General features: G+C 46.0%; 2 protein-coding genes across 3 annotated transcripts; both read right to left on the minus strand.

The window, feature by feature from the left end:
• Positions 1 to 25501: 25501 nt before the first annotated feature.
• Positions 25502 to 45483, minus strand: MXD1 (MAX dimerization protein 1). The gene is made up of 6 exons (XM_067532349.1): positions 45271 to 45483; positions 44170 to 44269; positions 38481 to 38510; positions 32715 to 32829; positions 30517 to 30676; positions 25502 to 30417 (listed from the first exon to the last, which is right to left on the minus strand). The coding sequence occupies exons 1-6, from the start codon at positions 45362 to 45364 to the stop codon at positions 30230 to 30232; spliced, it is 687 nt and encodes a 228-aa protein (XP_067388450.1). The 5' UTR covers positions 45365 to 45483; the 3' UTR covers positions 25502 to 30229.
• A 3210-nt stretch (positions 45484 to 48693) lies between these two features.
• SNRNP27 (small nuclear ribonucleoprotein U4/U6.U5 subunit 27) lies at positions 48694 to 58500 on the minus strand. Of its 2 annotated transcripts, XM_067532359.1 has the most exons (7): positions 57924 to 58500; positions 56489 to 56609; positions 55925 to 56037; positions 54114 to 54193; positions 52508 to 52572; positions 52203 to 52271; positions 48694 to 51122 (listed from the first exon to the last, which is right to left on the minus strand). In XM_067532359.1, exons 1-6 carry the CDS (start codon positions 57958 to 57960, stop codon positions 52232 to 52234), a joined length of 456 nt encoding a protein of 151 aa, XP_067388460.1. In that variant the 5' UTR covers positions 57961 to 58500; the 3' UTR covers positions 48694 to 51122; positions 52203 to 52231. The 2 variants fall into 2 exon arrangements, with proteins under 2 accessions (XP_067388460.1, XP_067388459.1); XM_067532358.1 differs by lacking the exon at positions 52203 to 52271 and having other exon boundaries at positions 57924 to 58102.
• Between the last annotated feature and the right edge of the window lie 313 nt (positions 58501 to 58813).

The raw sequence follows: 58813 nt of genomic DNA on the forward strand, positions 1-58813 counted from the left end.
TGTGGTTTTCCTTTAGACGTGGCTGCTGCTTGCTTTCCTTTCAAAAGCTGGAGGGCTTTGCTGCTGCGTTTGGATTTCTCGAGGGTGGGCGTAACGTATCCTCACGGCCCCCCGGCCGTTGGGCCCGCTTTGAATCCACGTCACCGAAGGATCTTACGTGGCAGCGGAGTAGCGTCTCGTTCACACAGCAGAGGAGCCGAAACTTTGCGACAAAGGCTGCACTGGCAATTTATTTTTCGTATTATAGCAGTGCCTAGAAGCCCCAACCAGTATCAGAGCCCCATCGTGCCAGATGCTGAACCGACATCATAGGAGACAGTCTCTTCCCCAACAAGATTACAGTTTAAAAAAAGACAGTAGAAGAGGGAAACCTGTACAGAGAGGGAACGTGACTTAGCCACGATCAGTGGCAGAATGAGGACTAGAACTCCACACTCCAGTCTAGTACTCTGTCTACTAGACCACACTGCCTCTCATGACACTCGCTAAGAGCCACAGCAAATGGGCATACAAATTAGGCGGTCTAATCTGCAGTGGCATGAATAGGCATAGCCGAGTCAATATTGACTCGACCAAGGATTTGGCCCTGCTTGATTTAAAACTAAGATACACCCACGCATCTTATCTGCAAACAGTTTCATTCTTTCCCCACCTAAGATGAACAGAAACCAAGCGCACCAAACCGCTTCAGAATGGGTGCTCCCATGTCCTATCTGGACCCTGTTTTGTCTTTCCCTAATGGCACGTTTCCATTCTGCAGATAAAATATCACCCCAACCATGCAGCAGAACTAACCACAATGGTGTCAGTGGGGGAAAAAAAAAAACCCCAGCCTTCAATTCCAAACATATTTTTGCATGTCTCCACAAAGCAGCAGATGATGGTAGAACCCAAGTGTCGGAGGACGAGGGCTCTTTTCAACCCAGCTGCCCTCCAGTAACCAGATGTGTTTCTCAGGCGGATTATGGCTTGTCTGTAGAGGCAAGAGACGTTCTTCAGTGGAACCAGAGTACAATGAAAGCACAAGAAGCTGATGGTGTGGGTTAGGCACAGTTGATCCCCAACAGTAGATCTCCAATAACTGATCCAGTAGTGAGACGGGGAAGGGGGAGGCAGTGTCCCTCGCAACAACAAACGTAAAACAGTAACTTCCCGACCCTAAATATTGCAAGCAGCTTTGCCTGGCACAAGAGTCACTAGGCTAAGATGCTTCGAAGCCACATACATGGCTAGAATTCAAAGCTTTAAACAATTCGCCATGCCAACCCTATGTGAGGTAGGAAATTATGATTCTAGCTATTTTACAGAAGGGGAAACTGAGGCATCGAGGCCAACGTTTTCCGGTGTGGCCACTCCATTTTGATCCCTCGGTTTTTGGGTGGTCAACATGAAATCCCTCTATTGAATCTCAAGTTGGGTACCCAGAAAAGGAGACAATCAAAATGAATGGACCTATATGGGCTTAAATCACTTGCTCTAGGCGAAAAGGGAAAGTCAGTAGCAGAAACGCAGTTAGCTCCTGGATCCCAGGTCGGTGTTCAGGCCACGCTCCTCCTTCTCATTAGTCCACACCCCTTTGATTTCATGGTACCTCATGGGGAAGAAAATTCCAAATGCCTGCAGCTGATCATGAAAGTGAAGCTACAGAGACATCCTTTTGCTAATTTAAATGATTCTGCCCTAAACACAAGCTGGAACCCGACTCCATAACAGCAACCCAGGAAGAAACAGAGCCAATGCTGAAGTTGAATGCGTGACCTGGATCAGTGTTAAGAAATCCCATTGGACACAATTGACTAACATCTAATAGAACCTTTATAGTAAATAAAAGGAAAGGTTTCTTCTGTATCTAACCTTTGTGCAGTTCCATTAGTGCCCTGTTTAATTCTGAACACATCTGAGTGCAAGCCAGAGTTCATTAGCTGTATGCATGCACTCTCTCTAGCTGAGAGATCAAAAGGTTTATTTTCATCGGTCCACGTTCCAGCAGATCTCAACTCAAGCAAACTCCATTTGGAGTCGGCAGGACAAGATCCTTCTCTCGTTCACAGTGACGTCAGCACCAAGTAACTATTTAAGCCAGTGGGTTTCCTTCAAACTATTTAAGCAAGAGCAAAAACGTGGTCCGTCCAATGGGTGTTTTGCCAGAGGGAATGAGCCAGGTTTTCCAAAAGGGATTAGTGGTTTTGGGTGCCCAATTTAGAGTCTCTAATAGGTGCCTGTTTTTCAGAGGGGAGAATCTCAGCACGTTCTGCCGCAGAGGCCTCTGTATCTCCAGTTATTAGTCATTTCTCAATGTCTGGGTCAAGGAACTCAGGATGTGGGCCATAATACTACTTACACTGCCAAGGTTTTAACTCGATTATTTGTATTGCCGTAGCTATCAGAAGTCGCAGTCATGGACCAGGACCCCATGTTTTAGGTGCCGGTCTCAGTCTCTTAACTGATGACTAGCAAACTCTCTTGCCTGACTGCGAGAAGAGGAGTTCAGAGACCCAGCACGACAGCTCACTCAATGCTACAGGGTAAATGGCTTAAAGAGTTTTCAAAGGAAGGGATTCAACATTTATACAAGTGGCACCTGCACTTACACTAGGTAGGAAGAATTACAAGAGCTATCGGTCCCCATGCTTAAGGGATAAGCAGACCATCAGGAAGAAACCCACCTTTTCCTCCCTCGATAAGGTATTTCTATGTTTACATCTCCCTCTAGCACATCCCAGATTAGTCACCGGGTGCCAGACCAGATGGAACACTTGTCCATTCCTCTAGTAGATCTGGTTCAGAGGCAACACTAGAGGTTCTGCATTCATGAGCCTAGTGTAGAGCAGATGGCAATGAAAACAACTAAAGACCTGAGACCCCAGACCTGAAGAAGAGCTCTGTGCAAGCTTGAAAGTTTGTCTCTTTCACCAACAGGAGTTGGTCCAGTGAAAGCGATTACCTCACCCGCCTTGTCTCACCATCGGTCACCGGCAGGGAGTTGACCAAGTTATGGAGCTGCATCAGCAGCGATGTGATGAGAAGGACCCATGAGAGGTTACAGATGGGGCTGGTTGCACCCCTCGATCCACGCACGGAGAGGTACTCCCATGCATGGCTCTCCTTCTTTGCAAAAGGAGCCTGCTCGTCCCATGTACCATCCCTTAACCTTGTTCCCCGCCCAGACCCTGTGGAGGCCTGTCTGGAGTTCAGGCTGGGTAAGGGATTGGAGACTGTCATGGAGGACGAATGGGAAAGCTATTGTGGAGGAAGCGGAGGGGAGGAGAGAGAAGGGGGGATTGACATAGAGGTTAGGTAGCCCCAGTTTTAACGTGGCCATTTCAGCTCCCTCTCTCCCCCCAATGGCGTCTCTAACTCACAGTGAGATCACGGAAAGCAGCCACTCTTCTGGAACCCAAACATCAGTGAATCAGAGGAAAAACAAAACGCACTTCGGAAAGCAGTGGTGCAACATCTGCCACACTGAGGCAACAATCTCATCCAACAAGCCAGAGCCAATCCCCGGTCACAGCAGTTGTTGCGTAACACCTTTCGAAAGCCACACTGGGTTTGGATAAGGTCAGCACCGCATTCGGGCAGAGCCCCAACCGGTGCGGTTTTGTACGCAGCTCCATTGAAATCCCTGACACTGGCTAAGGAGTTTGAAGAAGTCACATGCACACAGTCATGGCTCAGAGGTGCGTGATTCTAGAGAACAGAACATTTGGAGCTTTGCCCAAGAGATTCTGCAAATCACCTCCTTGCCTAGAAGGACAGAAAAAGCCATTCAGCATTCAGAGTCTATGTAAGTCTTTGGCCACTGCTGCAGCTGCCAAGGGAAGGTTTGATTAGTGCCACGCCTGCCAACTGAGGACAGTTCCAAAGTCACTGGACAACAAGGGTAGGCATCTCCAACTGGACTTTTCCCTAGCTCAGAGGCAAAAGAACGCTCCCCACTAAATCTGTCTCAACTGGCCTCTGCGGTCCCTCTATTCCACCCTATCCCAGCCTCGTCAGCACTCTGTACACGAGTCGAATGTGCAGAGAAGACAGGCACAGCTGTGGCCAGACAACCAGGCAAGGTTTAGCTACACGCATACGGCGGTTCTGGCAGATTCCTGACCCAGAGCACAGTGAGCACCACAGGAGGGCTAACAAGCTACTTGAAAGGAGACTACCCAATTCCCAGCCGGGCAAATTGTTTCTGATCCAACGTGCACAGATTTCCATGTTGACGTCCCAGCACCATCCCCCAGAAAACCCTCTCAGAGCATGTAGGGCCTACATTTACAATCTTCTCATAACACCCATCCTCTGGGGGGAGTGGAGAAGAGGGTTTCACAGCTACATTTCTTCCAGCCAGGTCATAAGGGTTGGAAGTGGAGCCGTGAGTTCCCCACCCGTAACTGGCTCAAGGCCATTATGCATCTCAGGCCACGACTGACTTAGCCACACTCTCTGTGCCCACTCCCAGAAGGCGGAGAGCAGGGTCCAGCGTGGTGCTGACGCCTAAACTTGTTATACAGAGCTGCAGATTATAATCCAAAGAGGCTATCTGGGCATTGCCAGAGGGGGCATATTTCTTCTTGTACCACATTTAGAGCCAGATTGCCATCTCCACCCTGTCAGCATGGAGCTGAACTGACCCCGCTGAAGTCAGTGTTACACCAGGCTGGGACTGGATCTGTCTCCTTCGTCATCCTGTTTCTGTTTCATACAATGGGGTGCGTGTGGCAGGGGAGGTGTCCTAATTCCATAGGGTCAATACGGGAATTTAAGGAGCTTGACTGCAATTCGGATTCCAGCTCAGCCCAGGCATAAAGGCGGCCCCTGCCTGTTCTTGTGAGAAGGGCCATGGGACTTCTAGGGCCAGAATGGCAAAAGTTCAGCACCCACAATCGGGGTCAGATTTACCGCGACAGATCAGGCACCCAGCAACTCCCCGCATAGCACGGCAGGGCAGATTTTCCAGGGAGCTCAGCACGGAATATTCTGAGCCCTTCTGAAAAAAAAAAAAAATCTAGACTTTTCATCATCAACTTACAGTAACACCTTGAGGCCAGAGACTGTATAGACCATAACAGGCACGGACCCTACCACAAAGAGCTCTTCACCTGCAAGATGGACCTTCAGCAGCAGATCATCCCCAAGGGTACGTCTAGACTGCAACAAAACACACCCCAGAACAGAGGCTCAGAGCCCAGGCCAATTGACATGGGCTGCGGGGCTAAAAATTGCAGTGTAGACGTACGGGCTGGAGCTGGAGCCTGGCCTCTGAAAGCCTGCAAGGGAGGAGGGTGCTAGGGCCCAATCTCCTGCCCAAGCCCTAATGTCTACACTGATGTTTTTAGCCCCACAGCCTGAGCCCTGTGAGCCTGAGTCAATCGGCCCAGGCTCTGAGACTCGCTGCTGGAGCGGGTGGGGGGCTATTGCAGTGTGGATGTACCCGTAGGGCACCAAGTGGAGGTAAGGGTCTGACACCTACTTAGAGGGCAGAGCACCACTCCTGAACGATTCACACCATTGCCAGAAACACCTCGCCTCTCCCTCGGTGACCCCCCCAATACCGAGCCGGCCCACTCCCATCTCACAAGCTAAGCAGCCTGCAGCCTACTCAGATCTGCGTTCACGTCTTACCGACGCCGTGTGCGTGCATGACAGATGGATGATTAATGCCATTCATTCGGGCGTGTACTGCAAGCGGTCATGCACTATGGGGTGAGTATTCATCTGTTCGTGTGCCCGCATGACCTGTTCTCTACAGAGAATCCCAGCCACGAAGGGCAGCAAACCGCTGAGGTCTGTCTCCTCTGGCTGTGCGGCAAGTGAACCAAACAAGACACGACCTCACCAGCAGCTCTTGCCCAAGCACTGACTGAGTTTCTGGTGGGAGGTTGTCCTGATTGTCAGGAGCGGCGAGTAACGTCATAGGCAATCGACACCATTGGGTGACCCGGCTTCCCCTCCGAAGCAAGTGTGTGGGTGGAAGTGCGCTCAGTCACCACCTCCTTTGGCATTTCACTGACACCATTAAGGGGAGGCATTTTAAAAGCTGAAGACAAGGAAATACTGACATGCGCACAAGTGGGGAGGGAGGGGAAATACCCCCCCCCCACACACACGAGATGTCTACACCATACACTAAGCCTCAGCTCTGACTCATGTTTGAGTCCAAGCCCCGCTTCTGTCCACACACAAATCAGCCTACTTTGGGTCCGAAAGCCTCAGGACCCTGCTAGGTGATGGGTCAGAGCCTGGATCCTGTTGTGACTGGTCCACACCCTGTCCTTTTGCAGTGGGGACATGGGTCAAACTGCAGCCCTGAGTCAGAAGGTCTGCATAGTGCAGTGTGGACGTGTTGGCATAGCTGCGAGATCCAGGGCCAGCCATTGTAAACCCAAAGCTAGCGATTCCCCAACCCCCGTTCGAATAGGTGGAGAAGGCACAGAGTCTGAGCAATTGGTCCAAGGCCGGGCTGCAGCAGAAAAGGGATTAGCCGCCAGTGCTCTCTGACCTGTTGCTTAGAGCAGGAAGCTAGCAGCCACACACTGTGTAGAGTACAGCAAGTTATTCCCCCCCTCCCCCCCAGCCATGCCACGTTCCTTATCCATCGGCAAGCACCACATCGAAGAACTAGTCTAACCTCCATCCCATCTAGCCAATCCCATGGCACCATCTGTTTCTGGCGACAAAGAACGAACTCCATCATCAGTGGGCTGATCTAGTGGGAAGGGCCTCGGAACAGGTTTAAAAATAAAATGAAGAAACCATAATCCTACTAATATGTCATTATCCTGACGGGAGGAAACACCTTTATGAGTCATGAGGTGGTTCAGCTACTCATCGGCTCCTTCCGCAGCAGCGTGCAAAAAATAGATGGACTGTCACTCCAGCGTGTACCTAAGCCAGCCGCCCCGGGCTCCCTCTCCCTGCAGATATTGACACAAGCCTGGACCAAAGTTAGCCAAATGAGTTCATACAGGGGACTCAGACCCTGAAAGAAATGGCAATGCTCCCACAGGTTTCAAGTGACTGCAGGACCACAACAAACTCACCTGCTGTTCCATTTAGCAACTAGCCCAGCCCAGCGTCGAGGACTAAGATTGTTGTTCCAACACGCCCTAGAGCTGTGATGTGCTTCAGGAGACAGAAAAGCACAGCCCGTTTATGGAGCAGAGGAAAACCGAAGGGAAGATCAATCAGGTTATGCGGCTACTCGTGTTCACTCCCAGGTAATGAACGGCATGAGTCGACACCGGCAGGCTGTCATGGGGCTCCAGCAGGCAGGTGTTTACACTGATGTAAGAGAGCTGGCTGTATTTTAAAGAACCCTTATTGAGGGCACAGGAGCAAACCATCCCAATGTGCAGAAAGAATAGCAAATACGGTAGGCGCCCAGCTTGGGCCAAGAAGTGTTCGCTGAGCTTAACCACAAAAAAGAAGCTTACAAGAAGTGAAGCTTGGTCAGATGACTAGGGAGGATTATAAAAATACCGCTCGAACATACAGGAATGAAATCAGGAAGGCCAAAGCGCACTTGGAGTTGCAGCTAGCAAGGGACGTGAAGGGGAACAAGAAGGGTTTCTACAGGTATGTGACCAACAAGAGGAAGATTAGGGAAAGTGTGGGCCCCTTACAGAATTGGGGAGGCAACCTAGTGACAGAGGATGTGGAGAAAGCTGAGGAACTCAATGCCTTTTTTGCCTCTGTCTTCACAGACAAGATCAGCTCCCAGACTACTGCACGGGGTGGCACAGAATGGGCAGGAGGTGAACATCCCGCAGTGCTGAAGGAACAGGTCCAAGACTATTTAGAAAGATTGGACATATACAAGTCTATGGGGCCGGATGCAACATATCCAAGGGTGCTGAGGGAGTTGGCTGATGTGATTGCAGAGCCATTGGCTATCATCTTTGAAAGCTCATGGCAACTGCGGGAGGTCCCTGATGCTTGGAAAAAGGCAAACATAGTGCCCATCTTCAAGAAAGGGAAGAAAGAGGATCCAGGGAACTACAGACCGGTCAGCCTGACCTCAATCCCTGGAAAAATCATGGAGCAGGTCCTCAAGGAATCTATTTTAAGGCACTTGGAAAAGAGGAAGATGATCAAGAACAGTCAACGTGGATTCACCAAGGGAAAGTCATGCCTGACCAACCTGAGTGCCACCAAACTAGAAATACCTGTACAGGTTATAATTTTTCTGGTAATTGATTGGATCTTTTTAAGAGATGATTCAATGAATAAAGATGTTAAATCATTTCCCTATGATTTAGGTGTACGTACACACACACACACACACACACACACACACACACACACACACACACACACACACACACAGAGAGAGAGAACTTGGTATTTAGGGATGTACAACAGTCCTGCCTGGCAAATACACTGGGTTGAAAACGTAGCTTATTCTCAAGAAGAGCACAGAACTTCCCTAGGTACTTATCAAGCCCACATCCCTGTAATATCTGAGCAGCTCACAATCATCAGTGTTTTTTATCGTCACAACATCAGTTGTGTATGTATTATACCCATTTTACAGCTGGAGAACTGAGGCAGAAAGGAGACACAACTTGCCCAAGGTCACATCGAGCTTGGAATGTAACCTGGATCTCCAGTCCAGCTCCTTACCCACGAGACCAGCCTTCCACCCTACATGCATCTGCACTGATGAACCACAGTAGTCACTAGATATAGCTACTGGCCAGACATGGAGGAATGTTAGAAGCTGCTCTTATAACTCAGGATGACAACTAATAGCTCGGTCGCACGCATGCACGCCACACCTTCCAAATGATGCACAAACAGGCATTGCAACACCATGATACAAAGCCAGTTCCTCAAGAAGAACCGCCTCTATCCATTTCCTCTCTTAACAGTCACCACATGACATCTCTGGACAGGAAGCTCCTGACCTCATGGGTTAGAAGTCTGCGGTAGGGAGCATCCATGTGCTTGAACTGCAGGCTTTTAACCTAAAAGGATGGGGGAAAAGGTAGGGAAGCATAATATGAATATGTGACTGTCCTTCTTGGTGCATCTCCAGCTGCTGTTTCAAACAGGGGGAGGAAGAAAGGCCTTTCCAAATGACCTGCTCTCCCTATAGTTAATAGTTAGGGGTATTTCTAGAGAGATTCGGCAGAATATACTACCAGACGTCGAAGATGTTGTCACCTTAGAAACAGCGATGTATCTTCCGTCATCGCCCAAGACTCTGACTTTGTAAAAGCCTTCAGTGGAAGTATGCCCGATTGGAGCAGCTGAAGTTCTGGCCCATGATAATGGTCAGACAATAAAGTATTGCTCTTGCCATTTAAAGGAGTTGAGGATCAGACCCATTGACCCCAGCTGAGAATTTGGGCCTTTATATTCAGTTTCTTGAACTCGCTCGGATTACAAGCGGACACAGGTGGTGGCGGCAGATCATTAACTGTTCTTCTCTTTGCCATCTTGCTGTATTATTACAGGCTCAGCATGGTGACCCTATGTGGAGGCGTTTCCACAGCAGAGTGCTAGGACCAGAACTCCCTGCGTCCCAGCACTCACCCCACATTTTCCTTTGCTTGTTTTCATCCCCCAGTTACACCCCCCTGTGCAGCATCCAGATCACACCAAGTTTAATCTCCTCTCCCCTGCCGGAGTTACACTGATGTCACCGCTGACTTTAATGGAGGTTCTCTTCTTGAATCTGTGTAAACCGGAGTATCAGGCTTTTCTCCTTAGCCTCAGCCACAAGCAGCCTGTCCCTGTTGATCCGGACACTAAATAATTCTCACTCCCTCCCCCTGTGCACACGAAGATTTGGGGTACTTAGATCCAAATGGGGTAGGGAAATTTGCTTTAGACCAGTTTCATTTTTTTATTGTTCTTAGTTAAAACAAGCTGGATAGAAAGAAGATGACCACAGCTTTACTGTCAGTGTGTTGGCAAGAATGGAAATCAACCAGAGGAGTAGTAAGCAGGGACACTGCTCTGTAAATCAAATGCCCTGATTCACTGCTGATTAGCCAATATTTCATTCCTCTCCATAGGCACGTCAGTCACATACCAGACAGTTGTGTCGACAAAACAAAGGCAGTTCGTACCTTGCAATACGCTGGAGGCCAGTCGCTTGGCCTCAGTTTCTCTCTTAAAAAAGAAACCTGAGCCGGTAGACTAGGTTTCATTCTTAGTTCATTCTGGACTTTGAGGCTGCTTATCCGTTCACAGGGCAACACAGGCGTCACTTCCCAACAACGGTACCCACCCACTGACGGGAAAAGGGACCAGAAAGCGAAACTGATTTACCGTCCGACTCAATCAGATGGAAGACCTGTGGCATAGCAGGTAGCGAGGGCGGAGATCACAGGCAGTTACCGTGCTCCACAAAGAGATTTCCCATATCTCAGATGTTTGCAAGCACCAGCTGGCAAATGGCAGAAAGAAGCAGCTGCCGCATTGCAAAGTCACCCAAACCCCATCCCCTAAAACTACTCAGAATGAAACTGGACAAAGCACTTGAGAGCCGTAAGCCATAGTCCTGCAGTAACCAGAGCTTCAATAACCTCAGCAGCCCGTCCTTCATTTCCAGAAGGCTTTGGTTTCTTGGATACATTTTTTGAATGTTGGGTTGAGATTTAATGGAAGTTCCAGTGCTAGTGGACAATCTCTTTGCTGGCATATGGACCCTGCTGGCAATTATGCTGCTTTATTATGAGCAGCGGGGAGGTTTCCCTGTAGTTCATAGAAGAGCTGGAGACGAAGTTTGAGCTTTTGTGAAACGGTTGTAGAAGTTACCAGAATATTTTGGTTTTTGATTACCTAGAATTGGGCTTGTTGGTCAGCAGACAACGTCCGCTTCGAAAAAAGTTTGGATGAGTACACCCCAAAAAATGAAATGGGTCCTGTGTCAAGATCTCGGAAACGAAAACGATGAAAACCTAGTTTCTAAACCAGATCCAAAACTATAACACCCTTATAATCTGTACATGATACACCTTTATAGACAAGCAACGTATGTAGGCGCACACAAACACAAGGATCTCTAAGAGAACGCAAGATTTGTTTCCTCCCCTTGTAAGGGCAATCAAGGAAACCTATTTTCTCCCATGTTTCACCCATGTTTTCCTGTAACCAGGGGAGACGAAGGCTAACATGATAACCCACAGCAGCTGATTCACTGCTGATTAGCCAATATTTCATTCCTCTCCATAGGCACGTCAGTCACATACCAGACAGCTGTATCGACAAAACAAAGGCAGTTCATACCTTGTGATACGCTGGAGGCCAGTCTCTTGGCTCCGTCTCTCTCTTAAAAAAGAAACCTGAGCTGGTAGATTAGGTTTCATTCTTAGTTTGTCCCAGGAGCTGGGGGAAAGTCCAGGTAATTCAGCACCACAGACCACACCCTGTGTACGGTGGTTAAAGAGCCACCAGCATGGACTAGTTTGGTCAGCTGGATTTGCAGTTTCAGTATCTATCTCCAAAGCCATTCATCTTTGTTTTTAAAAAGTCTCGAGATGCCGTATGGAAGTAGCGGCTGGTGCCTCTGAAGCAGGGACATTGGGAGGATGGCAAAAGCGTGTGTGTGAGAGGGAAGGAACCCAAACTGGCCAAACATGAGCGGTGTTGCGACCCGATGCACCAGGTCACCATGCCAGGCACTCAAATTTGACCCCCCCCGTCCCTCCATCATCGCACCGTTACGCCACTCAGCTCCCTTGCCCTCCCCACTCCGCCTCATTGCACCCCTGCCGAGTTCAGGTTCTCAGAAGTGGGGAGGCAAAGGCTCCATGGCTGGGGCTCCTGGGTGCAATGGTCTTGCAAATGAATAATAATTTTCCCAACAGGGAAGCACAGTCATATTTGCAAAGCACTTAGAGACACTCTAACGGACAGGGGGCCAGATGCCATGGCCACCCAGAACTTCACGGCAACCGTGGGGCTAGAACTCTGCCCCCCACACCATTAACACAGGGCCCTATTGATGCACCGATTCCCAGGCCACAAGGGACCACTGTGATCCTCTGATCTGACCTCCTCCATAATCCCGGCCACAGAACTTCTCCAAAATAATCCCTGGTTTTCGCTACAGCAGATCTTTCAGAAAAACATCCAGTCTTGATTTAAAAATTGCCCGCAGGGGAGAATCCACCATGGCCCTTGGTAAATTGGTCCCCTGGTTAGTTACCCTCACTGTTAAAAAATCATACCTTCCAGTATTTCCCATCTGAATTCGTCTAGCTTCAACTAGCATTAGCACTGAAAGTTGTCCCAGAGGGCGCAGAGAGCACACAATAGCCAGATCGTCACAATGCCCGTTAGCCTGGACAATGCCCCTAATTTTGTGATGAGGACCACGGGACCTCATCAGGCAGAATCAAGACTTTCTGAGACACACGGTCAGCCATTCAGCTGTCTCCAGCACTACTAGACAGCCGCCTCGAAATACCCCAGAGGCTGCACCAGTGCCCACAGGGCTGAGGGGGCTACCGATACAAATGCTCCATCCCTACCCCCACTCCATCATTTCGTGCAGCCTGGCTTTGTTTGCATTGGCTGACCACACCCTGGCCTCCAGCTGTGCCAGCAGGTTTTGGCCACCGTAGAAAATTATACCTTCTTGTAAAGGTCATTTATATACAAAGCCAGCTCAATCCTCCCCAGTCCTGTCTTGCGGCGTTTCACAAGCTACCTGTCTCCACCCTCTGTTTCCTGGCTCCATTCCCTAAGTCTGTTTTTATGTCCATTTAAGGGTCTCGCCTTCTGCTCCGTTTCCTGACCTTGGAAGTGAGTATTACGCACACGCCGTTTCCTGAACTACACACAGGGCCATGTTATTAAAGGGGCCTCCGCGCCACTTTTCTATTCACACTGGCAGATCGGTCTGTGCAGTCAGCAGCAGGTGCAACCCCCCGCCCCCAAATCTGGGTGCGCAAGTGGCACATGCTCACGCACACACCAGTCGGCTGGTTTGATATTTAAGGGCTCGCTGGCCAGAAGCTCTTTGCAAAAGTCACATTCCCGGGGCCAAGAGCAGAAACCACGTTTGCAAGGTGGACTTTGTCCACTTGGACACGGAAAAGAGCCTCATAAGCCAGAGGGAATGTGGGAGGTGCATTGAGGGAGTACATTCGAACTCCAGCTCTGGGGAGATTCCCCCCGGGCGGGTTGCCATGCAAATCTAGGGGAGGCATTATGACTCTTTAGTCACTGGGCTGGGGTTCTCAAGAGAGCTAAGGGAGTTAGGCACCCAGCTCTCATTGACTTTCAATTGGATTTGGGTATCGAACTCCCTGAAGAGCATCCCAAATCTCCGGCAGAAAGCAGGAGTGACTCCCATTGATTTCAGTGGAGTCCCAACATAGAACCAGAGTAAACAAGAGGAGTTTCCAGGCCCCAGAAGTCAGCCTGGCCTTCTATTGCAGGCAGCGCTGCAAGACAATTCAAGTCATCCGCTAAAGAGCCAGTAACACGCTGCCTGGTTCGTGGACACTCACCATAGTTATTGTGGTTTGCAACCCTGCCCTCACCGCAGGTTCTCTTGCCCGCTTCCCCCAGGCGGAGAGCAAGGCACGTACTTTCCAGCGTGGAGGTCTTATTCCAGGTTAAGGGAGAAATCTGAATCTCCAGCCAAGAAGCAGAAGACAGCAAATTGCCCCTTCGACAGCTACCCTGAACCCGTTCCCAGCACTGCTCGTCCCAGGGCCCAATCAATACCGGCATCAAAAAGTAACCTGCTCCACGCCACGGGCTGTCCACGACTCCCAGCACGCCGGGGTGGAACGGGGCGTGCCCTGGGAACCGGGCCAGGAAGGCGGTCAATACACGTGGGCGTTAAACGCTGAGTCCAGTAATGGCGCTGACACACTGCAGATGATGACAGCGCGTCTGAGGAAGCCAGGCATGGAGCTCGGCTCTCAGCATCAATGTGATCCCGTCTCCTGCCCAGGCAGGATGCTGCCCTCTCGTACAGCAGGGTAACTCCAGTGCGCCGGATCCTCAGCTGCTCTAGGTCAGCTCAGCTCAATTGACATGAGCTGATTTACACCAGCGGAGGAGAACTTGCTCCTAAATGCCTTGACTCCACCCTTACTCCACATCTGGCGTTCCTAGGAACGAAGAATTCCCCATTCGGCAATGAAAAGGGCCTGTTTCAATGCGGTGTTAATAGCATGGACCGTTTTCTTCCTGGCTCGTACAGGTCACTACTCAGAGAAACCGGCCAGAGCTTTTGTGCTTTAACAATCCTTTTCCTGTGTTAAAATGCAGGGGGGGTTTTCTACTGTTGCTGGTAGTTTTTCAAGTCAGCAATTATGTTTCGGGATACGTAATGGGCTGGCATTAAAAATAGAAAAGAGAGAGAGGCAGCCTTCATCTATTTTCACCAGCGGAAAAGCAAAATGCCAAACTGGGCATCGCGTGACAAGGAGGAGTGGCATCCCATGATCAGACAGTGAGATGCAAATCACCTATGGATCAGACCCGAGGGGTAATTTGGACCACTGCTCCCATGTCACAAGCAGATCAACAACTCATTCAATTCAACCCACGTTTCCCCATCCTCCCCACTCCCAGTGGGAAAAGAGAGAAACACAGGTTGAAACAGATTTTGTTTTTCTTTTCCGTGTCTTGGAGCAGCTGTTTTGTGACTACTCTTTGGCCATCACTAGTGTTCTGGAAGGGGAAGGGGGTACAAAGGATTATTAGCAGCATATGGTGTCTCCGAGAACTGGCTGGAAAAGTTCAGAGGAAACACTGGTTCATCAGAATTGGCCAATTCAGTGAAATCCAAACATTTTGCGGAGACTGATTTTCCTGACATTCCGGTAGGACGTAGACAGGGTCCTGCTGGTTTCCTACAAGCTCACCACTAGGCAACCTACCCTAGAGCTGGGGTTCCCAGGCCTCCCAGGGTAATCCCACCATGAGCATAGCAAAGAGTGCAGCTGAATACGGGTGAATTTGAGCTGTAAACTCTGCACACTGCTCTGTCCAGGTGGTTGAGTTGCTTCCACTGAAGACTGCTCCAAGGCTCCATTCCCTTTCAGAGAATTGCAATGTTTGGGGCTTTCAAGTGGACTGAAAACTAAATCGGTCTGAAAAAAACCAATGAGAAAGTCCTCTGCAAACTGGAATTCCTTTCAAAACCCAGCCCATTAATTATCGAAGAGGTGCTAGCTGCTGTCCAGATATGTGAGAAGGGAAGACCCTGCCCCAAGGAGCTCACAATCTCAGGACAGGCAGACAACCACACAGAGATTGGGGGGCAGGAAACAACAAGGGATTTTTATTTAATTCCTAACATAATTCACTGGGTAAAATCCTCAACTGGTGAACGCAGTGAAATAAACTGAGGATTCTGTTCTAGTGTAGGCTGTCCTGTGAAAGAGGGTTTTTAAGGGAGGAAACTAAAATCAGGGCTGGCTGAAAAGTGAGGATTTTGTCTGGGGAAAAAAAAAAAAAAAAAAAAATTTCCACCTGTGGTTTTCCAGTTAGAAAAACACTTTTCCTGCAGGAACATCGGAGACAATAAATGTGGAAGAGACTAGTTTTCCTTGACAACCACTTTCCAATTTTTACCAGTTGGAAGCCAATACCAAAAAGGTGGAAAATGTTATTTTCAGAGAGGAAGTCAACACTTCGGGTGTGTCTACACTGCAGGCCAAGGTGTGATTGCAGGTTCTTTTGTCCCTTTCCCACCCCTCCCCCTGACACTTTTCCAGGGGGTGATATACAGAAATTAGATGAAGTGGACATTTTCCCCGTGATTTTGAAGTGAGGACTCTTCAGTTTTTCCCTGTGTACCGGGAGCCTTGAGGGGCTGTTTCTATCCACCTTAAGGCAACACAACGTCATGGCGAATGAGGCCCCAGCGGTTCTTGCTCTAGGTGTGTATATACCACAGTCTCAGGGTGTGACTAGCTAACTTTAATCTGCATGTATTACCAAGGGCTCCAGGCGCGGGCAGGCCAGTACAGCCCATGCTGCTATAACTTCACTGGCCCTGTACGCAAACGAATTAGATGAAAGCTAGATCATGTACATCTACACAGGCTGCAGTCACACACTCCTTCCCCCCATTGCGGTATAGATGTACCATCAGACAAGAATTCCAAGAGATTCTTGTCTGAGTCAGGCCTTCAGGGCCAGGCCTGGAGATTCTGAGAGCCCTTCAGTCTGTCTACACTGCACCCTAAACCTGGGCTCTGAGTGAAGTTTGAGCCCAAGATTCACTTTCGTCCACACACGAATCAGACTGACTCAGGTCAGCAAGCAATTAGGTCTCAGGTCCTAGGACGCTGCTAAGGGGGTGGGTCAGAGACAGAGCTTCGCTGTGGTGCAGATACACACCCGATCATTTTGCAGCGCGCACGCAGTTCAAGCCGCAGACCCGCAGCAGAAGGTCTGCAAAGTGCAGTGTGGAGCCGTGAGACCCGGGCCCAGCAATTGGAATCCGAGGTTTACGATGTAGTGTGGATGCTCAACCAAAGTCCACAAGCCAGGCCTCACAAGGCTTAGTGTGTGGTGGAGAGCCACTGCCTCCTGAGCAATCCTAGAGGCAGCCCGCGAGCTTTCAGGGGTTTTTGTAAATCTTGATGCAAACAACGGAGCAGCCGTTGGCACCCTTCCCTCCTTCTGCAGGTGCCATGCTCTGGCATTCCCCCACCCACTCACAGAATGGAAAACTGGGCCCCTGCCAGCTTGAAAGAGGAGTGGGCATGCATTCAAGTCTAGCTCCATATGGAGAAAACAACCAGAGGGAAGCCCCTGTCAGCACAGCGAAGTGTGATTTATTGAGAGATCGGGTAGTGTGAGCTGATCTGCTTGTAGATTAGACACGAGGAGGTCGTGGCAGGCACTGCTCTAGAGGGATGAGTCAGAGACAAAGCACGCTGCTACATTTGCTGGTAAATAACAGAGTGACCTGAACTACAAAGTTTGGAGCCAGATTTGAACTCTTTCCAGAATTGGATCAGGGGAGGGGAATTTGCGTATTATTAATGATGTGTATTGCAGTAGCTCAAACCACAGACTAGGTGAGATTATTCCTTGGTTTCATATAGGTCACTGAAGAGCCATCAGATGGCAACTGTTTTTGGTAACTTCCAATCACTGAAAGCATCAATGCAAGTCTAGAAAGAACCAGGCTTTTACTGTTTAGCTGCAAGATCCATATGTCTGACCAGCCGCCAAGGTCTCCTGTCTGTCCTGTACAATTACCTTAGGAAACTAGTGGGGCCCAGGGGTGATGGGGAGATGGGTGGGGAGCCCAGGGAGGTAGCGGAGGGAGATGGGGGGATTGATAGGGAGCCCAGGTGCCGAAATACAGAAAATGTCACCCTGGGCAAACTTGTAAGGCCAGCCCTCAGACAGTACCTGCCCCCAAAGAGCTGTCAGTCGAAATACACAAGACAACAGATAAGAGGGGAAACTGAGGCACTGAGGGGGAAAGTGACTTGCCCCAAGTTGCACGGCTAGGGTTACCACCTTTGAAATGCAAAAAACCCGGCAACCCTCCGCTCCCCACACCAGGCAAGCCCGCTGCAACCTCAACTCCCAAGCACAAAGCAACTCCGCAACTCGTCCTGCCCCCACTTCAACAGCCACTTACGATGTCTAGAGAGACAACACAGCTCTGATCGATAACAGTGCACGTCTCCTCACTCTCGCATGACTCACACCCGCTCTCTCACACACACACGCACAGTGTGCACGGGTGTTGAAACTACCGCAGCCGTCCGCCCACCAGTACTTTTGATCTGTTATCACTCAAACTGCAGAAGTGGGAACATTTCAGCATCTTGAGCAGGACACAGAAACTTTTCACATTAGATAGCCCCCTGTATTGTGATAATAAGGCAAATCTTTAGACCCACGTTAAAAATACCCAAAACCCTGGCAGATGAAATTGTTTTTCAGGCAAATCCATAAATACCCAGCCAGGCCAGTCAAATACTGGCAAGGTGGTAACCCTATGCACAGTAAATCAGTAGCAGAGCTGGGAATAGACCCCCAGGTCTGATTCTCTAGCCACTAGGCCTCCCCATCAGTCATGACCTTTCTTAAGCACCAACATGGGTTCAAAAAGAACATTTTCCACTCGCAGCTACTGAGGATCACAGAGAATGAAGGGAACATGCAGCTCTCAGACAGCCCGGGGCACTACCCAGCAGGATTTAAATTTAAAGAATTAAAAAACCAAAAACCCAGGCTCAACCACAAATGAAACAGCAATTCACAAAGTGGGCCGTGCCCTCGTTTACTTACAGTCAGCAGGAAGCAGCAGGCGCTGTGCTCCTCTGTAGAGAAGCAAGGAAGAGGCGATAACCAGCTACCTTTTAATGCAGCAACAGGGTCAGAGCCATTGAGGTATTTGCCCCGGGTAGAGGAGGCAGGCAGCTGTAGGAGGGTCAGGGCAGAGTTTTTGGAAAGCATGCAGAGGGTGGAGGGAGCACAGCTAGACGAGATGGCCCTGGTGTATCCAGAATGCCAGGAAAAGCTCCGGCCAAAGCAAACCAGGGTCCTTCTGAATGCCAAGGCTGGGGCAGTTCAGGTGGAGGGCCACACCCAAGGCAGCTCCCATCCCACAGCTAGCACCTTCACACCTGAGATTTCCCAGAAGCAATTGGTGTAATTAAATGGCCATGATAGCCATTGATTGATTGATTGATAGCCATGATTAACGAGGCTCCCCAGAGTATGATGGGCTGGAGCCAGGCTTCCCTCCTGTTTCAGCAGAGGGAATTCTGTTGTGATGCAGTTAAACGAGCAGCACGTTCCCAGCCTGCAAGTGCCGGGGGTAGACTTATTTTTGTTGCATGGAGCAGCCCCTTTACAACAGCTCGGGGCTTTGGGTGACGTACTTGAAGCCCTGTAAAGGGCCCGAACTTTCAGAGGGAAGAAGCTCTGCACGCCCTAAAAATCAGGCCCTTGGAAGGAGCCGTAAGGTACCCCAAAATAAACCAACCCCCGGGGTTCTGAGAAAGAAAAAAAGCCACTGGCCACTTTAATAGGCTTAGTCCGTGTGCAGTAAATATCCAGAGTCAGGGCCGGAGGCAGCGGCTTTCGGTGTCACACCTGCTGTCTTTTCAGCTGTCACAAAGAAGAGCGTTTTCTCCTTTTCCGGCCATTTCCCTCTACCGGCTCCTTCTTCCTCGCTTCTCGCCCTGCCGAACTGCTGAGCCTGGGATCAGCGCGGGCATCGTGTGGCTCTGACGGGAAAGGCTGGCACGGGAACAATTAGCAGACCTCCTGTTTAGGTTTCCTGTTTACCGAGCAACGAGGCTGGAAAGAGAAACACCTGGCGCAGAGAGCGAACTGAGGAGCCGCTTCAGAAAGGAGCCGCGACGGGACGGTCCCACTTACAGAGAATCCAAGGCGCGGCCTCCTGTCCGCTGAGTGCAATGCTCGTCTAGGCACCCGCCTGGGAGCCAGGCTCCGCTGTGCCTGCGGGCGTGACCTCCACCCGGAGAACCACCCGGGTCGCCACGCTTCATCGGCCCATTTAAACAGAGCGAAACCAACCGCCCGGTTCTGAGCCGTCACCGCAGCCGTTCCTGGTTTACTTTGAATCTCCCCTGAAGCGAAGGCTCTACCCGCCAGTTTCCGTGGCTCTACCCGCCAGTTTCCGTGGCCCGGTGAATGTTACAGGAAGTGGAACAGCTCCAGCAGCGGAGACTGAACGAGCCTAATCCCAGAGGGTGTTTTCCCTGACAGCTCTGCTCTAGGAGTTACGTTGGGGCCGGTCTCGGGCCTGTGTGATGCCGGGCTCAGACTAGATGGTCGCCATGGTCCCTGGTGGGCTTAGCACCGACGAATATCTTTTAACTCAGTGGTTAGGTGCTGCCTCCTGGGAAATGCAGGTTCAAATCCCTTCTCTACATCGGGCCGGGGTGACATTTGAAGCCAGGCCTAACTATTGAGTGAAGGCCTCTGGCGGCATCTAAATCCAGGTGCCGGTGCACAGCTGCCAATCCCACGTGCCGCCAGGTGCCCTAACTCCCTTTGAGGGGGGTAGTTTACACCTCACGCGTCTCCCATTGGCTAGCCTCAGCTGCTCCCCGTTGCTGGCTTTTGTGAAGCCCGTTCTTAGATGCCTAACTCCCCTGGGCATGAAAGCCTGGGTGCGCCCGCAGGGCAGTGGAGGCCATGAGGCAGCGGGGCACCTGGACGTTCGGCATCGCAACGCTGACTCCAAGTCCCCTGTGGGGATCGAGCCCTTAGGAACGGGGCGTCTGCACTTCAAGAGGAGTCCCGGCCTCGCCCAGGCTTTGACTCGTGGCTCTCAGGCCATGGCGCCTCTGCTGAGGCTGCGCCTTGCGGACACCTCTCCAGTGCGATACAAACTCACTCCTCCCAGGCCCTGCGCCTGCAGGGATCTCTGCACTATAGACCCCCTGCATCTGCACAACGACGCACGGGGGTCTGACCCTGGTAGGGGAATGGAAGCCTTAGCTAGCAGCTACTTGCTGTCATGACAACGCAGGCCTACACCCAACCAGCATCCTAGAGGTGACCTGGGCCATTACCCCATCTCTGTGCCATCCAGGAGACTCGTTCTGGAGGGTTCCTGATCAAGGGAGAACAACGCTGGCTCTCTGCTAGCTAGTTCAGTACCGCTTAGCGTGTCCTCCACGTGATTTGCTAGGGAGTTAAGGCCTGAGCCCTTAAGCCACTGAGCCCTTCCACCATACGGCTGTTCACTGCGACCACACCTGGGAATGTCATAACAACATCTTAGGGCTAAATGGTCCTTCTAGCGGGGGAAGAATAAAACGGCTGACACGGGGAATGGGCAGAAAGCCTTTTTAATGGTTTACAGAGACAGACTCAAAGAGTCCTTAATATTTTTCTGTTAATTGCTTTCGCCCAGCCCCTCACGTGACCTTATTTTCTAACCCGGTGTATTTTTGTCCAGGTAACAGAGCGCTGCCCTTCAGAGGCAGTTTGCACAGTTGTAAAAACTGTTTGGGAAAAGGAGGCGTACCCAGCTTGTCAAAACACAGCTGGGCGGCAGCAGAAAAGGGAGCGCCTGCTAGTAAAGGGAGCGCAGGGTTCGCTTTGATCCCCCACTCCAAGGACAACAGCCTGGCGTTCCCTGGGCATTTCTGCAGCTCCCTGTCATGGGAATAAAAATACCCAGGACATTTCTTTCCAAGCGGCTCCATCTGCAAGAGGAAGCAGCTCGCTGGACAGTTTTAGCAATGCGCAGTGCGTCCATGAGCCGGCTGTGACAGATAGGGCAATTTCCCACACTAGCCGCGGGAGAGCTATTGACAAATGTAAATGTCTTTGAGGGCTGGTGTTAAATGAATGGTTTGGGTCTTACTGTGGGCTGGGCTTGTGAGTAACCTCTGGAGCGGGGAGATGGGCGGTGAATGCTGAGAAGTGGGCTGAACGGTGAAGGACTGTGTTGATCAACGCGCCAGACAAGAATGGGCTTTTGGGAGAAACAGTAGCAAGTGTGTGCGTGGGCACTCTCGGGGGGGGGAACGACACGTGACTGCAGATTCCCGCTTTGGTTAATGCAAAAACCTAGCCTTTTGCAGCTACCCCCTCGTAAGCTCTGTGGGACCGGGACTCTCTTCCTGGGGGGGGCTGTGGAGCCCAGCACGGTGGGTGCTTCTGCCCCATCTTCAGCTGTATTTGTGCAAAGACCAGTATAAGAGGGTGCTAAGTTGGGCCCCACCGTACTGTATGTGATGAATAACAGTGCATGGGGCTTATTGTAACTGGTGCCAGCTTCCCTTGTTGTCTGAACCGTGGGGCTGTAACCCCCACCTCCGTCACAGCCTGCCCTCACGCACTGCCTGCTGCTGGGATTGTGTGAGTGATTCGTGCTCTAATTGTTTTCACTGGTAGGATGGATGTGCTCACAGCTCCTGACAGCGTACAGCCTGTAGCACTCACAGGACTTCAGTCTTCTGCTGCTTCTGTCCATGAACGTGAGACATTAAAGTGACAGAGGCTGTGGAGGCCAGGCGACCAGCGCCCTCCAGAACAAAATGGCCTAGCAGCAGCTGCTAACGGAAACCAGCTTCTGGCAGCAGTCTGGGATTGCAAAGCCAGTCTGGGATGGAACAAAGTCTGGGATGGACCACGTCGGTGCAAGCTGTTAGCTCAACTGATCCTTATGGAATCAATGCACTGAGGGCCAGTCAGAGGGCAAGCCCAGATCCTCACAGGTGTTGATTTCAGTGCCTAACTCCCCTCGAGTTAGGTGCCTAATACTTTGAGGAGCTGGGCTGTAGCCCTGTTCCCGCAAGGAGGGAGACCAGGTGTCTACGGTGACCTTCTTGACCAGACCGGGGACCTCCCTGTCCACCGCTGCCTGCAGTATTGGGATGCAGCTTTTTAAAACTAGCCAATGAACTGCAAGACCCATTCCTGCGCTGGCAGGGCTATGAACCCAGGGACCGAATAAATCTAGTCCAGCTTCACCATCCAGACGTCTACAGTGTTTAATTAGCAGGTGAAATCAAAAGCAACCAGGAGCCTTGTTTTCATAAGGCTGAGCAAGCAATGAGTAGGGGCAAGGTTCAAAGGCTGCCAAGAAGCGGCCAGGCTGTCGGTTCTATATCGTATCCGAGGGGAATTCCAGCCCCTTCCCTACATCTTGCTTTAACCCTCTGAAAACAGTTCAAGGTTGAAGGGAGAAGAAACATTAAAGGGAAGAGTTGGGCATTTTAGGTCCCAAACTAACACCAGGTGGATCACACACACATTTCATCAGAGCATAGAAGTTCATCCGTTTGATTCTATTAAACACCATGAATCTTCTTTTTAATTTCATTTTACACCAGTGGAATGCCATTGACTGCAGTGAAATCCCTCACAATTTGCCCCAGTGGAGCGACATCTGTGGCCCAGGAGTTTCTCTCAATTTACACCATTGTGAAAGGAATCAGATCAAGCCAAATAGCAGATCAAATATTTCCACAAAAGGAACTGTTGGGATCTAAAACATCCTGGTCATATGGCCAGTGCTCTGGTGATTGTAAAATTAGTAGCCAGGGAATGTAACTTGGACACAGCATTATTGAAATGCTTGGTATTTATGAAAGGACACTCTTGAGGTTGAGGCACAGAACTAGGACTCAGAAGACATAGGTTCAACTCCCAGCTCTACCACTAGTTGCTTGTGTGATGCCAGATTGTTGTAATAAATAATTTTGTGGTTCTCCAATACCAGGGTGTTTGGGACCATGTAACTAAATAGATCACACTAAAGATGGCCTGCAAAACTGGAAGGACCTGGGACTGCTTTGATAATGTGGTCTGCTGACATGTTACTGTTTACATCCTAGAGGAGATGCTGCAGAATCAGCAAAGCCTCACCTTGCCTCTGATTTCACTATTCACTTGCTCTTATACATAGTATTTTTTGTGATACCGAAACTCATGCAGCACCTCTGCCTTTCAGCATACACAGGAGGGACGGGTGCTGTGTAATCTAGGCCCAATTGCACAGACTAACAGAGCCAGATGTCAAACCATCCACATCTTTGAAATTGACAGCAGCATCTGGCTACTCTCAGGGACTTCCACAGCCTAAAGAGCTGCTTGAGAGTTGCCTTCGGGTGCATGTCATGCCGCTGATACCAAGAACAATTCCGGGCTACACCAGCTTGCTGAAAGTCAGAGCTCTGGTTTGAAAAAGGCCCAAGACGAGTTGGTAAATAAGATCCCATTCATATCTCCCACCCATGTGTACACAGATCCAGGGGAAACGTTGGGCTTTACTTTTGATTCACAAGTGTCAGGTTTCTTTCAAGTTAATTATGAAGCAGCTGATTCAGGAGAAAACACAAAACCCCCCAACCTTCTAGAGATGAGCATGTGCTTTGAATGCATGAAGACTTTTGTACATCAGGGTCCCCCCATTGTCTATCTGCTATTAGTGTCTGCATTACACTAGGTATGCTCACCAACAAACAGTCCCTGCTCTAGAGATAACCTGTGAACACAAGTAACAGATAAAGGGAGCGACATAAAACCATTGTTTTTTCAAGTAATATGTATCACCCCTCCCCAGGCAATCCTCTGCCTTGCCGAAGTTAATTGGCCAATTTCTTCTCAAGCCACGCTTCAGCGAGGATGCCAAGAGATAGCAGCGTTGCAGACGAGATCGGGCCCTGCATTCTAACCATCGTCTAGATTGTGAACTCTTTGGGGCTGGGATGCGGTCATACTCCCAGTTTCCGAAGCATCTTGCGGTTAGTACACGACACAAATAGGAAGAGCTTCTCCTAAAGGAAGGGACATTAAAAACCATTCTTGATCATGCAGCAGTAATCCTTTCCTCTCAGCAGGTAACTGGCAGGTGCTTTTCCTCCCTTTCATAGTTCTCTGGACTGTAGTTATTGCTAAAGACTGACTAAGATCTGGTTCTACAAGCGAGCTTAACCTACTGAAGAAAGAGGTGTGGTTGAAGGGAGGGATGGAAGGAGAGGAAATGACCACTTTGGCTAAGATTGCACATCTAACTAGTGTGACATGCAACAACCAAGAAAAACAGGATACGGACAAATAATGTTCAGTTCACTTTAGTCCCAGTGCTGGCAAATGAACAATTAGCTCCCCTTGGTTGTGTAGGACCTTAATATAGAAACAGGGGAGAGTAAGAGGGAAGTGATTGTAAAACTACAAAAATTGTATGGAGACTTGAAGAAAGGAACAGACCTGAAACTACTAAGTTAGGATTAGGTTCCAAGTTGACAGCTCTAAACAAAGAAGGATCTGCATTGCTGAGATGACTAAAGAGTTTTCCAGTCTGAGAACTGGGTCTTATCAAAACTGGTCTAACTCACAATGCAGGTTCTAAGCACCAAGTGCAATAGCTTCCTCTTTTGTGCAGGGAGACAAGGCGGGCGAAGTAATCTCTTTTATTGAACCAGCTTCTGTTGGAGAAAGAGAAGCTTTTGTCCAGTGCCAAACCCACTGGTCGGACTTTGTGATAAAGTCAGTCGCACACAACTATCCGATATGCACAGCTGCAACCCCTTCACGCTGGATGGCTGGAAAACATTAATGCATATAGCCACAGCGTGTGCAGGTCTGAAGAGAAGGGGAGAAAAGTTCTACACAACCTCTTCCCCTTCGGCAGGCGCTTGTGGCCTCCTCAAGCACTTCACTCACTTCATTCTGAGGAAGCTCAGCTGGGGATGTTCAGTCTTCAAACCCGAGGTGTAGTACAAAAAACTAGGAGCAGCAATTGGGGGACAAACTACTGCTGAAAGGGAGGGCAAAGGAGTTAGTCCAGGCAACAATTAAAGGTTATTCTTCCCCCTACTGTCATCAAAATGGAAAGGGAAGGGAATTACTGGAAGCCTTTTCCAGCTACTCTCCTCTTACCTCCTAGAAAGGTTTTGAAAAAAGGGAATGTGATTCCAGTTGACAACTGTTGAGTACCCAGCGTGAGCCACTCCCAAGAAGTCATTCATCACTAGATTGCTAGTAACATTTTGACTGCTGTTTACTGGAAGGTACCCAACAAATCAGTGAAATCATTCATGCCACAGGGCATTTTCTGTTCAAACCAGAACACTGGGAGGACACGTTTCTCTTTAGTAATGAAATAATTTATTTTCTAACAGTTGAACAATACAGAAGTATACATATACACAGCAAGGTCTTCTAAAACATGTAGTTTCTAAAAATGCATGTGCTAACTGTAATAAAAAGCACCATTATATGGTCTTGACACAGGATTCATAATGATGTGGTATTTACATTAGGAACTAAACATCTGGAAACAGAATTCATCTTCTCCCATCTGCTGCTCCCGTTTAGTCCGTTTACTATTTGGAAGACTGCCAAAAATAAAGCTGATGGTTCAACAGCAGTGTTGTTAAGAGCACCAACTTGAGGAAGGGAGACAGGCAAGTTTGATTCTTTTATCAATTAGAAAGAAAAAAACCCAGCACAAATAGAACTGATCAAAAGTCCAGGTTGATTAAGGTTGGGCATGTTAGAAGATATTGGTACTTGCAATTTTTTTTTTTGCAGTCATGCAACAGCTATTCAGCAAACAGCAACTGGGTAGAGATGCCTCTGAGTTTATTCTTTCACCTGAAGATTTTTGTACCATGTTGTTCTTCCAAAGTAATAACAAAAATGAGGGATCAGATTTATTATATCCCAGATTTATTTATTTTTTTTTAAACTGGCCATAGAAGAGAGGTTTGAATACGATTTAGAGCTGGAATTTTTTGGTGATGTCTCCCACACCTCCAGAGATGTCTACTCAGCTAGCTATTCACACAGCTGTCACACAAGTTTAACGTTTCAATAATGCTTGGGAACCAGGTACCTGTTTCTACTACTAGACAGTATAAACAACTTTCAGACTACGCAGCAATAAAAAGCAACAGAAATATACACTTTATGAGGAGCAAACATAAAGCCTTACAAAAGCTGAATTCTTCCCAATACATTACAGTGTCAAAACCTGAAATTTGTTACAAAAGGGGCAAAAAAAGAACTCAAAGCCCTGACATATTGCTAGATAGTATTTCAGATGCCTGTTTCATCTAGTTCACATACTTTGAATGAGCAAGGGAAAGCCACCATGCATTAAAACACAGGGCTTTCTCTTGGCTATGTTTGTAGGCCTAGTGCACAGCTTTGTAATTCCGAAGTGACGCCAGATCCAGAGCTTTCTTGGTTTTCAGAGCTGATATAGAGCTGTAGTGGGTTGGGGACTAGGGGAGAAGAGCCGAGTGCCATATTACGGAACAAAGTGCTAAAGTGGCAATTGGCAGACCACGGCCTGCTAATGCCCAAAGCTCAGAAGTGTTTCAGATCATCTTATAAGGTGTTGTGACGTTAGCTCAAAAAAGCGCTCTTTAAATTTACATCATAAACTGGTATTCGTAATGACCCTGGAAATTCACAAGATGTGACCATCAGCACCTTGACAAGTTGAAAGCTCTGCTTTGTAGAAGAAATTAGATTCTGGGTGCTCAACACTCAGGAAAACACGCTCAGTAAGTACAAACAAGACTTGAGGATGTTTAAGACAGACCATCATTAGCATGTAAGTTACAGCAAAATTTCTCTGCTCTGATTATTAAGTGCAAGCGTTTGATTTTTCTTCCAATTGAGTGCACACCTGGTTTCACCATTTGCACTGAAACAGTTACGGATGGCAGTATTTTATACTCTGCCCTTTTCACAAGAAACAACGTGTGTTTTATATTCACACACATCTGTGCAACTATCAATCGTAAACTTGAAGTATATGAGTAGTCCCTCACTCCCCTTTCTAACCATCTACAAGATTTTTGTAATTTCTGCAGCTTATTTAGTAATAATGCTGGTGGATCAGTGAATTCGAGAGAAAGGCTGGCAAAACAGAAAACAACGCTACCATTTCAGCAACCTTGGAAGTGGACTTAGCTGCCTGAGGCTTGGGCCTGTTGACTAGCAAAGAGGACCGGAGAGATTTGAAGCTGCCAAGGACGGTCCTGGAGCCCACAGTAGCTAAATTGACTGCACCTGCCTAGAGTTTTGGAAAAGACACCACATATACCCTTGTGTCAGTTTTGACATTAGTGCATCATTTTCTCTGCCATCAAAATTGAGAGGACCACATCCAAACAGTGCAAAGGTCAAATAATTACTGTTTTATATTGGGACAAAAAACACACAATTTCACCCAAAAAAAAAGAATGTAGTTAACGCCAAAGGCACAACAATTAAAAACACATTACACTGAATCCGTAAGACTCGGTATTTATAAATTAAAAAACACATACGAAGTACACAATTTCATATTTTAAATTTACCCCTCCAACGCTTTCCAAAAATCTAAAGTTACTCTGACCTTCAAAAAGGTAGCAATATCTGCAACTCTAGGTTTGGTTTTGCGAGGCAATTTATGCAACATTTATTTGAAGAAGAAAAAAAAAAAAAAAGCTAGAGAGGTCTCAAGGAAAAACATATTGAGCAAACGACCTCAAAGTGCAGATATTCAATTTTTTTATTTTTATTTTTTTTTTTTTAAGTTTACAGGTTTTGAGCTAGCTCTCTGAAGATTCTCTGCTTGGACTCAGGAAGTAGGCTTAAAAATGCAAAAGGCATACAAGTTTTAGTTCAGTGCAAATCTGCTGGACATCTGAAAATTCCAGCCATTTAAAAAAATTCCTTTTTTTTTTTTTTTTTTAAAAACATAGCATACACAAAAAGAATATACTTTGGAGATTTTTAGCAATCCACTAGCCCCATTTCCCATCTTTTCTTTTTTAAAGAGTTCAAATGATCCAAAAATAGCTTGAGGATATTTCAAGGAAACAAATCTAGTTTTCTATAGTTTGCTCATTTGCACTTTACGGAGTGTCTTAGTGGCTTTTGGCCGCTTGACTTGTTAAGTCGCATGAACTGCATTTCCTGCAGGCAAGTGTGAAAGCCCACTTTTGTTGCCTATCACTAAATAAGCTACATAGCCCTTTTATAGTGAAGTTGCTCAGTTGAACGTTAGGGCTTCTCTGGTCACCTTGTACCAGCTGGCTGTATTACCGGAATCAAATACTGAATATTCATTGTGAAGAGTTTGCCAAGTGGGTTCAATATAAAGACCTTAAAATGTTTCAAGCAAAGAGGACTGAAGAAAAAAATCTATCTATATATCTGAGTTAGCAGACCTCTACATACAAAGTTTCCAGAACATCTATAAAAGCACAAAGTCATAAGAATGTATCTCCATTACATTAGTTTTATATAAAATGAATAAATACTATTTATAGATCATGTGTATTATGTACATTTACATGTGCTCTATTTAGCTTAAATGAAAATGTTGCAAGGTTGAAAAATTTTTCACACTTTTGAGGAGAAAATATTAAGGTTTAAGCTGGCAACAAAAATCCTTTGTGAGCCAGTTTTAGAGTGCCTAATAATTCAACCGGGCGAGGAAGTGCTTTAATGCCAATAGCACTTCACTGATTAATTGTAGTAACGTTGGATTAGCAACATCCTGTAAAATGTGTCCAATCACGGACACCCAAAGTTAACACAGCTAGCTTTATCACTCAGTTATTGCTAAAATTTGTAGTAAAACAGATTTAACAGGACCAAGCATTGCTTATAGAAACAAATGAGGCATAATTATTTTTGTGCTAAAGGGATTGAGATAATCTTTGTTCATCTCTCTGAGGTAGAAAAGAATTGTCCCAGAGATGAGAAGCAAGAACAAACATCTAGGTAAACTCGCCTAGAACAGTAAATTGCAGCTGTAATGCAATGAGGTCACAATAAATTGCACTGGAGATTAGTACCATTTGGGTTTAGGTATTAAAGAAACTGAGATGTGCATGGCTGAGGACTTCCTATCAGGGTACCTGCAAGAGACGGAGCAGTGTATTTGTTGTCAAGGTCCTGCAGCCCAATTCTGCAAGGTACAGAGTACCTACAATCGTGCAAGAGCTGCTCAGAACCCCACAAGATCGGTCCCACTGTCCTGCAATAGTCAAAACTCCCACTGTCATTTGCTGGCTGCTAATTTGAGATGAATTCAATGGAGTTACTCTTGAAAGTAAAGGTCACAGACATGCAGCCCTAGGAACCTGAAATCAATGGGAGTTTTGGGGGAGTTAGGACAACAGTACTGGGTCAGTCGGTAGTACAGCTAACACTACTAAAATGCAATACCCCTAAATGTTATGGGCAAATTCCCAAAGCAACAATTTTCCAAACCAAAATTTTAAATTTTGGCTGCACAATTCTCACAAATATCAGAGACAGGACAGCTAAAATGCTCCACACTCTACTTTTGAAAGTTTAATCCACTCATTCCCTGATCTCTACTATGAGGAAGTTGGGTTCCCCCTTCAGATTGTTTGTCAAATGAAGTTATGTTTAGCCACTATTTCTGGATATTAGATCCATTATGGTACTATGCAAAGACAAGGTAGGTCTAGAATGCTAGACAATAGCATCAAGGCAAAAAAAGGGTTTTTAGGTTGCTATTACTGCTAAAATATTCTTGGGTACTTCAAAATTTGTTTGGAATGTACAGTCTCACAGAGATGAGTTTACTGACAGAAAGAGAAGCTAGTGGATGCAATCAGATGTGTGCTCCAGAGAGTAGCTTGTAACCCACAACCCTATGCACTGTTTCAGGACTTAGGCAAAGCTGATTTCGCTAATGTTGGTGGTACATTAAATTTACGTGCAAGAGAATTGTGGGACGGTCCAATATACTACCTAATAAGATCCAATAAGGAAACTGCAATGGATGGAACAGCAACTGAGTTGCTTCTTATAGACTGAGACAAGGCTTGTGATTGTTCTGCAGCTTTAATCTCTTAATACCAGAGCTGGAATAGCCCTCATCACTACAGATGCTCTGCATGCTTCCTCTTTCATCCAAATCACTTGGACTGCTGCTGCTCCAGTCTAGGTCTCCCATTAGGTAGTCTGTGCTTTCGACATCCACATCAATTTCTTCTGTAAGCAAAAAGAAGAGCAGTGTTGGAACAACCAGATCAAGCCTCTTGAGGTTTGAGCTACCGGTACAGCTATTCCTAGCCAAGTGAAGTGCCTCACCTCTGTCAGAATCGGAACGCTCTGAGGAAACAGTAGATCCTATACTGTCCATTCTTATTCTTTCTATGCCCAGCTTCTCCAGCTGCCTTTTCAGATGCCGCTGTTCTCGTTGCAATTGATCTATTTGGTGTACTGCTTTTCTATCATAGTCTTCAAGCTTCTGTGGGTTAAAAGGCATGGTTACTTCTTTTGGACATTATGGACTAAGTTTATAAGCTTACACACCTAAGCATGTGTCCTAATTTTTGGACACAGGTGCTCAGCACCTTTAAAAGTCAGGTCACTCAGGCACCCAACCACGGCTTCAGGTGACTGATGACAGGTACCCGGGTTTGACAGCGCTGGGCTAGATTCTACACTTTTTAAACATATGAATTAGCGGTAGTCAGGAGCTTTACATGGGAAACAAGTGACGCACACAGTGTAACTGAAAATATATCTGCAGGTAGTTTTTCAAATTGAGTTTAACTACACCCTTAGTTGTCTCGTCAATGTTTCAGACGTGCTAAAGGTTTGAGGTGTGTGTTGCCACCTGCACACACAGCACCATCCCTATGCACTGTGCTGTCCTATGCACTGTGAACAGCTCCACTTATCTCAACCAAACACCACGACTTTGGTCAACAATAAAGGTGACTGCCAGCTAAAGCTTCTTTCAAAAAGACCAGCACCAAAGTTAGAGTTGTTCCAAATGCCTCACATACCAAATGCACACTTGCTTATCCTGAACAGGAACTCTCTGAACACAACTCATCTCTCCCCACCCCACACACCCCAGTACACTGGAAAGAAACCGAGTTGGTGGGAATTCCCAGAAGCAGACTTGGCAGACTTTTCCTGTTCACACGGGCAGTGGGAAAGAACTGAGTTTGGGTGCTTTTGTGCAGGTGGCCACAGCAAGGGAAGGCTTTTTCTGCAGGACCCTGCCTGAGCCAGATCTCGCAGGGCCAGGCCCTGTTAAGATTGAGGCCCTGTTAAGATAGGATTGAGCTCTGGCTGGATTAGAATTACCTAATGGCCACATGGAGATGTGTACAAATAAGGCTTCCCTCTCAAAACTGGTTTTATGCAATTATCTGGCAATGGCTCAATCCTCTTCATATACATTCCAGGACTTTGATATCTAGCAAATTGTTATCAGACTGACGCCAACCAAGTCCCTCAGCGCCACACCCTTTATCTTCCACTTAACATTATGCACTCTAAAAATACTTGGTATCACTAAGGGAAGACATCAACCCCATTCAATTGCAAGTTAAATATTTGCTTCCTTTTTTAAAAAAAGCTATTCAACAGTATGAATATTGAGAAACTTTTTGGGGCACAGATTATTTTGGATTTGTACAATGGTCAACAGGATGACGGTCCCAATCCTGACTCAGGCCTCTGCATGCTACTGTAACGTATGTGAGGTCTAAAATTAAAATTATGTCCACAGAGAACGGTAACAAGGGAAAATTTGTATACACGGACAGAGTCTTGGTTCTCAGTAGCCTGAGTCCACAAATGTTTGGTCAGCCAGTTTCTAATGCTGACCTCTTTAACCGTGTTAACATGTTTGAACAATAAGTGACAGCATCACAATTCGCTCAGAAATCACAACCTCGTCTCCCCGTTAGGATGCTGCTGTAAAGGTAGTATTCTATCAACTCTTGGCTATAAAAGAGATATTTCTTCCTTTAAATAGTAAGGTCTTCAGATCTGCAATACACAACAACTCCATGTTTCAGCGTGTGTGTGTCAGGGTTTTCCTTGAGACAAATCGCAGCATCAGGCACTGATGTTTCTCAACCAAAGTTAAGTTTTTAAAAAGTTTTATACTTAAAAATTATCAAAATTAAGGTTTATTTTAGGGACTGAGCCAAGATCAAAGGGTTTCCATAGCACTGAAGCCTTTTGGACCCACAAAGGTGACCTTCTTGGGCAGCTCTTTCTCCCATATCTTCACTGCCAGTGGCGTGGAGCTTCACAACTGACCCCAGTCCAGCTACAGCTGGTGGTAACAAGCAGTCCACCCAGCTGACACTTAATACTTCCCTCGTTTGCAAGAGACAGACTTCAGAACTGGACAAGACTAAGGTACTGGTCCTGAAGCAGGATTTAAATCAACCAGTTTATTGTCAGGCAATTGTTTTTACAGCACTTTATTCAGCAATACTTTACATGCTCACGTGCATGATTAAATAGCGTGAACTCACCTTTATGTGCAATTTAGCTTTTGTTAGTAAACTCAGTGTAGTATGTCTATTGGATTCAGGCCCAAGGGGTACCAGCCCTTTCAGCTTCTCCAGACACAACCGCAGATGAGCACGTCTGTAAAAACGAAAGTTCATACATCAGGCTAAATATTCATTCTGTGGTCAACAGCAGCTACATAGGATCAGGCATCATTCAACACCAATCCACATCTGCAAGCAGCTACGGCAAATATAACAAAGGTAAAGTCATACAATTGGTGACAATAGCAGTTGGTACCAGGGTTGGAAAAATAAGGATACCTATTTCTATTTTTGCTAGATGAACAATGCCTCCTAGCTTAATAATTCCAGATGCATTTTCTCCCTTAGAGCTATGCTTTGAAGCACTAGCATTCCAGAAACGGAGACACGCTCTTCCACGCCATTGTAAGTTTCTTCACAGAGCTACACTTGAGAATTTTAAGCGGCAGGGAAGAAGTTCAATATAAAAAGTCTTTACACCCATGACTATCTCAGCACATATTAAAATGAAAGACCTACAGCAATCATTAAGGTAGTACAATTAAAAATGAAAACAGGATGTGCAATGCATGTTGCGGTTCATGTTAAGCCCAATGCATTTCAATTAATAGTTTTCCAGATCTACTCTTAGAGGTATATAGTTTCCCTACTCTACCCTCTGTGACCATCTACTGCAGGTGTTACCATGTGAGGTAGAGCAGGTACACACCACCTTCTAAAATGAGGTAGCCACAGACTTGATCTCTTCCATAAGCATTGTGAGTCACACCCACTGCTGATTACTGAGGCCTTGTCTACAAGAGAAAGGGTTTGCCATTACAGCTATACCGGCAAACCCGGTTAGCTTTGACACAGGTTATACCGGTAAGAGTATGCTTTTGCTACTCTAGCTTATACTAATTCCCTGAATAAGATTAGCTAAAGCAACAAAAGGACTTTTGCCATATTAGCTGCATGTACACTAGGGTTTTTGCTGGCATAGCTATGTCAATTAGTCATCTGATTCCCACCACACACACTCCTAACCAATGGAGCTATGCTCACAAAACTGGAGTTTAGATCAGATCTAACATTTCTCAAGAAACAATCTGTAATTCTGCTTTTGTGGATCTTTCCCTTTCTGTAACATTTATTACAACAGGGTGTTTACGTCCCCAGGTCTTGTCAGTGAATAGATTAATTCCATATACAATAATAATGAACCTACAGGATCAGACCAGTTTTAGTAAGGGGAATAGTCCTTTATACCAGAAAATCTACTCTCAGCTACAAGACATGTCTTCATGGTATCCATTTGCTGTATCCAGAGTGCAGTACTCTGAAATAAGTTTTAAGAAAAACAGCAGCTTTGAAAGACAGGGTTTTATAATTGATGTATTTGTTGAGCTAATAGTAGATTAAGATAATTACGGTTTCCCATGTAATTAGAAAAGCCTTTCAATTCTGAAATGTTCAATAGTGGGGGGGGAAAAAAAAAAAAAAAGTCCAGACTGAAAGAGCCCCACTTTTACAGTTAATATATGCGGAGTACTAATATGGTAGAGAATACAGCTGTTTTGGATTAGACCCCTAAAAAATAGATCTTATGGAAAATATGCAGTTTAGTCAGTTACAAATACCTTTTTTTTTTAAATGAATTCAACTACCTCACTTTGCTCATCACTCTACAAGTGCGGTAGAGCTACTTCCAAATGAAAAAAAAAAAAAAAAAAAAAAGTGTTTTACATTGGCTCTCTGGTAGTACTGTGTGTAGACCAGCCTCTTGCTGGGTTGTGCAGGTGGCAGTGTAAGTGTATTCTTAAAACCAGAGGTATCTTACAGCACTACCAGGTGTGGTCTTCTGTCTTACAATCCACATTTTGTTAGTGAGCAAATAGACCTGATTAGTGAAGTATAAACCTCACATTTAAGGTAAAAAGCATTGAGAGAACAGGTGTTTTGGTCACAATGCTTTGGACAAACAAGGTATTTCGCACAACATTCATTTTGCTAGAATGTTGTCCTGGCTCCAGTCTTTTCCACTAATCAGTAGAGATGTCAGATCTAATCGCCTTCCAGCTCTACCACGTGTGCTATCGGACCATGGGCCAGTAACTTAGGCTGAGCTTTCAGAGATGTCAAGCACCCACAGCTTGCACTGTTTTTCATAGCAGTTATGGGTACTCAGCACCTCTGAAAAAAAAGCCAAGCTCTTTATTGTTTCAGCACACCTCCAAGGCAGAGTTAGGCCAAAGCTGAAAGCTTTTGAAAAATCCTACCCATAGGCTATGTCTACACTGCAGTAAGACACCTGCAGCTGGCCCATGTCAGCTGACTTGGGGCCAGGCTGCAGGACTGTAAAACTGCAGGGTAGCCCCTGGGACTTAGGCGCTAGCCACCCGGAGCCTAGGCTCCAGCCTACAGAGCACAATCAGAAGGAGATTTGCTACTAGTGTGGTCCAGGAGGACGTCAGCTGCAATGGAAGGCTGACGGCACTGCTTCCTGGGTACACAGACTATTTCCAAACTGCTTCCCCCCATCACGTTCATGCCATTGACAACTGTAGCTCCTTTATGTAGCACATCGATATTAAACAACTGTAAACTCTGAGTGCAGCTTTACAAATGTTTCCTCTGCCTACCTGTATTTCTCTCTCATTAGCCAGTTTCAGATCAATTGCTCTGTTGTATGCATCTCCATTCAGAAACAACCACTTAACTAACCTGCATCCTCATCCATATTATGCTACACTATTCCATTTCCACTACAGAAGTTTTTAGCACTTTGACAGTGGTTGGAAGTCCGTATACAGAGTACACTGTTTACTCTGATCCTTTCACATAGGCAAATGCCCAGTTGCTTTCATACAACAGCTAGGTGGATGATCAAATACAGAGCCAGATTTTCAGATACTCAAAGAAACAGCTTCATTAGGATATTGGGAGTGAGGCTAGTTCCAAGACAGGTAAGTTTGGATACTATTCAAATGCTATTGTTGATCCTGACATTTAGGTCACATTAATTGGCGTTGGTTGCTACACAACTGGTCTTTGAAATGTCTAATTGTCACAAGTAGCTTCCAATTGAGATGTTGCAATTATCTGTACATCTTGCTCTAAGCGCATGACGAGTTCAACAATCATTTGTGCTGTAGTTCTGAAAGCATTTTATGTAAGCAAACAGAGTGGATAAACTTTACTCCGAGGGTAAATCCAAACAATGATGGGGCCCCAATGATGAATCACTGCTTAACATTATTTGCAACTCCAAAATAAGATATCCTTCCATCAGAACAGACTTATCCAACCATGCCTTAATGGAGTTACACAAAAGCTGTCTACAGTACCTACAGAGGTGTTACAACTATGGTCTACAATACTTAAGCAAGAAACTGCAGTGGGCACCAGGTTAAGTTCAAAGTCACTTGTTAGAAGCCATCCCCTTAACATTAGGGAGTTGCCATACACTGTACAACAGCAAATGGGATTCCTAGAAATCTTGCACATCACTCTGCATGACCTTTGATTTTCTGGCTCCAACTTCTAGTTTAAAAGAAGTTTTAAGCAGAAATCTGCTTACATAAAGCACATTTCAGCCTCGTTTTTACTGAATGAAGATACAGCCACAGTTTTTCGATTACACAAAATTCTCTAATTGGCACAGCCAAAATCCTCAATTAATAAAGTTTGCTGTCAGAGCAGTTGCTCTTTCAAGTCCATTGTAATGCACATAAGCATTATCACTAATGTAATGAATCAGATTAACAAAGAGCCTAATTTTAATCTTAGATGGGATGTGGTATGTATCTAATCATATCGCATCCAACTATGCAATTTGGCCCCAACCTTCAAGTTAAACTAGTTCCCACACTATTCAAGTTCCAAACAATAACCAATGTTGTCTGCAAAGTTATTACTTTTGAACATCTGCAAAGTCCTAACAGCTTGATTTTCCCCCTTTGTGTACAGAAATATAGATGAGCCACTTTAAAGTCCCCATAAGGCATCTAGCTGGTTAACTTTTGAGAACAACAGTCAGAGTCTTAGCTTTCAAAATATTTTGTTTCACTCCTACATGTACAACAATGGGAGGATAACAGTTTTATTTCTGCGCAGAAATACATTGGCTGTTTTCCTAATCACCTTTTTGATAAGACCTTAAAATACATGACATTTACTGTACTTCCTTGTTTGGGCAACAATATAAACAGGATTTCAAGAGGGCTCCAGTGCAGTTGCTACCCATCAGATACAGAGTCAGCAGGAGAGATACGATGCATTTGGTAAAGTTTTTAAAGTATTCTTTCTTTAGTTATTCAAGTGATCAAGCGATAATTTTGTGAATAGTTTAGAATCTGGAGTCTGTTTTATCCTGTTCCCTTCTAACCTCAGTCATTTTGGATATATCTCAAGTGCATCATTTTAATTTCAAACAAGCCAGGCTAACAAAACAAGTTAACTGGCAACAGACAATACCATACCTGCAACACTTAAGAGCAGAATCCAACTTTCAAAGAGGAAATGGAGAAGCTTACAAATGGTACAAAGGCACTCTCCACTAAGCTATTAAGATTACTGAAACCCATTTCCAATAATACAAGTTCTCTTATATTGATGCTTCCCATCTGGTAAAATACACAAGTAGTATTCTAGAAAGCAACCACCTAAAAAGCTTACACTGAACTCTGACAGGGCTAGCTAATGAGAGATTTGCAATTTACATTGGTAATAGATCATAAGAAAAGCCATACAACTATTACGGTAGCCTGGGGTTTCCCACTAATGGGAGTGTCAGCTTGTCATTTTCTTTTCCAAAACTACCAAGTTACTTACAGAATCACCACAAACCAAAAAGGATACCTCTCTTTGCAACTGCAAATGTTCCTACACAACAATCCTCCTCCTCCCAGCCCTTTCCTCCCATAAGAAGGGTGCTGACTGATCCACAAGAACTGAAAACAACGTTTAAGCCCCCTTGTGAAATTCTCCAGTTTTAAAGTGTTCTATTTTTAAAAGCCATGTCCCTGTATCTTGACTGCAAAGTACACTTACCAAGAGGGCAGACTTAAGGATGACAGCCTTATCAACACAGCCAACAAAAAACAGGTTATATTCTGTGTAGTGCTAAGGATACATAAACAGCGTGGTACTTGACCTGATGAGTGATCTATCTATCTATGTACCCTGAGAGAAGATGGCCAGAACCAGAGGCTTCAGGGGAAGGTCCAAGAAATGCTGCTGAAGGCAATTATGGAATAACTGCACATGAGCGTTATGAGGAAATTTTCCCTATTGAAGCTTACAGGCTGAAGGATGAAAAACATTTTCCATGTAAGAGGCCCAGGAGTTCTGGGATAGATGAAAACATAATTCCTAGACAGAATCTGTAGTCTCCAGTTGCTCACATAGAACTGCCTGTTATCCCCCACATTACAGTCCATGCTTGCTTACTGCAGATAGATGTTGTGGTCAGAAGGCAGGAGATCAGAACATCAGTTTTCAGTTTAAAGTGACATTTTACCCTATCCCTGCCTAGGATACGCAATGGTATTTACATGCCAAACCACCCCACTCAAACACACTACTGCAATAAAACTCAGTGCTTAGGATTTAGAGACTGCTTACAGCATCACTTCTGCCTGAGGACGTACCCGGCACATCCATCTGATATTACTGCTCTATTGAAAGGAGGACCTGGACGGTCCCAGTGGGATATGAAGGGCATGGAATAAAAGTTAGTGCATATAATTCATCTTACAAACTCACCTATTCTTTTCCATTTCATTGTGCGTTGACCTGAAAAATAAAGAATGAGGAATTAGTTAGTTACTGATTGCCAGCTACAGATAAGTACACTCTTAATCACAGTGCATATCAATGCAACACTTTTTGGAGCAACACAGCATGAGGGTTCTGCTAGCAAAATGGCAATAAAAGCCCAGAAAGAGCAGCAAACTGGGATTTTGCAAGTACTGTAGCAGCTTCGTTTTTAAGAGGTATGTGATTATAACTGCTTTAATGCTAATGAGGGTTAAGCAAGCATACCGATAGGAAACTCAGGACAGACAGTAACCACCACTTGGGAGCAAACAATCCCTGAACTAGAGATAAAGGACATGGGGCAAATAGGAAGTAACAGGTCTTTGACATCAAGTACATGATGGTGGTGCAAATTAAAAAAAAGAGGAAAACTGCCCCATCTTAACATTGCATTTGAAATCTATAAAATCAATTAAAAGTCAAGTGTCTTTTCAGACATTCCCCAGAGTGCATTGCCAATTGTAATTTAGAGAGGATTTGTATTTCTCTCCCTATTACTGCTCAAAAGATTCACCTCATGAGGGTAGCCAACTTTGCATTTTACAGGAGTTCATGTATAAAGTAAAAAACTTCTGCTTCCTGCTTTTCATAAAGGATTGCACCTTGAACAGTGCAGCACTGAGCATGAATCATGCTTTATTGATACCAATGAATGATACCCACTGAACCATATGATTTATACACAATATTTAATCATTAAGCCACACGTTCTGCAGAGAAATAAGTATTCTGAAAATCAGGTGTGTGAACACAAGAGATCTGTAGAAAACTTTTCCAGAAGCGAATGGCAGACTACAATGCTTTTCATTTTTAAATGGAAGAATGACATTTAATTTGAGGTGGTAGTCTAGGTTGCTATTAAATTGGCTTACAAGTTATTCAGAAGTTCTTCCTTCTCCCCTTGCAAGATTTTAAGACAAGGGTAGAAAAAACAAAAAAAACTATGCCGGATTCTCTTACAAATAAGACCCAGAAAGCGATTTAAATAGTTTTCAAATTACTGTTGACATAATGTTGAGATGAGGCCTCCTGATATACGCACACATGCTCATAAAGGAAATCTGCCACGACTGCTCTTTAAAGCTTTAAGTGAAGCCTGTTTTGTTCAGGGACAGTATTACTGTAGAACAGAAAACCTGAGGGAAAAACCACAATCATGACAAAGCAATGTGTATATCTGAAGCTGTCCATCTGACTTATCCTGTGTCTGAGCCAGAGAGGGCCAATTTTCTCACTGTTTTCTAGAGGTTTCAATAAATGAAAGTGTTTTTATTGTTAAATAAGCAATGGTAGGAACTTCTACTTTGAGGACACTGCAAATTATATTTTTGGTATTTTTAGTCACTTGCTTGTTTGCAATTCCCTCTTAAACTTCCTTCATAATGTTTCACAATGGCTTGATCTTTGTTTTGCAAGCTAATGCCCCCTTTCCCCCCTATGTTTCTAATGACATTCATTTTAACATAGTTCCTTTTGTTTGCTTTCTGACTGCATTATTTAAAGTGATCTGTTCTGAAATGGAAACATTCAGCTTCCAAACAAATTTAAAAAAAAATAAAATAAAATCAGAAGATATTTTTATTTCAGCTGAGAACGAAAGGTCCATATTTCTTAGTAGATCATTTAAATGGGTTCACATTAGTCTGACACATAAGATAGGCAAGTTCCCCTGTCAGGGCATCTGTAAATGGCTGAAAAGAGGACAGATATGTATTTTTGGTTCCACCGGTTGCCCCATCTGACTCTCCTGGATAAAAACCAGAGAAATAAAGTGTAAGTTTGAGCCCTTCCCCACCTCCCAAGTAGGACTGCCTGAGTCCAAGACATTACAATGAACGTGTAGTTTACTAGCGGACTGGTATGTCATAAATAGGTCAAATTGATTCAATATTGGTACCAGAAGTTACAAAGGTCTGTTACAAACAAACTTGTTAATAGAATCCATGCTCTCTGACCTCACTAACTTTGTGTCCATGAACACTTGATTAATGGTAAGTTTTGTATCCAAAACTATATTTCTATTAGCTGCTGAAATACATTTTTAGAACATAAATCCTAAGGGTGGATAGTTTGCATATTACCATGTACACATGATTTAGCTCTTACAGAAACATTATTTTCCTTTACTTGGAACGTATCAAATAATTTTTATCTGAAGTGGAAAGGCTAAGCACGGTAACTTCTTGAAGTGGTGTTTTGTTTGCCAGTTTCAATGCAACCTTGATAGCAATCAGTTTCTGTGTTTAGAACTTTAACCGAACAGAGCCCATTTCCAGGAAATTAATAAAACACAGTTACCATATCTCCGCTAGCTAAATGGCTGTCCAATGTGCATAGTGCCCATATTCCTCCCATTCCAAAAGGGAAAGAGAAAGGCTCTCTATGGGCTAGTCTACAGGAGTCACTGCCACATTTTTTTTTTTAAACAGAAGTGTTATAGAATTTCTACTCCAGAGATACAGGCTTAACCATGCTTACCACAGTGACAGGTCTGCAGCCTTGGCATAAAATGCCAATCTTAGCTTCAAACTCCATATACAAAGAATCCTTTTCTCCCCACCCAATAGACAGACCATATTATTGTCTAATATAAGTTAACAATCATACTGGTCAAACAGACCTATTTATTACTATACTACAATTAAAATCAATCACGTTCTAGGATTTAAATGCAGAACTCCGGCATGCAACTAGGATGACTTCTGAACCCTGACCTTTTAATGCATACCTGTACCATTACAGATATAGGAAAATTGCTGCACCACCTATCCTTTGAAAATTTCCATATGAACTCAGTATTAACTCATTCCATCATTATGTCGGCCAGAAATAAATTATTCTCGTTGACACCTCCACAATCAGCATTAAAGGAAAACTGTCAGCTTGAAATCTTACAATCTTTAAAAAGAGAATTAGAAATGGCTTCAGGTATTTTATATGCCCTTGGGTTCACTTGCCAAGCTGTGTTTTACAATCAGATGTTCCTATTTAACATACGTCTTCTCCCCATTGCACTGCAAGTTCCACACAAACAGGAGATAGAAGACCTAATCTGACCTCCACTCAAGTCAGGGGGAGTCAGGTGGGCCTTAAAAGATTACAGAGAGGAAAAGTTGAAATTGACTATACACAGAGCTGTCAAACAAAGGAAATGCCCATCTCTATGCCCCCGCCCAATAATCTTTCAGTTATTGTAATATTAGGTATTACTTTAACAAGAAGGTAGATTGTGTCTTAATTTTAAAAGGACATTGATTCTTAAGTTGGCAAACAATTTAAAACAAGGACGCATGTCACATTTCCTAATGAAACAGGAAATATTTAGTCCCTAGATAGAATAGCTAAAAACAGGCCAATCAGAAAGGAAATGCTCACCACTTATGATATTTAGAGATGAATTTGCTCACACAGCTTTATATATATTGTACTATTTCTCCATTAATAATGATTTGATCTTTAGGCCGCTTAAAAGTAAGAGCTCTCTCTCCAATGCCAAAACTGCACACCTTTAAATACACTATTCCTGCAGGTCAGTTACAAAGTTGAGCTTTACAACCTACAATTCATTTTAATAGTTAAATTACAGAATTCTGTGAGACAGGCTGAAAAATGCTGATTAAATTTTCACTAGATACATAAAGAGGTAGGTCAGATCTTGCACTGTAAGCCTCCATTTCTAGAGGATTTCTAGGGTGCTCAGCTGCAAGAGTATCTCGCTCTCACCACCCCATGGATGCTGACATACAAAATCTTGGCCCAGAAAGTTTAAACCCAAGAGAAAAAAAGCATTCATATCATCCTTCAGATATCTTTCTGTACTTCAATAAATCAAAACCCTAAAATGTCTTCCCATTTGAGAGGCCTTCAATCTGCATTGTGAAATATGTCCTCCTTCATATAGAGATACAAGGGAGTCTTTTAGACTTTTCTCTACCATTGTTCAATATACATACTGTATTAGGCATGCACTGAAATGACAGTCTGCAGCCTAGTAAGAGTCAAAACACTGAGGTTGGGACACAAACCCAAGTTCAAAGTTCACACTGAAATTCCATCATTCAGTTGCTATGCAGTACCTAAATATCCCAGCACATCTGGCGCACGCACATCACGTACTGATCTTAGGTCATTAACCATAGTCAAAATAGGGTCAATTAAGGACAGAGCTTGAACTGTGAATTTTTTGGCTTTTATTAGTCTGTCACAGCACAAGCATTACCTAAAAGTAGTAGTTTCTATTTATACATACTACTACTAAATGAAGAGAGTTGCAAATACCTAAAACAAGACAGTAACTTCAGTGTTTAACCTGCAAGTCTTTAGGGCATAATTAAACACTTCACTAAAAAAAAAAAGGCTTGCTGAAATTGCTTATCCAATTTAAAATTCAACAGCTTGGATTTAAATTAATTTGGATGAATTAAATCTGAGCAAAACCCATTGCCAGTACTGAGTGATTTAGCATTTTTAGCTGCCCCAAGAACAAGATGTATATTAAATCAAAGATGAATAATTTGTAGCAAAGCTCTAGATGGATTTCAAGAGGAACAATAAATAAATCAGGCTGTCAAACAAAAGTGGCACTGGAAGCAAGATTTAATCTAAGTGTCAAACTAGAACCATGTCACTTTCTGCACTCAGCCATATAATTTAGCTTAAGAACTCCTGCAAATGCTAAAAGGGAAATAGAAAACATTAGAAAATTTGAATTTAACATTGCACATAAATCTTGAATTAGAAAAAAAAGACTCCTTCAGTTCTTACATTAGCTTTAGAAACAATATGTCTATCATGTTGCATAGCAAAATTCCACATAAGTTTTCTGAGGAGAAAAAAACATGCAATACAGCAAGAAAAAAAAATTACAGTTTCTGCTCCTTAGATGTTTCCCTAAAAAGTAACTGGTGTCAAAAAGTTTGACTATGTTCATGTATTACTGCAGTTCAACATATATACAACACAATAGTCTAAATGTATGCACACTTATCTCCATAAGAAATATTATAAATTTCACCTTTGACTATATCTGCTCCATTGGAAAAGTTTTATTTCATTGACATAAAAAAAGATATCTGAATGGATGTGTTAAAAATACTTCTGTTTTCCTGAAGTGCCAAAACCAAAGTTTGGGCCAAATTTGACTGGGGCATTTGAATGAGGCATTATGTAATTACAGTGTATTACCTTCATTATAACCACATCATGCCTCATTTTATTTTTTTTTAATGGTTTGCCTTGAAACTAAATAGGATCCTGCAATGTTTGCAACCCAATCAGAAAAGTCTAAATATAGCGCTGACTGAAAGCAAAAGTGAAACTGACTAGCACCTTCATTTCCCATGTTAAAAGATAGAAGTTAAAAGGCCTAAACAAATTAGTAAACTGAACCTTTTAAGATCTAATCTGAGTTGTTAACACAAGGACTTTGTCAAGTTAGAAAACATACAGTGACAAAAAACAACATCCCTTTAATTAAAAATACCACTGTAAGGGGAGGTATAAGTCAAAGATGGTATTACATACCCAATGTTGTTACAGGGCTATATTCATACTAGAAATGGCAGAATTTTGCATCAGAAGCTTCTGTATAAGCAAGATCACGTACACAGACAGAAGTACATATATCTGCCATTACCTGCTACTACTGCTGTTTTTCTTGGACTTGTTTCTCCGTTTTAAGGCATCTCTGTCCTTGTTATTGTAGGGTAACATAGAGGCATAGCCATGTTCAGCTTCTAAAAATGCAAGGATTTCACTTGGTCATCAAGTTAGCCCAAAACATATAGACATCCCAGTGTATTTGGGGGTGGAAGGAGAACACCACATTTGAAAGGCTGAAGGTGAAATTCAATAAGATCACTTAGTTATCCTCTAATGAACAACACACAGAGCCTTATATAAAAACCTCCAGGGCCAGGCAATCCATTGTTTCCAGCCCAGGGATGGCATGTCCACACCATACATGGGGGGGAACCACGTAGAGGGCAAGCAGGAGAGATTCTGAAGAGGGGATCCAGGAGATGGGTTGTGTGGGGTCCCCTTTCTCCCCATCCCATATATGGGAATCTCCAGAACAATGTTTCTTGGAGGAGATAACCCTACATGGAAGGATCTACATCAAAAGCCAGGGCATTTGTGCCGGGTGGGATTACACCCCAGGAGCTGGAGTGTGCGCCTGGGGGCAAGGGATCCTTCCACACCCCAGATGGATGACGGGGGGCAGCAAAGTGACTGGGGGTGGGAGGAAGAGGGTTATGGGATGGGCCCCGGGGAGCAGAGCGAATAGCTGGCGGGGGTGGGAGGGCAGGGTGCGGAAGGCTGGGGGGGAACACGGGGGATGGGGCACCCCGCACTCGGGATGGGATCCCGGCTTCTGGCGGCGGGGATGGGGGAAGCGGTTCCGCTTTTCGCCGACGACGAGTGGGGGGGGGAGGGGGGGGCCGGCGCAAGCCGTTGGCTCCTGGGGGTTTGGGGGCGGTCCTCGGCCTGCTCCCCGACCGACCGACCGACCTCCGCCGGGATGGCCCGGCCGCAGGAGAGGAACGAGATCGCCGGGGGGTCCCATGGGGGGGGGGGCGGTACCCGCTGGGTCCCGCGGGGGGGGGGGCAGGGGTCCCGGGGGGGGGTGCTCCCTCTTTCCCCGCGGAGGAGGACGAGGAGGAGGAGGCGAGGCGAGGCCCCCGGTGCCGGTCCCGGAGGAAGGGGTCGCGCCGGCTGCCGCCTGCGGGGCCGGTACCTCGCTCTCTCCGCTCCAGGTAATCGGCCGCCTCCAGCAGCATCTGGATGTTCACACAGACCCGGGTCGTCGCCGCCGCCGCCGCCGCCGCCATCTTACGCCGCTGCCGGGCCCTGCGCTCGCCCTGCCGCCGAGCCTCACGGAGCAACGACCGCCGCCGCCGCTCTCCACAGCCCGAATGTTTATCCGCCGCCTGCTCCGCTTTGACAGACCCGAGCAACCAAGCCCACTGCCCCCTGCCAGCGCCGCGCTCATTGGACAGACGCAGCACGGCCCCGCTCCCTCATTGGTCAGTTCGCATTAAGACCCGCCTCTTTTTACTATCCCCGCTTGTGATTGGCCCTTTTTTTCTATCTGCCCGCCTCCTGACTATAGGCCCGCATCATTTCTCTGATTGGCCCAATATTTTAGGTTCCCGCCCCATCCCTTCGCTATATCCTAATTGGCCAATTCTTATGAAGCACCGCCTCTTGCGCGGTACTAATGGACAACGGCTCTCACACTCCGCCCCCCTCTCCCCCGTTTCGGAAGCTACGATTGGACAGGACTTTTCATGGCACAGCCCCACCTTCTATTCCTGTCCAATAGGCTTAGTCAACAATGCCCCACCCTTTTCCGGTTTCTTACCTCTGATTGGCCAAGCCTTCCCACAACCCTTCTATTGTGTAAGGCTCCCTCTTCGCAGCTTCAACCCTCCCTCCGGCCGCCCATTGGCTCGTTCCAAAGGAACCAACCAATCAGTGAGCAGCAAAGCTATGGAGGCGGGGAGAAGGGGCCCTTGGGCCAGGTGGTGTCAGGCTCAGGCCTGTGGGGACTCTAACGCTGCAGGGGATGAGACCAGGTAGAGGCCAAGGGGCAGGGAGGGGAGCAAGGGGCTGGATGCAGGGAGGGGAGGAGGGGTGCAAGGTGGAGGCAGGGAGGGGAGAAGGAAGATGCTAGGCCCAGGGGGCTGGATGCAGCAGGGGATACAGCTGCAGACAGGTGCAGTGCAACGCTGGGGGGTAGGCAAAACAAAAGGGCACCAGAAAGAAAAACGAGCTAGCCCCCCTCTTTCACAACAGAACCTCAGAGGATTCGCCTAGGGTGGCTCACACCTGATGTTTTGCAAGGCTTTATGGTGCATCCCTCCCGTTCTGTTATTCGCTAGGTATAGATCAGTGACTCCCACCATCTTGTGCAATGGTCTTTGGAACTGGTTGTCTAGGCTGCTCCTCCCTCCTGGGTGCTGATACGCCAGTATCACCTGCCTCAGGCTGATGGGTACAAAGTCTGACCCGCTATGGGGAAAGGCTGCTTCAAACACCTCTGTCACATTCTGCGATAATGCAACACTGAATTGTGCTGGTTCAGGTGCACACAGTAGAACAGGACAGGATAGGCATGGAGAAGGCGCCAACTTGATAAATTGGTATAAACAGTTGGGACACAATGATATTGTCAGACCAGCCTTACAAGAAACTTATTACTGGGGTTTTGCAACTTGCTCCTAACGGCTTTTTTGGGCATGAACTCTGGCTTATAAATCTAAACAGTAGTTTGACCATTTAACCTGACAATGTAGCAGTAAAATATAGATTGCTGTACATACTGTTTCTGTTCTTGTAAATCAAGCCCTGTCGTATCATATCATGACTTCATGTACAAAGGGAATACACAAACCGCCTTTACATGATCAGAAGTCACTGGCAGATCTTAGCCTGCGGACAGTATTTCGACAAGAGGGCCAACATTTGCCTCACTGACCATAAGGTCCACATGTGAATGAGCGACATCTACAATGTTTCAGATCCATTTTTAAAATAGCAACCGGTAAATAGAGCAATAAAACCAACCACAGAAAGCAGCATTCAGTTGAAGCAGCAGAGAAAGGCATGTACCTCTGCTCTTTTCAAAAAGAGATGGCGGCCACAAGTTGTCAGTCTCTTCTGTCCAAACGCCAGGGAGGAGCACACATTTGATGTTGCTGCAAACAGCTAAACCACCATTAAGTGAGAGTTAAATACTGTTCAAAGCAAATGCATATCTATAATAAAACTTACTACACCTGCCTTATCTCCTTTTCTTCCTGCTTGCTAGCCTCCACTTTTCCTCCTATTGAGATCTTAGCGTCTTGGTTTTTTGCAGTGTCTGTATTGCTTTCAGACTAATTTTGCTGTTTTTCATCTATTTCAAATATTTGCTTTCCCCTGAAACTCTTGCTAACTCCACAAGATTCTCTCTTTTCCAATCCGGCCTCTCCCCCTCATCTGTTCTTAGTTTTTTCCTTTTCCCCTCTATATCCCAGCTTGTTACCATCTTCTCTCCATTTCTGCTGCTCCAGAGCACTCAGTCTACCCAACTTTTAAGAGAGGGTGATTGACTATGTTTCAGAGGGTGACAGAATTTGCATTTTTTTTTCAGCTGCTAATGCTACTACACTTGCAATAACTCAGTAGTCTCCAGGATACAGTTGGGCAACAGCAAAGTAGAGGCTCAGTATTACTTTGATAGTAGGAATATACATCAGTAGAGAAAAGTTCCCTAGGGATCTGTTAAGGATGCTGCTTGAATTGCAGATTTCCTACTGTGACAGAGGGCACATCTCTGATTACAACACCACCATGGCTTCCAATCCTTCAATTTTCCCAAGGACAGTGCTTGGCTACATCTCTAAGCATGTGGCTAGTAGTGTTGGGTGTGTGTACAATGTTCATTGCAGGTGGATTCCTGAAATACCTGGAGTTAAGCTACTCTATATTGTTACAGAAGGACTGCTGGAGTTGCACCCCAGTGAGACATGCAGGACAAAATCTCCCAGAGCAGCAGCACATGATCCTAATGCCCAGAAAAGATAAGTTAATGCTTGACTAAGAGCTTTCCTTTCTGCAGCTGTCAGGGTAGGGAGTCCCTCAGGCAGCAGTCACCTCCCAGGTTTAGGTGAGAGGGGGCAGCATTCATCTTCCTGCCCCCCTGGTAAAACCAGGACATGTTTTTCTAGGACAACCGCACACTTGCTTGTGACAACCAGTTTTTAATCAATTAAGGATTTAAAGTAGTAATACTCTCTATCACATCCTGCTGCCTTGACATGGCTCAGGCAACCAGAGGGAATTTATCTGAGGCCAGCAAAACAGAAGGCCTCTGTCCAACCTCCCCATGTGTTTGCTAATCAAGATTTATAGTAGGATAAAGCCTTGAAATAAAGACTGTCCTCCACGCTGCTTTAATCTATGCTTGTCATAGGCCCTTAGAAACCTCGAATCCTGCCTGCGCTTAAGAATCAGGCATGGACTTTACCAAAACATCTTCATCTCTACTGTGGTTGTTTGCTTTTTTTTTTTTTGGGGGGGGGGGGGGGGAGGGGGGGGAGAGAGAGAGACGGGACGGACGACAACGATCATGGTCCTCATGTAAACCAGAATCTTCCTCATGGGGAAAAATTCCAAAAGCCAGCACAAATTAGGCTATGTTAGACATTTAGATATTCTACAAGCTTTAGGTTCTCTACTGTGACCCACTGTGGGTCTTTAGGGTGCAGACAGCACTCTCAGGGTCTATATATAAAATTCCAGATCTCTCTTTCTCCCCGCCTCGCTAAAAGAAATCCAAGAAGGCATGATTTTAACATGGGCAGGAGTACACATCAGAAACTGACAGCACACACATAGTAATGCCCATAAGTGGATGTTTTTTTTCCAAGTGTGTTCAACAGGTAAATAATGTTTTGGTCTTCAGTATCGAACAGAAGTGGCTGCAGGGTATTTTGGCTTGCCCTCTCCAGGCATCAGGGAGATTTTTGAAAGCACAAAGGACACTTTAGGCAAGCAGCTCCCACTGAAAGATCAATAGACGCTGAGCACCTGAAACTTATTTGTGCCTTAGAAAATCTTCTTCCTCGCCTAGTGCCTGGCAGTTCTACATTGCAGGTTGTCAATTCCCTCTGTCTGCTTGTGTCATGTGCAGGATGATCTTTACTCACTGCTTAGACAGGCTCTGGCAAGACCTTTCTTTACTGCTTTTCCCTGCCCAATTTCAGATGGCAATAGGCTCCAGGGGCAGGGTTCACCTTGTGCTTGGCATTACTTGTTTCTGACTGAGAGACATCGTCCCAGCCTGTAGGGAATAAATCCTGATGCCATTTTAGGTCACTGACTTTAATCTGGATTGTTCCCTCTGTCAGATTAGTTGGGGAAAAGGAAAATATACAATCATGTTTTGCTTATCAATGGTCAGTGAGGCTACAAGTAAAGCTCTGATAAAACGGGAAGGCTAGAGCAGCAGAGGGACTTTTGGAAAGGATATCAACGGCCAAGGCCCGGATACTGAGCTTGATTAAAAAAGAAAAACAGGTCATCTAAGGCAAAGGCTATTTGCTCGTCAGATCTCCGAGGTTAAAAGGTACATGAATACAAGAGATTTTAACTAGCTGCATAAACTTTAGATCAGCAGTTCCCAAAACCTCAGAAAGCAGCATCACATGACTACTAGGAGCAGCTGCTGGTAGTGCAGACGGCAGACCGGTCCCACAAACCACATTGAGAAGAGATGAACAATAGACAGCATGAGTAATATTTTTCGAAGAAGGACAAGCACTGGCTCTTGTACTAGGAAGAGCTAAAATACATGCACTTTGCAAATGTTACTTTGCCATGTAATTGCTGTATTTGCCAGTGGGATGTTACGCAGCCATGCATGGGAGGAGAGGTGGTCTACATGATTGCAAATGGGAGCAGAGGTGTCTATTAGGCACTGTGTCTCATGGACATGTGGTCTACACTATGAATTCAGTTTTAAACCACCACCTGAAATCAGCCACTGCCTGTGCTGCCACCTGCTGGTATGTGTGAACTGGTACAGCAAACAAACCATGGCGTTTGAAAAAGGTTGTTTATAAAATAATCTAGATGCATAGTAAGCAATGAAAGGGAAAGGCATTACATGTATCACCTCTGGGTCTTTAATATATAACCCAGATTTACCTCCAAATGTTTCTCAGAGAACAATCAGCCTCGAGAAGAATTTTAAGTAAGAAATCTGTAAACATAAATAGGAAAACTGCAGAATATTCCAACACCTGTTAAGTTTTTCCAAACCAAAACCGTAGGTAAACTCGCTGCAACCCTTTGACACGATGCTATGCTAGCCTGCTCGGTGGTTTATGACAACTTTGATTATTAACTAGTAAGGAAAGAGTTAAGTGAAAAGGAGGGACTGGCGGGGTGGGGAATCTTAAATTAGGAAAACAATTCTCTTTCAATAACCAGGCCCAATACAGCATGGCTCCCTGAGATTTTCCCCATGAGCAACATTCAAAATAATCCTGTTTCTGTTTTAAACCCTAAACCATGTTTATCTTCAGAGTGACTTAGCCCTCTGTTTGACAGGCAAATAACTGCCCAGACACATCTACAACAGCCTCCTCTCTGGTGCTTTATTCCTGAGCAATGCCATCACCTATTAAGAATGGGGTGGGGGGTAAATATATACTGGTTTTTATTGTAACGGACAATATTTAGTTATTTTAAAAAACTCATAGAAGAAATAAAAAATAATACATCAAACAGGAAAGTCCTGACGGAGAACAAAAGAGGCCTGAATACATTCAAACCCAATGTTTCTAGAAAGCATCATTTTTACCCTCTCTTCCTAGGAGGCAAGCAGGCATTTCTGGACTGTCATAAATAAGCTGATTTTGTTTTAGGGTGAGAAGCTGGGATCCTGTCTTTGAGATACCAGCACACACAAGTCACAGCAAGACAATAAAATGTTAGCCACTCGTGCTCCAGAGGTCATTCTTCAAAGGTAACAAGACTAGACATCAGGCAATAAAATCCAAAGGTCTGTTGAATCCACCTTTTCTGTTCATGTACTGCCTGTGATGAGGGGAAAGAAATCAGCATCATTAGAAACTAATTGTCTGTACCTGAGCTGAGTTTTAGAGGCTCCAATCTACTCATCTGGGATTTTTTTTTGGGAGGGGGGGGGGGGGGGGGGGACGACGACGACATGCTGGTGGAAATCCAGCCCCGGTGGGCTGAGACAGAATGCTGCTGCCACTCTCCGAAAGCTTGTCAGGGGCTTGTGAGACAACAGGATTGGCACTAACTAACATTTCTGATGGGAAGCTGAGCAAAGAAGTCACAGCTGAATGATCCATGGAGAACTCACCCAACCACTGGTGCTATTCACTATGGTCAGGTTGACACTGGCAAATCCTCCAAGTCTAGATGGAGCTTATACTGGCAAAAAAGTGCCTTTGCCAGTATAACTTTTACCAATTTAGTGAGCAAAATAAATCCCAGCAAAGGCACTTTTCTGCCAATATAACTGCATCTGCACTAGGGCTTTTGCCGATTTAGAAATGTTGGTAAAATAGACAGCACATCCCTGCACGACAGTGCTATATTGGCAAAGGATTCTAGTGCAAATCTGGCTTGTGTCAGGCTCAGGCACATTGGTTTGGACACTTGCAAGGCTGTTTCTGGTCAATGGCTAAAGGACATCAGTCCCAAAGGTCATCAATACAGTACCTTTCACAGGTGCTTTCAGTTTAGCTTAGAGATGTCGGGGTGCAAAAAAGAGAAGGTAGGCTTTTCTGGTAGTTACAAGAAGCAGAGAGAGAAGATTCCTGGGGGTAGGGACATTCTGTACCACTCTAGCCAAGTATTTACAGTGCATTTATTGCCACAGCAGCAGAGCTCTGAAGTTACATGTATCTAAACAACGAGAGTTCTGTAGCACCTTAAAGACGAACGCATTTCTGCAGGCATAAGCTTTCGTGACCGCAACCCACTTTGTCAGATGCATGAGGAGTGGGGGTTGCAGCCCACGAAAGCTTATGCCTGCAGAAATGTGTTCGTCTTTAAGGTGCTACAGAACTCTCGTTGTTTTTGCTGTATACAGACTAACATGGCTACCCCTCTGGAATGTATCTAAATAGGAAGTCTGTGCACCTTTGTTCTTTGGTTCACCCCTCTTTCCATCAGCAATGGAGATTCAGAGACACCAGAGGCAAAACACATCTGTTTTGAGCACAGGATAACAAATGCTTAGATGTAAAATCAACAAGCACAAGCAAGAATAACCTCTCAGTCAAGAAACCTAGAGACCACCATACTTCTCACCAGGACTACAAAACCTTCTCCGAAACAGACTGTCCTGGAAAAGAAATGATGTCTTTTCCAACATACCAATGCAGACATCAGATACTACAGTCTCCAAATCAGAGCAAGTCTGTCCACGTGGTAGAAACACAAACCTGTACTTTCTCTTCTGTGACACGTTTATTGCATAGGCATTTACAGAGCCATCCACTTTCTTCCCCTGAAAAATACAATGGGAAAGAGAGGTCCAAAACTCAGTGTGTTGTACAGAGGCGCAGAAACATAATGGCAAAGGTTGTAGACCTGGGCTCAACACACTGGGTTAGATGCAGGTCATTCTTAAGAAAGCCACGTTGAAACGAGAGACAAGGTGGGTGAGGTGATGTCTTTTATTGGATCAACGTCTGTTGGCAAGAGAGAGACAAGCTTTTGAGCTTACATAGACCTGAAGAGAACAGAAGTTGGTCCAATAAAAGACATCACCTCACCCACCTTGTTTCTCTAATGTCCCGGGACCGACACGACTACAACACAGCACGTAAATTGAAACCAGTAACAGTTTACTAGATTGTTGCCCGGTTAATTTTACAATGCAGATGAATGGAACTAACAAATGGAACGGAACTTCCTTTTTCGGACGCAATTAGCAACAAGAGCTAATCACTTTCCTAGAGCCAACACTGAGCTTTGTGATTTGATGCAACGCCCATCAGCAGCCAGGGGGTTCCATAAAGAACAGTGGCAGGACACAGCTTAGTGTAACAGCATGGATAGGAGACACTGTTTATATACATTGTAACCAGGCCCTGACAGGGCTTGGAACAGGAGTAGGAAGGATGGTCTAGAGAATAGGGCACTTGTCTGCGACCCAGGAGACTGGGGCTCAATTTCTGGCTCAGCTGCAGGTTCCCTGTGTGACCCTGGGCAAGTCACTTAATATCTGCGTACCATCATGCCTCATCTGTAAGAGAGGGATGATACCTCCCTACCTCCCAGGGGAGGTATTAAGTGTTTGCAGAATCACACCCTTATGAAGAAGTATAGAATCAGGCTAAAGGAAAAGGCATTTCCATGCTGATCCAAGCTCTGCAACTAGAAGATCAAACGCAGCCGAGGCAAGCAACAACGAAAACTGATACACATTTTTGCATAATAGAAGCCAGTACAGGAAGTCCTGCTCCCTAGGAAACCCAAAGGGTTTCTCTTTCATCTGAAAGAGTGTGCCACTAGAAGCACAGCCCCACACTGGGGTATCTGTTCAAGACTCCCTCTGTCTCAACACAGCACTGACTTGGCCCAACCTTACTTATCTTGTGAGTGCACCTGGGTGGCAAAGCTGCCCATCATGACGAGCATGCTGAAGTCCCGTGCTCATTCTCTATTAGAAGATCAATGTTGGCTCTCCATTGTAGTCCCTATGCACAATACTCTTCTGACGCCAAGCTGCAGTACACTGGTAACTTATTTCTTGCAACTTACTGACAAATTCAAAATCTAAGACACAGACCGGTAGCATCCAGAGTTTAATAAAGTACTCCTGTTGGAATTCTGCAACTATTGCATTTGGAGCCACTGTACTGTTGCAGAATTCCAACAGGAGTAAACGTTACATCAAAACAGCTAACCTTCCTCCATCCTCTTGAAAAGTTATTGTTCCTAAACTTAGCAGGACAGCTTGGCTATACCCAAGAATGAATTGTAAATATGATCAGGAAAAAGGCAAGGACTTTTTACTCAAGTTCTGTGGGACAGTCCACTCACTTTTGTTGTGTCAAAGGATCCAAATCCCATAGTTTTCATCATCTCAATTTCCTCCTCTGTTTTGCCTTCCATATCTTCTTCTAAAAAGATAAAAAGATACAAGAGGGGTATTAACTATAATACTAAGAAAACTTACCAGAAGCTTATTGAACACACTGATTAGGAAGATGGGGAATAAAGATTTGTGTACATGATAAAACCATTATGTATATTGCATAACTGGCTCTGATCTCCCCAAACAAAGGTTTGGAACAGAAAACTGGTCCGGTGGTTAGAGGAACAATGCAAGGTCAGATATGGCCCCCCCCAAAAAAATGGAGGTTTCACAGATGTTTGTTTTTACAACATGTAATAAAAATATTCCCAAGTTAGTGCGCTTTTAAATACCAAAGAAAACAATATTTTAAACAAACAAACATTCCACTACAGTGTTGTCAATGCAAATATTGTACAAGTGGAGAACTGAGCAAAGAGAACGATAAGAAGAGCAGAAGGAAATTCAGGTATTTTTTAAAATCCAGTCTTAATCACATATTAGTTACATTGTACTACACATGTGCATGGCACTTTACAGAAGGCTAGGAGGGCAGGATCCCAGCCCTTAGGAGCTTGCAACCTAGCTAGACAGATACATAACTAAAAGAATACAATGACAAATGATGAAGGTCGGATATAGGAGGCAACAGAAAATGGAAGGGAAAACGCTTCTAGAGGTGATGCTGCGGTTTCAATTTCTTTTTTGTCTTTTTACACATACACTTGAGATACTTGCTAAATGTTGCTTTAAAAAAAAAAAAAAACCACCACAGAGGAAAGTGAACTACCTTGTTAGTAATATTGATAAATCATCATCACACCACTCTGCCACCCCCTACAAAACTTTCACTGACTTCAATTTTACCTATTACTTTTAAAGTAACCCTTTAAAACTCACAGCTAATAAGCTGGAGAGCTGCATTCCATTTGCGTGAACACTGTCGATGGGCTGCATGTTAGGCAAACCACAACCACTCTGTATTTCAGTTCCCCATTTTACAGATGGGGAAAATTATTTATCTCATCCTGTGTGTGATGCCTAATTCATTAACATTTGTAAATTGCTTAGAGATCCTCTTAGATCAAAGACGCTGTCAGGCCTTGGATCTTGGGATCAGATCTGCAAGGGCACTTGAGATCACTCAGCTTGACACGGAGTGCCACTGCAATTAATGGGCCTCCACAAAGCCGCAAGTGTCTGCCCCGGAAGAACCAACTGCAGAAATACTGGAGTTGCCAGACTCGATCAGACCCAAGGTCCATCTAGTTCTGTATCCTGTCTTTGACAGTGGACAGCACCACATACTTCAGAGGAAAATGCCACGAACCCCAAAGTAGGCAGCATGAGATGATCTGTCCCACATGAAGGTCACAGCCTAACTCCTACTAGTTAGCAACTGAATTATGTCCTAAAGCATGAGATTTCATCTCTCCTCCAGAATAGTTTTGTGCATTAACTATGACTAAGCATATGGAACGGGGCCTAGGAGGACAAAGTATTATTAAAAAGGGTTGCATTGGTCAAGGGCTGGGGTGCACTAGACTAGCAGATGGGAAAGGACTATGCAGGCAAAGTTTGACTAGCACCTGCCTTTAGTAATCCTCATTTATGGAGTTCCAGAGGCCCTCACTTTCGTGGGCATCTACTCCATTTTCCAACTTAATTTAAATTAAGTCCAGTATATTTTAACTGGTTCTCTAAATATCAAGGTAAGACAAACATGAAGCCTCAAGAGGCAGCTTTGCTTCCCAAGGTTAGGGCTCTGTTCTGTTACCAGTGATCTGACGCTCTTTGCTTTTGGAGTCTTTGCTTTCTTTCTTTTCATCATCTCGTCTTTCCTTCTGCCGGGTCGGGGAAGAGGAGCTGGATCTGTGCCGTCTCGGGGACCTAGAATTTCACACGAGTACAGATTTCAATCTAACAACAAAAGGGGAAACTACTGCAGCAGTTAACGTTGCAATAAATGCTGGAGATTGAATCTACAACAAATGCTCAACTACAATCCCACCTGCAACTTTACATGTGGCACCAGGGAAATAGAGCAATGATTACGGAGCGTTACAATGACTGGCATTGTCTTATTGTGCTCCCCTTCTACTTGTATCTATCTGTTGACTTATCTTTAAATTGTAAACCCTTTGGGGCTGGGACCAACTTTTTGTTCTGTGTTTGTACAACATCTAGAACAATGGAGTCCTCACCCATGATAAGAGACCCAAGGTGCTACCGCACTACAAACAAACAATACAATAGGAACCAATAGGAACAACAGGGGAATGGGGCTGTCAACTAGAAGTCGGCCTGTTGTCTTCAGAGAACTCAGATATTTCCCCCTCACCTGGATCGCCTCCTGTGCGGAGAACGGGAACGACTCCTCCTCCTGTCCCTCTCTCGGGACCTCGAACGCTCCCGTCGCCTCCTCTCCCTCTCCCGGGACGCTGAACGAGAGCGCCTACGTTCTGAAAGAAGCCATGATTGGGGAACAAGTGGGGGTGCTGATTAGTGTTGGCTAGCTGGAACTATCACAACTCTTGTTATAGCTTCAGTAAACCCGTGTTTATAAGAGTATCAGCTATGCCTAAACTTGGTGTTAAAAAAACGCACAAGGGAGTTTTTTCGCCCTGTTCATTAAACCTCAAGCCCTGCTCAGAGGTAAAGAGGCTTACTCCTAGGGCCAGCGAGAGCAGAGGACGACAGATGAGGGATGCAGAATGATGTGTGTTGCAAAATTCTGGGCTCAACTTTTCAGAGAAGCAAAGGGAGGGAAAACAGTCAAAGCTCTGTTACTAAAATAGAAGTAGGGACCATCCCTCCTTACAGACAAGATCCTGGCCACTGAGCCACTGCCACAGGTAGACTGGATTCAGGTGCTGGCTTATTGCCATTCCTTTAACAGTGTCCCCCCTTCCTTTGCTTTGTGGTACATCTCCCCTCCACCCTCGTATCAGGATAGGGAAAGAGATCGCCTGACTGTTACCTCCCTATGCAATACATTTCCCCTTTGCCCTGTTATTAGGACTGGCTTCCTGGGGTCCCTCCCCTCCCTGCAGAGCTCTCTCTAACTCAACCCCCATATCAGGGCAGAGAGCAGGGCAGGCCTGCCTTCCTTGATGGAGAGGCATTTACAGGCTCCCTCCCTGACGGAGACCAGAGCCTTGATCCATTCCCTGGATGCTGAGGGGGAAGAGGGGGGGAATATCTTCCATTTACACACCCACCCCAGCAAGGATTTGGGGCCTTCCCATCTCTCGGGGGCAGGAGGGGGCGGAGAAACAGGTAGCCTCCATTTACCCTCCTCAGGGCCGGGATGGGGGGGCCTTCCCTTCCCTGTTGGAGATACCATCCACTGACCCCCCCATAGCAATCTGGGGGTCCCTCCCTTCTCTCACGGGGGTGGGAACCCTTCTCCCCATCCCCCACCCGCCGTTCTCTTGTGCGGGGGGGGCAGGTTCCATTTACACCCCCCCCCACCCGCCGATCATGGATCCGTGGGGGCCCCTCCCCCTTTCTCAGGCCGGGGGGGGGGTGGCTTCCTTGGACCCCCTCCACCGGGATCTCTTCGCCCCTCGCTTCTCCGCTGACCCGCCCCCCCAGGGCGAGGATCAGGGGGCCGGGGCCCGTCCCCCCTCCAGAGACCGGCTCCCCCCGCCCTAGGCCGCGGATCAGCGGCTCCCTCCCTGCTCCGGGGGCGGGGGGGTGCATCTGAGTCCCCGCCCCCCCCCTCTATTCCAGGGGGTGTCGCAGTATCTCCGCCCCTCCCCCCCGGCACTCACCCCTCCGCGGGGGGGACCTGGAGCGGCTCCGGCCCATGCCGCTGAGCCCTGACCCCAGCAACCGCCTCGACAGCCCCGCCCCCGGCAGGTTCACCCGCTAAAGAGCCCTCCGGAGGGCACTTCCGGTCGGGAGCCCGCGCCGTGCCGGCTCCGGCTGGGAACTCGCCCCGCCGCGCTTTGGTTCCGGGGGGGGGGGGCGATGGGGCCGGGACTAAGCCCCTGGAGGGTCCCCGCAGGGAACAGCCTTGCCATTATGCCCCACCGCCCGTCCACCAGCTGGGAATCTGGCTGGCAGGTGCCCAGCACAAGGGCTCGTCCAGGGTTGCCATCCCCAGGACAGGCCAGTTCAGGGCTGGGCCGCATTGGGGTTAGCCCCCGGCCCACCTCTAGTGTAGACAGGATCGGGCACCGTTTGCAGGCTGGGGATCGGCTCTGCCAACACCGGCAGCTGTGTGGGTGGCCACAGATCCCGGCGCGGACAATGCAGGCCCTCTGCCGTCCTGCCGGCTCAGTGTAACGTTGAAGCGTGACATGTCACAGGCCCTGAAATGCCCCCGCTGTGCATTCAAACGGCTTAGCTTCCTCTGCCGCGCCCGTCTCTTAAACGGCTGTGATTCGCACTCAGTTCTCTGGTCAGCTTTTGGTTTTTGCGATGCTTCTTTTGAGTCCTTGCCTCCTCCCCCACCATCGTTGTTTGCAGCCCTCCCACTTTACATTTTGATGGTCCCATCAGCTCTTGTAGGCAATCTGTGTAGCTTCGGGCTGGACCACTGCTTTGGTGGGAGACATCCAAGGAGTATCTAAGATGCTGGTGATTCAATAGGTATTACTTTTTCCTATGAAAGAGTAGTGAGACAATCAGGAGGTTCAGTGCTACTAGAGGTGCCATC

The sequence above is a fragment of the Emydura macquarii genome, unplaced genomic scaffold, assembly GCF_026122565.2.
Source record: "Emydura macquarii macquarii isolate MOO-44397 ecotype Brisbane River unplaced genomic scaffold, CSIRO-AGI_Emac_v2 contig_3278, whole genome shotgun sequence".
Taxonomy (NCBI): Eukaryota; Metazoa; Chordata; order Testudines; family Chelidae; genus Emydura; species Emydura macquarii.

Excerpts from the sequence above, each read along its gene's own strand:
- SNRNP27 (XM_067532358.1), bottom strand. The coding sequence starts at position 57,960 with ATGGGCCGGAGCCGCTCCAGGTCCCCCCCGCGGAGGG. Across the intron at positions 56,610-57,923 it reads CAGGTCCCCCCCGCGGAGGG|AACGTAGGCGCTCTCGTTCA; the intron begins GTGAGTGCCGGG and ends GGCTTCTTTCAG. Across the intron at positions 54,194-55,924 it reads CAAAGAGCGTCAGATCACTG|AAGAAGATATGGAAGGCAAA; the intron begins GTAACAGAACAG and ends TTATCTTTTTAG.
- MXD1 (XM_067532349.1), bottom strand. The coding sequence starts at position 45,364 with ATGGCGGCGGCGGCGGCGGCGGCGACGACCCGGGTCTGTGTGAACATC. Across the intron at positions 38,511-44,169 it reads AAAAACAGCAGTAGTAGCAG|GTCAACGCACAATGAAATGG; the intron begins GTAATGGCAGAT and ends TTTATTTTTCAG. Across the intron at positions 30,418-30,516 it reads GCGTTCCGATTCTGACAGAG|AAGAAATTGATGTGGATGTC; the intron begins GTGAGGCACTTC and ends TTTTGCTTACAG.